Consider the following 72,089-nt stretch of genomic DNA (forward strand, 5'->3'; position numbering starts at 1 on the left):
CATCAGTCAACAAAGCATCTTCAATCAACATCAAACGATTTTCAATCAACAACAAAGGATCTTCAATCAACATCAACGGATCTTCAATCAACAACAAAGGATCTTCAGTTAACAAGGGATCTTCAACAAACAACAAAGGATCTTCAGTCGACCACTCAGTATCTTCAATCAACATCAAAGTATCTTCAATCAAAAGCGAAGCATCTTTAATCAACAACCAAGCAACTTCAATCAACAACAAAGCATCTTTAATTAACATCAAAGGATATTCATTCGACAACAAAGGATCATCAATCAGCAAAATGTCAGCAATCAACAACGAGTAACCTTCAATCATCATCAAAGGATCTTCAATCAACAACAAATCTTCATTCAACATCAAAGCAACTGTATGGAACCTTAGTTAGGCCACACTTGGAGTATAGTGTTCAATTCTGGTCGCCACACTACCAGAAGGATGTGGAGGCTTTAGAGAGGGTGCAGAAGAGATTTACCAGAATGTTGCCTGGTATGGAGGGCATAAGCTGTGAGGAGCGATTGAATAAACTCGGTTTGTTCTCACTGGAACGAAGGAGGTTGAGGGGCGACCTGATAGAGGTATACAAAATTATGAGGGGCATAGACAGAGTGGATAGTCAGAGGCTTTTCCCCAGGGTAGAGGGGTCAATTACTAGGGGGCATAGGTTTAAGGTGAGAGGAGCAAAGTTTAGAGTAGATGTACGAGGCACGTTTTTTACGCAGAGGGTAGTGGGTACCTGGAACTCGCTACCGGAGGAGGTAGTGGAAGCAGGGACGATAGGGACATTTAAGGGGCATCTTGACAAATATATGAATAGGATGGGAATAGAAGGATACGGACCCAGGAAGTGTAGAAGATTGTAGTTTAGTCGGGCAGTATGGTCGGCACGGGCTTGGAGGGCCGAAGGGCCTGTTCCTGTGCTGTACATTTCTTTGTTCTTGTTAATAGCAAAGGATCTTCAATCAACAACAAAGGATCTTCAAACAACATCAAAGAATTTTTAAACAACAACAAAGCATCTTCAATCAACAATAAAGGATATTCAATCGGCAACAAAGGATCATCAATCAGCAAAATGTCAGCAATCAGCAACAACGGATCTTCAATCAACAGCAACGAGTCTTCAATCAAAATAAAAGGATCTTCAATCAATAACAAAGATCTTCAACCAACAACAAAGGATCTTCAAACAACAACAAAGGATCTTCAATCAACAACAAAGGATCTTCAATCAACAAAGAATCTTGAATTAACATCAATGGATCTTCAATCAACAACGAAGGATCTTCAATCAACAGCAAAGAATCTTCAATCAACAACAACGGATCTTCAATCAACAACAACGGATCGTCAATCAACATCAAAGGATCATCAATCAATAACAAAGATCTTCAACCAACAACAACGAATCTTCAATCAGCAGCAACGGGTCTTCAATCAACAACAACGGATCTTCAATCAACAACAACAGATCTTGAATCAACATCAAAGGATCTTCAATCAATAACAAAGATCTTCAACCAACATCAAAGGATCTTCAAACAACAACAAAGGATCTTCAATCAACTACAAAGGATCGTCAATCAACAAAGAATCTTCAATCAACATCAAAGGATCTTCAATCAACAACGAAGGATCTTCAATCAACAGCAAATAATCTTCAATCAACAACAACGGATCTTCAATCAATAACAACGGATCGTCAATCAACATCAAAGGATCTTCAATCAATAACAAAGATCTTCAACCAACAACAACGAATCTTCAATCAACAACAAAGGGTCTTCAATCAACATCAAAGCATCTTCAATCATAGAATCATAGTAGTTTACAGCATGGATACAGGCCCTTCGGCCCAACCAGTCAATGCCGCCCAGTTTTTACCATTAAGCTATTCCCAGTTGCCCGCACTTGGCCCATAACCCTCTATACCCATCTTACCCATGTAACTATCTAAATGCTTTTTAAAAGACACAATTGTACCCGCCTCTACTACTACCTCTGGCAGCACATTCCAGATACTCACTACCTTCTGAGTGAAGAAATTGCCCCTCTGGGCCCTTCTGAATCTCTCCCCTCTCACCTTAAACCTATGCCCTCTAGTTTTAGACACCCCTACCTTTGGGAAAAGATGTTGACTATCTACCTTGTCTCTGCCCCTCATTATTTTATAGACCTCTATAAGATCACCCCTAAGCCTCCTACGCTCCAGGGGAAAAAGTCCTAGTCTATCCAGCCTCTCCTTATAACTCGAACCATCAAGTCCCGGTAACATCCTAGTAAATCTTTTCTGCACTCTTTCTAGTTTAATAATATCCTTTCTATAATAGGGTGACCAGAACTGCACACAGTATTCCAAGTGTAGCCGTACCAATGTCTTGTACAACTTCAACAAGACGTCCCAACTCCTGTATTCAATGTTCTGACCAATGAAACCAAGCATGCCGAATGCCTTCTTCACCACCCTGTCCACCTGCGACTCCACCTTCAAGGAGCTATGAACCTGTACTCCTAGATCTCTTTGTTCTATTACTCTCCCCAACGCCATTCCATTAACTGAGTAGGTCCTGGCCTGATTCGATCTGCCAAAATGCATCACCTCACATTTATCTAAATTAAACTCCACCTGCCATTCGTCGGCGCACTGGCCTAATTGATCAAGATCCCGTTGCAATCCTAGATAACCTTCTTTACTATCCACTGTGCCACCAATCTTGGTGTCATCTGCAAACCTACTAACCATGCCTCCTAAATTCTCATCCAAATCATTAATATAAATCACAAATAACAGTGGACCCAGCACCGATCCCTGAGGCACACCACTGGTCACAGGCCTCCAGTTTGAAAAGCAACCCTCTACAACCACCCTCTATCTTCTGTCGTCCAGCCAATTTTGAATCCAATTGGCAACCTCACCCTGGATCCCGTGAGCTTTAACCTTCTGCAACAACCTACCATGCGGTACCTTGTCAAAGGCTTTGCTAAAGTCCATGTAGACAACGTCTACTGCACTGCCCTCATCTACCTTCTTGGTCACCCCCTCAAAAAACTCAATCAAATTTGTGAGACATGATTTTCCACGCACAAAGCCATGCTGACTGCCCCGAATCAGTCCTTGCCTCTCTAAATGCTTGTAGATCCTGTCTCTCAGAATACCTTCTTGCAACTTACCTACTACAGACGTTAGGCTCACCGGTCTGTAGTTCCCAGGCTTTTCCCTGCTGCCCTTCTTAAACAAGGGCACAACATTCGCTACTCTCCAATCTTCAGGCACCTCACCTGTGGCTGCTGATGAGTCAATCCTGTTAGGGGATCCGCAATTTCCTCCCTAGCCTCCCACAACATCCTGGGATACATTTCATCAGGTCCCGGGGATTTATCTACCTTGATGCGCTTTAAGACTTCCAGCACCTCCTCCTCTGTAATATGCACACTTCTCAAGACATCACTATATATTTCCCTTAGTTTCCTAACATCCATGCCTTTCTCCACCGTGAATACCGATGAGAAATATTCATTCAGGATCTCACCCAACTCTTGTGGCTCTGCACATAGATGTCCTTGTTGATCCTTAAGAGGCCCTACTCTGTCCCTAGTTACTCTTTTTCCCTTTATGTATCTGTAGAAGCTCTTTGGATTCTCCTTTGCATTATTTGCCAAAGCAATTTCATGTCCCCTTTTTGCCCTCCTGATTTCCCTCTTAACTCTATTTCGACAATCTCTATACTCTTCAAGGTATCCACTTGATCCCAGTTGTTTATGTGCGTCATATGCCTCCTTCTTCTTTTTGACCAGAGTCTCAATATACCGAGTCATCCAGGGTTCCCTACTTCTACCAGCCTTGCCCTTCACTCTAAAGGGAATGTGCTTACCCTGAATCCTGGTTAACACATTTTTAAAAGCCTCCCATTTGTCAGCCGTCCCTTTGCCTGCCAACAGTCTCCCCCAATCTACCTCTGAAAGTTCCTGTCTGATACCATCAAAATTGGCCTTGCCCCAATTAAGAATTTTAACTCTTGGGCCAGACCTATCATTCTCCATAGCTATCTTAAAACTAATGGAGTTATGGTCACTTGTCCCAAAGTGATCCCTCACTAACACTTCTGTCACTTGCCCTTCCTTATTTCCCAAGACGAGGTCAAGTTTTGCCCCCTCGCTAGTCGGTCCATCCACATACTGAATGAGAAATTCCTCCTGAATACACTCAACAAATTTCCCTCCATCCAAGCCCCTAATGCTATGTCCCAGTCAATGTTGGGAAAGTTAAAGTCCCCTACTATTACCATCCTATTTTTCTTGCAGCTATCTGTAATCTCCTTACATATTTGCTCCTCAATTTCCCACTGACTATTTGTGGGCCTGTAGTAGTCCTTTCAAGGTGATCTCTCCCTTCTTATTTTTCAGTTCCACCCATATAGACTCAGTGGGCGAACCCTCGGATATATCCCCTCTAAGTACTGCCGTGATGTTCTCCCTAATCAAAAACGCCACTCCCCCTCCTCTCTTACCTCCTGTTCTATCCTTTCTATAGCATCTGTACCCCGGAACATTGAGCTGCCAGTCCTGCCCCTCCCTTAGCCATGTTTCAGTCATAGCTATAATATCCCAGTCCCATGTGCCCATCCATGCCCTGAGTTCATCCGCTTTGCCCGTCAGGCCCCTTGCATTGAAATAAATGCAGTTTATGTAGACTTTCCTTGCTCTCTGCCCTGGTTTCTCTGGTCATGCATTACACACTATCCCTTCCTGCCTTTTGTTTCGTTCCCACTGCCTTCCTACATCGGTTTCCACCCCCCTGCCACATTAGTTTAATCCCTCCCCAACTGCACTAGCAAACACTCCCCCGAGAACATTGGTTCCGGTCCCACACAGATGCAGACCGTCCGATTTGTACAGGTCCCACCTCCCCCAGAACCGGTCCCAATGTCCCAGGAATTTGAAACCCTCCCTCTTGCACCATCTCTCAAGCCACGTATTCATCCTAGCTATCCTGTCATTCATACCCTGACTATCACGTGGCACTGGTAGAAATCCTGAGATTACTACCTTTGAGGTCCTACTTTTTAGTTTAACTCCTAACTCCCTAACTTCAGCTTGTAGGACCTTATCCCGTTTTTTTTCCTATATCGTTGGTGCCTATATGCACCACGACAGCTGGCTGTTCACCCTCCCCCGCCCCCAGAATGCCCTGCAGCCGCTCCGAGACATCCTTGACCCTTGCACCAGGGAGGCAACATTCCAACCTGGATTCTCGTTTGCGTCCGCAGAAACGCCTATCTATTCCCATCAATAACATCAATAACAAATGATCTTCAATTTACATCAAAGGATCTTCAATCAACTAAGGTTCTACAAATAACATGAAAGGATCACCAATCAACAACGAAGGATCAATCAGCAATAAAGCATCTTCAATCAACAACAAATGATCATCAATCAACATCAAGGCATCTTCAAACAATATCAAATCATCTTCAATCAATACCTCTATCAGGTCTCCCCTCAACCTCCTTCGTTCCAGTGAGAACAAACCGAGTTTATTCAACCGCTCCTCATAGCTAATGCCTTCCATACCAGGCAACATTCTGGTAAATCTCTTCTGCACCCTCTCTAAAGCCTCCACATCCTTCTGGTAGTGTGGCGACCAGAAGTGAACACTATACTCCAAGTGTGGCCTAACTAAGGTTCTATACAGCTGCAACATGACTTGCCAATTCTTACACTCAATGCCCCGGCCAATGAAGGCAAGCATGCCGTATGCCTTCTTGACTACCTTATCCACCTGTGTTGCCCCTTTCAATGACCTGTGGACCTGTATTCCTAGATCTCTTTGACTTCCAATACTCTTGAGGGTTTTCATTCACTGTATATTCCCGACCTGCATTAGACCTTCCAAAATGCATTACCTCACATTTGTCCGGATTAAACTCCATCTGCCATCTCTCCGCCCAAGTCTCCGGACAATCTAAATCCTGCTGTATCTTCCGACAGCCCTCATCGCTATCCGCAATTCCACCAACCTTTGTGTCATCTGCAAACTTACTAATCAGACCAGTTACATTTTCCTCCAAATCATTTATATATACTACAAAGAGCAAAGGTCCCAGCACTGATCCCTGTGGAACACCACTGGTCACAGCCCTCCAATTAGAAAAGCATCCCTCCATTGCTACTCTCTGCCTTCTATGGCCTAGACAGTTCTGTATCCACCTTGCCAGTTCAACCCTGTCCCGTGTGACTTCACCTTTTGTATTAGTCTACCATGAGGGACCTTGTCAAAGGCCTTACTGAAGTCCATATAGACAACATCTACTGCCCTACCAGCATCATCATCTTAGTGACCTCCTCGAAAAACTCTATCAAGTTAGTGAGACACGACCTCCCCTAAAAACCGTGCTGCCTTTCACTAATACGTCCATTTGATTCCAAATGGGAGTAGATCCTGTCTCGAAGAATTCCCTCCAGTAATTTCCCTACCTCTGAAGTAAGGCTCACCGGCCTTTAGTTCCCGGGATTATCCTTGCTATCCTTCTTAAACAGAGGAACAACACTGGCTGTTCTCCAGTCCTCCGGGATATCCCCTGAAGACAGCGAGGATCCAAAGATTTCTGTCAAGGCCTCAGCAATTTCCTCTCCAGCCTCCTTCAGTATTCTGGGGTAGATCCCATCAGGCCCTGGGGACTTAGCTACCTTAATATTTTTAAAGACACCCAACACCTCGTCTTTTTGCATCACAATGTGACCCAGGCTATCTACACCCTCTTCTCCAGACTCAACATCTACCAATTCCTTCTCTTTGGTGAATACTGATGCAAAGTATTCATTTAGTACCTCGCCCATTTCCTCTGGCTCCACACATAGATTCCCTTGCCTATCCTTCAGTGGGCCAACCCTTTCCCTGGCTACCCTCTTGCTTTTTATGTATGTGTAAAAAGCCTTGGGATTTTCCTTAACCCTATTTGCCAATGACTTTTCGTGACCCCTTCTAGCCCTCCTGACTCCTTGCTTAAGTTCCTTCCTACTTTCCTTATATTCCACGCAGGCTTCGTCTGTTCCCAGCCTTTTAGCCCTGACAAATGCCTCCTTTTTCTTTTTGACGAGGCCTACAATATCACTCGTCATCCAAGGTTCCTGAAAATTGCCGTATTTATCTTTTTTCCTCACAGGAACATGCCGGTCCTGTATTCCTTTCAACTGCCACTTGAAAGCCTCCCACATGTCAGATGTTAATTTGCCCTCAAACATCCGCCCCCAATCTATGTTCTTCAGGTCCCGCCTAATATTGTTATAATTAGCCTTCCCCCAATTTAGCACATTCATCCTCGGACCACTCTTATCCTTGTCCACCAGTACTTTAAAACTTACTGAATTGTGGTCACTGTTACCGAAATGCTCCCCTACTGAAACATTTACCACCTGGCCGGGCTCATTCCCCAATACCAGGTCCAGTACCGCCCCTTCCCGAGTTGGACTGTCTACATATTGTTTTAAGAAGCCCTCCTGGATGCTCCTTACAAACTCCGCCCCGCCTAAGCCCCTGGCACTAAGTGAGTCCCAGTCAATATTGGGGAAGTTGAAGTCTCCCATCACCACAACCCTGTTGTTTTTACTCTTTTCCAAAATCTGTCTACCTATCTGCTCCTCTATCTCCCGCTGGCTGTTGGGAGGCCTGTAGTATACCCCCAACATTGTGACTGCACCCTCCTTATTCCTGATCTCTACCCATGTAGCCTCACTGCCCTCTGAGGTGTCCTCTCGCAGTACAGCTGTGATATTCTCCCGAACAAGTAGCGCAACTCCACCACCCCTTTTACATCCCCCTCTATCCCGCCTGAAACATCTAAATCCTGGAACGTTTAGCTGCCAATCCTGCCCTTCCCTCAACCAAATCTCTGTAATGGCAACAACATCATAGTTCCCAGTACTAATCCAAGCTCTAAGTTCATCTGCCTTACCCGTAATGCTCCATGCATTAAAACATATGCACTTCAGGCCACCAGACCCGCTGTGTTCAGCAACTTCTCCCTGTCTGCTCTGCCTCAGAGCCACACTGTACCTATTCCCTAGTTCTCCCTCAATGCTCTCACTTTCTGACCTATTGCTCTCGTGCCCACCCCCCTGCCATATTAGTTTAAACCCTCCCGTGTGACACAAGCAAACCTCGCGGCCAGGATATTTATGCCTCTCCGGTTTAGATGCAACCCGTCCTTCATATACAGGTCACACCTGCCCCGGAAGAGCTCCCAGTGGTCCAGATAATGGAAACCCTCCCTCCTACACCAGCTGTTTAGCCACGTGTTTAGCTGCTCTATCTTCCTATTTCTAGCCTCACTGGCACGTGGCACAGGTAGTAATCCCGAGATTACAACCCTCGAGGTCCTGTCTTTTAACTTTCTGCCTAGCACCCTGAACACCTGCTGTAGGACCTCATGCCCCTTCCTGCCTATGTCGTTAGTACCAATATGTACAACAAGTATCTTCACGGTACAACAAAGGATATTCAATCAACATCAAAGATTTTCAATCATCAAAGAATATTCAATCAACAACAGAGGGTCACCAATCAACAACGAAGGATCAATCAGCAACAAAGCATCTTCAGTCAACAACAAATGATCGTTAATCAACATCAACGCATCTTCAAACAATCTCAAATCATCGTTAATCAATATCAAAGGAGCATTAATCAAAAACAAAGGATCTTAATTCAGCATCAAAGCATCAACAATCAACAACAAAGGATTTTCAATCAATAACAAAGGATCTCCAATCAACAACAACGGATCTTCAATCAACAACAACCGATCGTCAATAAACATCAAAGGATCTTCAATCAATAACAAAGATCTTCAACCAACAATAACGAATCTTCAATCAACAACAAAGGGTCTTCAATCAACATCAAAGCATCTTTAATCAATAACAAATGATCTTCAAACAACATCAAATAATCTTCAATCAACAACAAAGCATCTTCAATCAACAACAAGGCATCTTCAATTAACATCAAAGGATATTCAATCGACAACAAAGGATCATCAATCAGCAAAATGTCAGCAATCAACAACAACGGATCATCAATCAACAACAACGGATCGTCAATCAACAACAACGGATCTTCAATCAACATCAAACGATTTTCAATCAATAACAAAGATCTTCAACCAACAACAACGAATCTTCAATCAACAACAAAGGATCTTCAATTAACATCAAAGGATCTTCAATCAACTAAGGTTCTACAAATAACAAGAAAGGATCATCAATCAACAACGAAGGATCAATCAGCAACAAAGTATCTTCACTGAACAACAAAGGATATTCAATCAACATCAAGGATTTTCAATCATCAAAGAATATTCAATCAACAACAGAGGGTCACCAATCAACAACGAAGGATCAATCAGCAACAAAGCATCTTCAGTCAACAACAAATGATCGTCAATCAACATCAAGGCATCTTCAAACAATCGCAAATCATCTTCAATCAACATAAAAGGAGCATTAATCAAAAACAAAGGATCTTAATTCAGCATCAAAGCATCAACAATCAACAACAAAGGATTTTCAATCAATAACAAAGGATCTCCAATCAACAACAACGGATCTTCAATCAACAACAACGGATCGTCAATCAACATCAAAGGATCTTCAATCAATAACAAAGATCTTTAACCAACAATAACGAATCTTCAATCAACAACAAAGGGTCTTCAATCAACATCAAAGCATCTTTAATCAATAACAAATGATCTTCAATTAACATCAAAGCATCTTCAATCAACTAAGGTTCTACAAATAACATGAAAGGATCACCAATCAACAACGAAGGATTTTCAATCAACAACAAAGGATCTCCAATCAACAACAAAGGATCTTCAATCAACAGCAAAGGGTCTTTAATCAACAACAAAGGATCTTCAAACAACAATAAAGGATCTTCAATCAGCATCAAAGTATCTTCAATCAACAACGAAGCATCTTCAATCAACAGCAAAGGCTCTTCAATCAATAAAAAAGGATATTCAATCAGCAACAAAGAATTTTCAATCAACATCAAATAATCTTCATTCAACAACAAAGCATCTTTAATTAACATCAACGTATATTCATTCGATATCAAAGGATCATAAATCAGCAAAATGTCAGCAATCAACAACGAAGGACCTTCAATCATCATCAAAGGATCTTCAATCAACATCAAAGTATCTTCAATCAACAACAAAGGATCTTGAATGAACATCAAAGGATCTTGAATCAACATCAAATATTCTTGAATCAACATCAAATATTCTTCAATCAACAACAAAGGATCATCAATCAACAACAAAGCATCATCAGTCAAAAAAGCATCTTCAATCAACAAAGGATCATCAATCAACAACGAACCATCATCAGTCAACAAAGCATCTTCAATCAACAAAGCATCTTCAATCAACAACAGAAGATCTTCAGTCAGCAACAAAGCATTTTCAATCAACAAAAAATCTTCAATCAAAAACAAAGTACCTTCAAACAACAATAAATGATCTTCAATGAACAGCAAATGATCTTCAAACAACAACAAAGGATATTCAATCAACATAAAAGGATCTTCAATCAACAACAAAGGGTCTTCAATTAACATCAAAGAATATTCAATCGACAACAAAGGATCATCAATCAGCAGAATGTCAGCAATCAACAGCAACGGATCATCAATCAACAACAACGGATCTTCAATCAACAACAACGGATCTTCAATCAACATCAAACGATCTTCAATCAATAACAAAGATCTTCAACCAACAACAAAGCATCGTCAATCAACTACAAAGGATCTTCAATCAACAAAGAATCTTCAATCAACATCAAAGGATATTCAATCAACCACGAAGGATCTTCAATCAACAGCAAAGGATCTTCAATCAACAACAAAGGATCTTCAAACAACATCAAAGAATCTTCAATCAACAACAAAGCATCTTCAATCAACAATAAAGCATCTTCAATTAACATCAAAGGATATTCAATCGACAACAAAGGATCATCAATCAGCAGAATGTCAGGAATCAACAACAACGGATCATCAATCAACAACAACGGATCTCCAATCAACAACAACGGATCTTCAATCAACATCAAACGATCTTCAATCAATAACAAAGATCTTCAACCAACAACAAAGCATCTTCAATCAACTACAAAGGATCTTCAATCAACAAAGAATCTTCAATCAACATCCAAGTATCTTCAAACAACAACGAAGGCTCTTCAATCAACAGCAAAGAATCTTCAATCAACAAGAAGGGATCTTCAATCAACAACAACGGATCGTCAATCAACATCAAAGGATCTTCAATCAATAACAAAGATCTTCAACCAACAACAACGAATCTTCAATCAACAACAACGAATCTTCAATCAACAACAAATGATCTTCAATTAACATCAAAGGATCTTCAATCAACTAAGGTTCTACAAATAACAAGAAAGGATCCTCAATCAACAACGAAGAATCAATCAGCAACAAAGTATATTCACTCAACAACAAAGTATATTCAATCAACATCAAGGATTTTCAATCATCAAAGAATCTTCAATCAACAACAAAGGATCACCAATCAACAACGAAGGATGAATGAGCAACAAAGCATCTTCAATCAACAGCAAATATCTTCAATCAACAACAAAGGATGTTCAAACAACATCAAAGAATCTTCAATCAACAACAAAGCATCTTCAATCAACAATAAAGCATCTTCAATTAGCATCAAAGGATATTCAATCGACAACAAAGGATCATCAATCAGAAAAATGTCAGCAATCAACAACGAAGGACCTTCAATCATCATCAAAGGACCTGTAATCAACATCAAAGGATCTTCAATCAACATCAAATAATTTTCAATCAACAACAAAGCATCATCAGTCAACAAAGCATCTTCAATCAACAAAGGATCATCAATCAACAACGAACCATCATCAGTCAACAAAGCATCTTCAATCAACTAAGCATATTCAATCAACATCAAAGGATCTTCAATCAACAACAAAGGAACATCAATCAACATCAAAGGATCTTCAATCAACAACAAAGCATCTTCAGTCAACAAAGGATCTTCAACAAACAACAAAGGCTCTTCAGTCAACAACGAAGGATCTTCAATCAACAACAAAGGATCTTCAAACAACAACAAAGGATCTTCAATGAACAGCAAATGATCTTCAAACAACAACAAAGGATATTCAATCAACATGAAAGGATCTTCAATCAACAACGAAGGATCTTCAATCAATAGCAAAGGATCTTCAATCAACAACAAAGGATATTCAATCGCAAACAAATGATCATCAATCCGCAAAATGTCAGCAATCAGCAACAAAGAATCTTCAATCAACATCAAATAATTTTCATTCAACAACAAAGCAACTTCAACCAACAACAAAGCGTCTTTAATTAACATCAAAGTATATTCATTCGATAACAAAGGATCATCAATCAGCAAAATGTCTGCAATCAACAACGAAGGACCTTCAATCATCATCAAAGGATCTTCAATCAAAATCAAAGGATCTTCAAACAACAATAAATGATCTTCAATGAACAGCAAATGATCTTCAAACAACAACAAAGGATATTCAATCAACATTAAAGGATCTTCAATCAACAACGAAAGATCTTCAATCAACAGCAAAGGATCTTCAATCAACAACAAAGGATCTTCAAACAACATCAAAGGATATTCCATCGACAATAAAGGATCATCAATCAGCAAAATGTCAGCAATCAACAACAACGGATCATCAAACAACAACAACAATCTTCATTCAACAACAACGGGTCTTCAATCAACATCAAACGATCTTCAATCAATAACAAAGATCTTCGACCAACAGCAACGAATCTTCAATCAACAACAAAGGATCTTCAATTAACATCAAAGGATCTGCAATCACCGAAGGTTCTACAAATAACAAGAAAGGATCATCAATCAACAACGAAGGATCAATCAACAACAAAGCATCTTCAATTAACATCAAAGGATATTCAATCGACAACAAAGGATCATCAATCAGCAAAATGTCAGCAATCAACAACAACGTATCTTCAATCATCATCAAATGATCTTCAATCAACAATAAAGGTTCTTTAATCAACAACAAAGAATCTACAGTCAACATCATTGGATCTTGAATCAAAATCAAATGATCTTCAAACAACAAATGTTCTTCAATCAACAACAAATGATCATCAATCAACAACAACGGATCTTCAATCAATATCAAACGATCTTCAATCAATAACAAAGATCTTCAACCAACAACAACGAATCTTCAATCAACAAGAAAGGTTCTTCAATCAACATCAAAGCATCTTCAATCAACAACAAATTATCATCAATCAACAACAACGGATCTTCAATCAACATCAAACGATCTTCAATCAATAACAAAGTTCTTCAACCAACAACAACGAATCGTCAATCAACAACAAAGGGTCTTCAATCATCATCAAAGCATCTTCAATCAATAACAAAGTATCTTCAATTAACATCAAAGGATCTTCACTTAACATCAAAGGATCTTCAATCAACTAAGGTTCTGCAAATAACAAGAAAGGATCATCAATCAACAACAAAGGATCAATCAGCAACAAAGTATTTTCACTCAACAACAAAGGATATTCAATCAACTTCAAGGATTTTCAATCATCAAAGAATCTTCAATAAACAACAAAGGATCATCAATCAACAACGAAGGATCAATCAGCAACAAAGCAGCTTCAATCAACAACAAAGGATCTCCAATCAACCACAAAGGATCTTCAATCAACTGCAAAGGATCTTCAATCAACAACAAAGGATCTTCAAACAACAACAAAGGATCTTCAATCAACATCAAAGTATCTTCATTCAACAACGAAGCATCTTCAATCAACAGCAAAGGACCTTCAATCAAGAACAAAGGATATTCAATCTGCAACAAAGAATCTTCAATCAACATCAAAGAATCTTCATTCAACAACAAAGCAACTTCAATCAACACCAAACCATTTTTAATTCACATCAAAGACTATTCATTCGACAACAAAGGATCATCAATCAGCAAAATGTCAGCAATCAATAACGAAGGACCTTCAATCATCATCAAAGTATCTTCAATCAACATCAAAGGATCTTCAATCAACAATAAAGGGTCTTGAATTAACATATAAGTATCTTCAATCCATATCTAATAATCGTCAATCAACAACAAAGCAGCATCAGTCAAAAAAGCATCTTCAAACAACAAAGGATGATCAATCAACAACGAACCATCATCAGTCAACAAAGCATCTTCAATCAACATCAAACGATCTTCAATCAACAACCAAGGATCTTCAATCAACATCAAATGATCTTCAATCAACAACAAAGGATCATCAATCAACAACAGAAGATCTTCAGTCAACAACAAAGCATTTTCAATCAATAAAAAATCTTCAATCAATAACAAAGGATCTTCAAACAACAACAAAGGGTCTTCAATGAACAGCAAATGATCTTCAAACAACAACAAAGGATATTCAATCAACATAAAAGGATCTTCAATCAACAACGAAGGATCTTCAATCAACAGCAAAGGATCTTCAATCAACAACAAAGGATCTTCAAACAACATCAAAGAATCTTCAATCAACAACAAAGCATCTTCAATCAACAACAAAGCATCTTCAATTAACATCAAAGGATATTGAATCGACAACAAAGAATCATCAATCAGCAAAATGTCAGCAATCAACAACAACGTATCTTCAATCATCATCAAATGATCTTCAATCAACAACAAAGGCTCTTTAATCAACAACAAAGGATCTTCAGTCAACATCAATGGATCTTGAATCAACATCAAATGATCTTCAAACAACAAATGTTCTTCAATCAACAACAAATGATCATCAATCAACAACAACGGATCTTCAATCAACATCAAACGATCTTCAATCAATAACAAAGATCTTCAACCAACAACAACGAATCTTCAATCAACAAGAAAGGTTCTTCAATCAACATCAAAGCATCCTCAATCAACAACAAATAATCATCAATCAACAACAACGGATCTTCAATCAACATCAAACGATCTTCAATCAATATCAAAGGTCTTCAATCGACAACAACGGATCTTCAATCAACAGCAACGGATCTTCAATCAACATCAAAGGGTCTTCAATCAATAACAAAGATCATCAACCAACAAAGGATCTTCAATCAACGTCAAAGTATCTTCAATCAACAACAAAGGATCTTCAATCAACAGCAAAGGATCTTCAATCAACAACAAAGGATATTCAATCAACAACAAAGGATATTCAATCAACATCAAAGAATCTTCATTCAACAACAAAGCAACTTCAATCTACAACAAAGCATCTTTAATTAACATCAACGGATCTTCAATCGACAACAACGGATCTTCAATCAACAGCAACGGATCTACAATCAACATCAAAGCATCTTCAATCAATAACAAAGTATCTTCAATTAACATCAAAGGATCTTCACTTAACATCAAAGGATCTTCAATCAACTAAAGTTCTGCAAATAACAAGAAAGGTTCATCAATCAACAACGAAGGATCAATCAGCAACAAAGCATCTTCACTCAACAACAAACGATATTCAATCAACATCAAGGATTTTCAATCATCAAAGAATCTTCAATCAACAACAAAGGATCATCAATCAACAACAAAGGATCTTCAATCAACAACTAATGATCGTCAATCAACATCAAGGCATCTTCAAACAATATCAAATCATCTTCAATCAACATCAAAAGAGTTTAATCAAAAACAAAGGATCTTAATTCAGCACCAAAGCATCTACAATCAACAACAAAGGTTATTCAATCAACAAGAAATGATCTTCAATCAACATCAAAGAATTTTCATTTAACAACAAAGCAACTTCAATCTACAACAAAGCATCTTTAATTAACATCAACGGATCTTCAATCGACAACAACGGATCTTCAATTAACAGCAACGGATCTTCAATCAACATCAAAGGGTCTTCAATCAATAACAAAGATCTTCAACCAACAAAGGATCTTCAATCAACGTCAAAGTATCTTCAATCAACAACAAAGGATCTTCAATCAACAGCAAAGGATCTTCAATCAACAACAAAGGATCTTCAATTAACAGCAAAGGATCTTCAATCAACAACAAAGGATATTCAATCAACAAGAAATGATCTTCAATCAACATCAAAGAACCTTCATTCAACAACAAAGCAACTTCAATCTACAACAAAGCATCTTTAAATAACAACAACGGATCTTCAATCGACAACAACGGATCTTTAATCAACAGCAACGGATCTACAATCAACAGCAAAGGATCTTCAAACAACAAGAGATATTCAGTCAACATCAAAGGATCTTCAATCAACAACAAAGGATCTTCAATTAACAGCAAAGGATCTTCAATCAACAACAAAGAATATTCAATCAACAAGAAATGATCTTCAATCAACATCAAAGAACCGTCATTCAACAACAAAGCAACTTCAATCTACAAAAAACATCTTTAATTAACATCAACGGATCTTCAATCGACAACAACGGATCTTCAATCAACAGCAACGGATCTACAATCAACAGCAAAGGATCTTCAAACAACAAGGGATATTCAGTCAACATCAAAGGATCTTCAATCAACAACGAAAGAGCTTCAATCAACAGCAAAGGATCTTCAATCAACAACAACGGATCTTCAATCACCAACGGATCTTCAATCAACATCAAAGGGTCTTCAGTCAATAACAGAGATCTTCAATCAACAACAACGAATCTTCAAGCAACAACAAAAGATCGTCAATCAACAACAAAGGATCTTCAAACAACAACAAAGGATCTTCAATGAACAGCAAATGATCTTCAAACAACAACAATGGATATTCAATCAACATGAAAGGTTCTTCAATCAACATCAAAGGATCTTCAATCAATAACAAATTACTTCAACCAACAACAGCGAATCTTCAATCAACAACAAAGGGTCTTCAATCAACATCAAAGCATCTTCAATCAATAACAAATTATCTTCAATTAACATCAAAGGATCTTCAATCAACTAAGGGTCTACAAATAACATGAAAAGATCACCAATCAACAACGAAGGATCAATCAGCAACAACGCATCTTCAAGCAACAACAAATGATCGTCAATCAACCTCAAGGCATCTTCAAACAATATCAAATCATCTTCAATCAACATCAAAGGAGCTTTAATCAAAAACAAAGGATCTTAATTCAGCATCAAAGCATCGACAATCAACAACAAAGTATTTTCAATCAACAACAAAGGATCTCCAATCAACAACAGAGGATCGTCAATCAACAGCAAACGATCTTCAATCAACAACAAAGGATCTTTAAACAACAACAAAGGATCTTCAATCAACATCAAAGTATCTTCAATCAACAACGAAGCATCATCAATCAACAGCAAAGGCTCTTCAATCAATAACAAAGGATATTCAATCAGCAACAAAGACTCTACAATCAACATCAAATAATGTTTCTTCAACAACAAAGCAACTGCAATCAACATCAAATAATCGTCAATCAACAACGAACCATCATCAGTCAACAAAGCATCTTCAATCAACAAAGCGTCTTCAATCAACATCAAACGATCTTCAATAAACAGCAAATGATCTTCAAACAGCAACAAAGGCTACCCAATCAACATAAAATGATCTTCAATCAACAACGAAGGATCTTCAATCAACAGAAAAGGATCTTCAATCAACAACAAAGGATCTTCAATCAACAACGAAGGCTCTTCAATCAACATCAAAGCATCTTCAATCAATAACAAAGGATCTTCAATTAAAATCAAAGGATCTTCAATTAACATCAATGGATCTTCAGTCAACTATGGTTCTACAAATAACAAGAAAGGATCATCAATCAACAACGGAGGATCAATCAGCAACAAAGTATCTTCACTTAACAACAAAGGATATTCAATCAACAACAAAGGATCTTCAATCAGCAACTAATGATCGTCAATCAACATCAAGGCATCTTCAAACAATATCAAATCATCTTCAATCAACATCACAGGAGTTTCAATCAAAAACAAAGGATCTTAATTCAGCACCAAAGCATCTACAATCAACAACAAAGGCTTTTCAATCAACAACAAAGGATCTCCAATCAACAATAAAGGATCTTCAATCAACAGAAAAGGATCATCAATCGACAACAAAGGATCTGTAATCAACAACAAAGGATCTTCAATCAACAAGAAATGAACGTCAATCGACATCAAGGCATCTTCAAACAATATCAAATCATCTTCAATCAACATCAAAGGAGCTTTAATCAAAAACAAAGGATCTTCAATTAACATCAAAGCATCTTCAATCAACTAAGGTTCTACAAATAACATGAAAGGATCACCAATCAACAACGAAGGATCAATCAGCATCAAAGCATCGACAATCAACAACAAAGGATTTTCAATCAACAACAAAGGATCTCCAATCAACAACAAAGGATCTTCAATCAACAGCAAAGGATCTTCAATCAACAACAAAGGATCTTCAATCAACAGCAAAGGATCTTCAATCAACAAAAAAGGATATTCGATCAACAAGAAAGGATCTTCAATCAACATCAAAGAATCTTCATTCAACAATAAAGCAACTTCAATCTACAACAAAGCATCTTTAATTAACATCAAAGGATATTCACTCGACAACAAATGATCATCAATCAGCAAAATGTCAGCAAACAACAACGAAGGACCTTCAATCATCATCAAAGCATCTTCAATCAACATCAAAGGATCTTCAATCGACAACAACAGATCTTCAATCAGCAACAAAGACTCTTCAATCAACATCAAATAATCTTCATTCAACAACAATTCAACTGCAATCAACAACAAAGCATCTTTCATTAACATCAAAGTATATTCATTGGACAACAAAGGATCATTAATCAGCAAAATGTCAGCAATCAACAACGAAGGACCTTCAATCATCATCAAAGGATCTTCAATCAATATCAAAGGATCTTCAATCAACAACAAAGGATCTTGAATCAACATCAAAGGATCTTGAATCAACATCAAATAATCGTCAATCAACAACAAAGGATCATCAATCAACAACGAACCATCATCTGTTAACAAAGCATCTTCAATTAACATCAAACGATCTTCAATCAACAACAAAGGAGCTTCAATCAACATCAAATGATCTTCAATCAACAACAAATCATTTTCAATCTACAAAATATCTGCAATCAACAACAAAGGATCTTAAAACAACAATAACGGATCTTCAATGAACAGCAAATGATCTTCAAACAGCAACAAAGGATATTAAATCAACATAAAATGATCTTCAATCAACAACGAAGGATCTTCAATTAACAGCAAAGGATCTTCAATCAACAACAAAGGATCTTCAAACAACATCAAAGAATCTTCAATCAACAAAAAAACATCTTCAATCAACAACAAAGCACCTTCAAGTAACATCAAAGGATATTCAATCGACAACAAAGGATCATCAATCAGCAAAACGTCAGCAATCAACAACAACGTATCTTCAATCATCATCAAATGATCTTCAATCAACAACAAAGGATCTTTAATCAACAACAAAGGATCTTCAGTCAACATCAGTGGTTCTTGAATCAAAATCAAAGGATCTTCAAACAACAAATGTTCTTCAATCAACAACAAATGATCATCAATCAACAACAACGGATCTTCAATCAACATCAAACGATTTCTACACATACATAAAACAAAAAAGAGTGGCTAAGGTAAATATTGGTCCTTTAGAGGATGAGAAGGGAGATTTAATAATGGGAGATGAGGAAATGGCTGAGGAACTGAACAGGTTTTTTGGGTCAGTCTTCATGTGGAAGACACAAATAACATGCCAGTGACTGATGGAAATGAGGCTATGACAGGTGAGGACCTTGAGAGGATTGATATCACCAAGGAGGTAGTGATGGGCAAGCTAATGGGGCTAAAGGTAGACAAGTCTCCTGGCCCTGATGGAATGCATCCCAGAGTGCTAAAAGAGATGGCTAGGGAAATTGCAAATGCACTAGTGATAATTTACCAAAATTCACTCGACTCTGGGGTGGTCCCGGCGGATTGGAAATTAGCAAACGTGACACCACTGTTTAAAAAAGGAGGTAGGCAGAAAGTGGGTAATTATAGGCCAGTGAGCTTAACTTCGGTAGTAGGGAAGATGCTGGAATCTATCATCAAGGAAGAAATAGCGAGGCATCTGGATGGAAATTGTCCCATTGGACAGACGCAGCATGTGTTCATAAAGGGCAGGTCGTGCCTAACTAATTTAGTGGAATTCTTTGAGGACATTAACAGTGCGGTAGATAACGGGGAGCCAATGGATGTGGTATATCTGGATTTCCAGAAAGCCTTTGACAAGGTGCCACACAAAAGGTTGTTGCATAAGATAAAGATGCATGGCATTAAGGGGAATGTAGGAGCATGGATAGAGGATTGGTTAATTAATAGAAAGCAAAGAGTGGGGATTAATGGGTGTTTCTCTGGTTGGCAATCAGTAGCTAGTGGTGTCCCTCAGGGATCAGTGTTGGGCCCACAACTTTTCACAATTTACATAGATGATTTGGAGTTGGGGACCAAGGGCAATGTGTCCACGTTTGCAGACGACACTAAGATAAGTGGTAAAGCAAAAATGCAGAGGATACTGGAAGTCTGCAGAGGGATTTGGACAGGCTAAGTGAATGGGCTCGGGTCTGGCAGATGGAATACAATGTTGACAAATGTGAGGTTATCCATTTTGGTAAGAATAACGGCAAAAGGGATTATTATTTAAATGATAAAAAAGTAAAACATGCTGCTGTGCAGAGAGATCTGGGTGTGCTAGTGCATGAGTCGCAGAAAGTTGGTTTTCAGGTGCAACAGGTGATTAAGAAGGCAAATGGAATTTTGTCCTTCATTGCTAGAGGGATGGAGTTTAAGACTAGGGAGGTTATGCTGCAATTGTATAAAGTGTTAGTGAGGCCACACCTGGAGTATTGTGTTCAGTTTTGGTCTCCTTACTTGAGAAAGGGCGAACTGGCACTGCAGCGTGTGCAGAGGAGATTCACTAGGTTAATCCCAGAGCTGAAGGGGTTGGATTACGACGAGAGGTTGAGTAGACTGGGACTGTACTCGTTGGAATTTAGAAGGATGAGGGGGGATCTTATAGAAACATATAAGATTATGAAGGGAATAGATAGGATAGATGCGGGCAGGTTGTTTCCACTGGCGGGTGAAAGCAGAACTAGGGGGCATAGCCTCAAAATAAGGGGAAGTACATTTAGGACTGAGTTTAGGAGGAACTTCTTCACCCAAAGGGTTGTGAATCTATGGAATTCCTTGCCCAGTGAAGCAGTAGAGGCTCCTTCATTAAATGTTTTTAAGATAAAGATAGATAGTTTTTTGAAGAATAAAGGGATTAAGGGTTATGGTGTTCGGGCCGGAAAGTGGAGCTGAGTCCACAAAAGATCAGCCATGATCTCATTGAATGGCGGAGCAGGCTCGAGGGGCCAGATGGCCTACTCCTGCTCCTAGTTCTTATGTTCTTATGATCTTCAATCAATAACAAAGATCTTCAAGCAACAACAACGAATCTTCAATCAACAACGAAGGCTCTTCAATCAACATCAAAGCATCTTCAATCAATAACAAAGGATCTTCAATTAACATCAAAGGATCTTCAATTAACATCAATGGATCTTCAATCAACTAATGTTCTACAAATAACAAGAAAGGATCATCAATCAACAACGGAGGATCAATCAGAAACAAAGTATCTTCACTCAACAACAAAGGATATTCAATCAACAACAAAGGATCTTCAATCAACAACTAATGATCGTCAACCAACATCAAGGCATCTTCAAACAATATCAAATCATCTTCAATCAACATCAAAGGAGATTTAATCAAAAACAAAGGATCTTAATTCAGCACCAAAGCATCTACAATCAACAACAAAGGCTTTTCATTCAACAACAAAGGATCTCCAATCAACAATGAAGGAACTTCAATCAACAGAAAAGGATCATCAATCGACAACAAATGATCTGTAATCAACAACAAAGGATCTTCAATCAACAACAAATGATCGTCAATCGACATCAAGGCATCTTCAAACAATATCAAATCATCTTCAATCAACAGCAAAGGATCTTTAATTAACATCAAAGGATATTCATCGACAACAAAGGATCACCAATCAGCAAAATGTCAGCAAACAACAACGAAGGGCCTTCAATCATCATCAAAGCATCTTTAATCAACATCAAAGGATCTTCAATCGACAACAACGGATCTTCAATCAACAACAACGGATCTTCAATCAACATCAAAGAATTTTCAATCAATAATAAAGATCTTCAACCAACAACAAAGGATCTTGAAACAACAACAAAGGATCTTCAATCAACAACGGATCTTCAATCAACAACGGATCTTCAATCAACATCAAAGTATCTTCAGTCAATAACAAAGATCTTCAACCAACAACAATGAATCTTCAATCAACAACAACGGATCTTTAATCAACAACAACGGATCTTCAATCATCATCAAAGAATCTTCAGTCAATAACAATGATCTTCATCCAACAACAACGAATCTTCAATCAATAACAAAGGGTCATCAATTAACATCAAAGGATCTTCAATGAACAGCAAAGGATCTTCAATCAACATCAAAGTATCTTCAATCAACAACAAAGGATCTTCAATCAACAACAAAGCACCTTCAAGTAACATCAAAGGATATTCAATCGACAACAAAGGATCATCAATCAGCAAAACGTCAGCAATCAACAACAACGTATCTTCAATCATCATCAAATGATCTTCAATCAACAACAAAGGATCTTTAATCAACAACAAATGATCTTCAGTCAACATCAATGGATCTTGAATCAAAATCAAAGGATCTTCAAACAACAAATGTTCTTCAATCAACAACAAATGATCATCAATCAACAACAACGGATCTTCAATCAACATCAAACGATTTCTACAAATACATAAAACAAAAAAGAGTGGCTAAGGTAAATATTGGTCCTTTCGAGGATGAGAAGGGAGATTTAATAATGGGAGATGAGGAAATGGCTGAGGAACTGAACAGGTTTTTTGGGTCGGTCTTCACAGTGGAAGACACAAATAACATGCCAGTGACTGATGGAAATGAGGCTATGACAGGTGAGGACCTTGAGAGGATTGATATCACCAAGGAGGTAGTGATGGGCAAGCTAATGGGGCTAAAGGTAGACATGTCTCCTGGCCCTGATGGAATGCATCCCAGAGTGCTAAACGAGATGGCTGGGGAAATTGCAAATGCACGAGTGATAATTTACCAAAATTCACTCGACTCTGGGGTGATCCCGGCGGATTGGAAATTAGCAAACGTGACACCACTGTTTAAAAAAGGAGGTAGGCAGAAAGTGGGTAATTATAGGCCAGTGAGCTTAACTTCGGTAGTAGGGAAGATGCTGGAATCTATCATCAAGGAAGAAATAGCGAGGCATCTGGATGGAAATTGTCCCATTGGACAGACGCAGCATGTGTTCATAAAGGGCAGGTCGTGCCTAACTAATTTAGTGGAATTTTTTGAGGACATTAACAGTGCGGTAGATAACGGGGAGCCAATGGATGTGGTATATCTGGATTTCCAGAAAGCCTTTGACAAGGTGCCACACAAAAGGTTGTTGCATAAGATAAAGATGCATGGCATTAAGGGAAAAGTAGGAGCATGGATAGAGGATTGGTTAATTAATAGAAAGCAAAGAGTGGGGATTAATGGGTGTTTCTCTGGTTGGCAATCAGTAGCTAGTGGTGTCCCTCAGGGATCAGTGTTGGGCCCACAACTTTTCACAATTTACATAGATGATTTGGAGTTGGGGACCAAGGGCAATGTGTCCAAGTTTGCAGACGACACTAAGATAAGTGGTAAAGCAAAAAGTGCAGAGGATACTGGAAGTCTGCAGAGGGATTTGGACAGGCTAAGTGAATGGGCTAGGGTCTGGCAGATGGAATACAATGTTGACAAATGTGAGGTTATCCATTTTGGTAAGAATAACGGCAAAAGGGATTATTATTTAAATGATAAAAAATTAAAACATGCTGCTGTGCAGAGGGGTCTGGGTGTGCTAGTGCATGAGTCGCAGAAAGTTGGTTTTCAGGTGCAACAGGTGATTAAGAAGGCAAATGGAATTTTGTCCTTCATTGCTAGAGGGATGGAGTTTAAGACTAGGGAGGTTATGCTGCAATTGTATAAGGTATTAGTGAGGCCGCACCTGGAGTATTGTGTTCAGTCTTGGTCTCCTTACTTGAGAAAGGACGTACTGGCACTGGAGCGTGTGCAGAGGAGATTCACGAGGTTAATCCCAGAGCTGAAGGGGATGGATTACGAGGAGAGGTTGAGTAGACTGGGACTGTACTCGTTGGAATTTAGAAGGATGAGGGGGGATCTTATAGAAACATATAAGATTATGAAGGGAATAGATAGGATAGATGCGGGCAGGTTGTTTCCACTGGCGGGTGAAAGCAGAACTAGGGGGCATAGCCTCAAAATAAGGGGAAGTAGATTTAGGACTGAGTTTAGGAGGAACTTCTTCACCCAAAGGGTTGTGAATCTATGGAATTCCTTGCCCAGTGAAGCAGTAGAGGCTCCTTCATTAAATGTTTTTAAGATAAAGATATATAGTTTTTTGAAGAATAAAGGAATTAAGGGTTATGGTGTTCGGTCCGGAAAGTGGAGCTGAGTCCACAAAAGATCAGCCATGATCTCATTGAATGGCGGAGCAGGCTCGAGGGGCCAGATGGCCTACTCCTGCTCCTAGTTCTTATGTTCTTATGATCTTCAATCAATAACAAATATCTTCAACCAACAACAACGAATCTTCAATCAACAACGAAGGCTCTTCAATCAACATCAAAGCATCTTCAATCAATAACAAATGATCTTCTATTAACACCAAAGGATCTTCAATTAACATCAATGGATCTTCAATCAACTAAGGTTCTACAAATAACAAGAAAGGATAATCAATCAACAACGGAGGATCAATCAGCAACAAAGTATCTTCATTCAACCACAAAGGATATTCAATCAACAACAAAGGATCTTCAATCAACAACTAATGATCGTCAACCAACATCAAGGCATCTTCAAACAATATCAAATCATCTTCAATCAACATCAAAGGAGATTTAATCAAAAACAAAGGATCTTAATTCAGCACCAAAGCATCTACAATCAACAACAAAGGATTTTCAATCAACAACAAAGGATCTCCAATCAACAATAAAGGATCTTCAATCAACAGAAAAGGATCATCAATCGACAACAAAGGATCTGTAATCAACAACAAAGGACCTTCAATCAACAACAAATGATCGTCAATCGATATCAAGGCATCTTCAAACAATATCAAATCATCTTCAATCGACATAAAAGGAGCTTTAATCAGAAACAAAGGATCTTAATTCAGCACCAAAGCATCTACAATCAACAACAAAGGATTTTCAATCAACAACAAAGGATCTCCAATCAACAACAAAGGATCTTCAATCAACAGCAAAGGATCTTCAATCAACAACAAAGGATCTTCAAACAACAACAAAGGATCTTCAATCAACATCAAAGTATCTTCAATCAACAACAAAGGATCTTCAATCAACAGCAAAGGATCTTTAATTAAAATCAATGGATATTCATCGACAACAAAGGATCACCAATCAGCAAAATGACAGCAAATAACAACGAAGGACCTTCAATCATCAGCAAAGCATCTTCAATCAACATCAAAGGATCATCAATCGACAACAACGGATCTTCAATCAACAACAACGGATCTTCAATCAACATCAAAGAATCTTCAATCAATAATAAAGATCTTTAACCAACAACAAAGGATCTTGAAACAACAACAAAGGATCTTCAATCAACAGCAAAGGATCTTCAAACAATAACAAAGGATATTCAATCAACATCAAAGGATCTTCAATCAACAACGAAAGATCTTCAATCAACAGCAAAGGAACTTCAATCAACAACAACGGATCTTCAATCAACAACGGATCTTCAATCAACATCAAAGTATCTTCAGTCCATAACAAAGATCTTCAACCAACAACAACGAATCTTCAATCAACAACAACGGATCTTTAATCAACAACAACGGATCTTCAATCATCATCAAAGGATCTTCAGTCAATAACAATGATCTTCATCCAACAACAACGAATCTTCAATCAACAACAAAGGGTCTTCAATCAACAACAAAGCATCTTCAATCAATAACAAAGGATCTTCAATTAACATCAAAGGATCTTCAATGAACAGCAAAGGATCTTCAATCAACAACAAAGGATCTTCAAACAACAACAAAGGATCTTCAATCTACATCAAAGGATCTTCAGTCAATAACAAAGGGTCTTCAATTAACATCAAAGGATCTTCAATCAACCAAGGCTCTACAACTAACAAGAAAGGATCATCAATCAACAACGAAGGATCAATCAGCAAGAAAGCATCTTCAATCAACAACAAAGGATATTCAATCAGAAACAAAGGATCTTCAATCAACATCAAGGATTTTCAATCATCAAATAATCTTCAATCGACAACAAAGGATCATCAATCGCCAACAAAGGATCAGTATTCAACAACAAAGGATCTTCAATCAACAACAAATGATCGTCAATCAACATCTAGGCACCTTCCAACAATATCAAATCATCTTCAATCAACATCAAAGGAGCTTTAATCAAAAACAAAGGATCTTAATTCAGCATCAAAGCATCGACAATCAACAACAAAGGATGTTCAATCAACAACAAATGTTCTCCAATCAACAGCAAAGGATCTTCAATCTACAGCAAAGGATATTCAATCAAAGAACAAAAGAACAAAGAAATGTACAGCACAGGAACAGGCCCTTCGGCCCTCCAAGCCCGTGCCGACCATACTGCCCGACTAAACTACAATCTTCTACACTTCCTGGGTCCGTATCCTTCGATTCCCATCCTATTCATATATTTGTCAAGATGCCCCTTAAATGTCCCTATCGTCCCTGCCTCCACTACCTCCTCCGGTAGTGAGTTCCAGGCACCCACTACCCTCTGCGTAAAAAACTTGCCTCGTACATCTACTCTAAACTTTTCCCCTCTCACCTTAAACCTATGCCCCCTAGTAATTGACCCCTCTACCCTGGGGAAAAGCCTCTGACTATCCACTCTGTCTATGCCCCTCATAATTTTGTATACCTCTATCAGGTCGCCCCTCAACCTCCTTCGTTCCAGTGAGAACAAACCGAGTTTATTCAATCGCTCCTCATAGCTTATGCCCTCCATACCAGGCAACATTCTGGTAAATCTCTTCTGCACCCTCTCTAAAGCCTCCACATCCTTCTGGTAATGTGGCGACCAGAATTGAACACTATACTCCAAGTGTGGCCTAACTAAGGTTCTATACAGCTGCAACATGACTTGCCAATTCTTATACTCAATGCCCCGGCCAATGAAGGCAAGCATGCAGTATGCCTTCTTGACTACCTTCTCCACCTGTGTAGCCCCTTTCAGTGATCTGTGGACCTGTACTCCTAGATCTCTTTGACTTTCAATACTCTTGAGGGTTCTACCATTCACTGTATATTCCCTACCTGCATTAGCCCTTCCAAAATGCATTACCTCACATTTGTCCAGGTTAAACTCCATCTGCCATCTCTCCGCCCAAGTCTCCAGACAATCTAAATCCTGCTGTATCCTCAGACAGTCCTCATCGCTATCCGCAATTCCACCAACCTTTGTGTCGTCTGCAAACTTACTAATCAGACCAGTTACATTTTCCTCCAAATCATTTATATATACTACAAAGAGCAAAGGTCCCAGCACTGATCCCTGTGGAACACCACTGGTCACAGCCCTCCAATTAGAAAAGCATCCCTCCATTGCTACCCTCTGCCTTCTATGGCCTAGCCAGTTCTGTATCCACCTTGCCAGTTCACCCCTGATCCCGTGTGACTTCACCTTTTGTACTAGTCTACCATGAGGGACCTTGTCAAAGGCCTTACTGAAGTCCATATAGACAACATCTACTGCCCTACCTGCATCAATCATCTTAGTGACCTCCTCGAAAAACTCTATCAAGTTAGTGAGACACGACCTCCCCTTCACAAAACCGTGCTGCCTCTCACTAATACGTCCATTTGCTTCCAAATGGGAGTAGATCCTGTCTCGAAGAATTCTCTCCAGTAATTTCCCTACCACTGAAGTAAGGCTCACCGGCCTGTAGTTCCCGGGATTATCCCTGCCACCCTTCTTAAACAGAGGAACAACATTGGCTATTCTCCAGTCCTCCGGGACATCCCCTGAAGACAGCGAGGATCCAAAGATTTCTGTCAAGGCCTCAGCAATTTCCTCTCCAGCCTCCTTCAGTATTCTGGGGTAGATCCCATCCGGCCCTGGGGACTTATCTACCTAAATATTTTTTAAGACACCCAACACCTCGTCTTTTTGGATCACAATGTGACCCAGGCTATCTACACCCCCTTCTCCAGACTCAACATCTACCAATTCCTTCTCTTTGGTGAATACTGATGCAAAGTATTCATTTAGTACCTCGCCCATTTCCTCTGGCTCCACACATAGATTCCCTTGCCTATCCTTCAGTGGGCCAACCCTTTCCCTGGCTACCCTCTTGCTTTTTATGTAAGTGTAAAAAGCCTTGGGATTTTCCTTAACCCTATTTGCCAATGACTTTTCATGACCCCTTCTAGCCCTCCTGACTCCTTGCTTAAGTTCCTTCCTACTTTCCTTATATGCCACACAGGCTTCGTCTGTTCCCAGCCTTTTAGCCCTGACAAATGCCTCCTTTTTCTTTTTGACGAGGCCTACAATATCACTCGTCATCCAAGGTTCCCGAAAATTGCCGTATTTATCTTTCTTCCTCACAGGAACATGCCTCTCCTGTATTCCTTTCAACTGACACTTGAAAGCCTCCCACATGTCAGATGTTGATTTGCCCTCAAACATCCGCCCCCAATCTATGTTCTTCAGTTCCCGCCTAATATTGTTATAATTAGCCTTCCCCCAATTTAGCACATTCATCCTCGGACCACTCTTATCCTTGTCCACCAGTACTTTAAAACTTACTGAATTGTGGTCACTGTTACCGAAATGTTCCCCTACTGAAACATCTACCACCTGGCCGGGCTCATTCCCCAATACCAGGTCCAGTACCGCCCCTTCCCTAGTTGGACTGTTTACATATTGTTTTAAGAAGCCCTCCTGGATGCTCCTTACAAACTTCGCCCCGTCTAAGCCCCTGGCACTAAGTGAGTCCCAGTCAATATTGGGGAAGTTGAAGTCTCCCATCACCACAACCCTGTTGTTTTTACTCTTTTCCAAAATCTGTCTACCTATCTGCTCCTCTATCTCCCGCTGGCTGTTGGGAGGCCTGTAGTATACCCCCAACATTGTGACTGCACCCTTCTTATTCCTGATCTCTACCCATATAGCCTCACTGCCCTCTGAGGTGTCCTCTCGCTGTATATCTGTGATACTCTCCTGAACAAGTAGCGCAACTCCGCCTCCCCTTTTACATCCCCCTCTATCCCGCCTGAAACATCTAAATCCTGGAACGTTTAGCTGCCAATCCTGCCCTTCCCTCAACCAGGTCTCTGTAATGGCAACAACATCATAGTTCCAAGTAGTAATCCAAGTTCTAAGTTCATCTGCCTTACCCGTAATGCTCCTTGCATTAAAACATATGCACTTCAGGCCACCAGACCCGCTGTGTTCAGCAACTTCTCCCCGTCTGCTCTGCCTCAGAGCCACACTGTCCCTATTCCCTAGTTCTCCCTCAATGCTCTCACCTTCTGACCTATTGCTCCCGTGCCCACCCCCCTAATTAACCCTAATCAACAACAAAGGATCTTCAATCAACATCAAAGAATCTTCATTCAAATACAAAGCAACTTCAATCAACAACAAAGCATCTTTAATTAACATCAAAGGATATTGATTCGACAACAAAGGATCATCAATCAGCAAAATGTCAGCAATCAACAACGAAGAACATTCAATCATCATCAAAGGATCTTCAATCAACATCAAATGATCTTCAATCAACAGCAAAGAATTTTCATTCAACAACAAAGCAACTTCAATCAGCAACAAATCATATTCAATTAACATCAAAGGATATTCATTCGACAACATAGGCTTATCAATCAGCGAAATGTATGCAACCAACAACGAAGGACCTTCAATCAACATCAAAGGATCTTCAGTCAACATCAAAGGAACTTCAATCAGCAACAAAGCATCTTCAATCAACAACAAAGGATATTCAATCAGAAACAAAGGATCTTCAATCAACATCAAGGATTTTCAATCATCAAAAAATCTTCAATCGACAGCAAAGGATCATCAATCGCCAACAAAGGATCAGTAATCAACAACAAAGGACCTTCAATCAACAACTAATGATCGTCAATCAACATCAAGGCATCTTCAAACAATATCAAATCATCTTCAATCAACATCAAAGGAGCTTTAATCAAAAACAAAGGATCTTAATTCACTATCAAAGCATCGACAATCAACAACAAAGGATTTTCAATCAACAACAAACGATCTCCAATCAACAGCAAAGGATCTTCAATCAACAGTAAAGGATATTCAATCAACAACAAAGGATCTTCAATCAACATCAAAGAATTTTCATTCAAATACAAAGCAACTTCAATCAACAACATTGCATCTTTAATTAACATCAAAGGATATTCATTCGACAACAAAGGATCATCAATCAGCAAAATGTCAGCAATCAACAACGCAGGACCTTCAATCATCATCAAAGGATCTTCAATCAACATCAAATGATCTTCAATCAACATCAAAGAATTTTCATTCAACAACAAAGCAACCTCAATCAACAACAAATCATATTCAATTAACATCAAAGGATATTCGTTCGACAACAAAGGCTCATCAATCCGCAAAATGTCAGCAATCAACAACGAAGGACCTTCAGTCATCATCAAAGGATATTCATTGAACATCAACGGATCTTCAATCAACAACAAAGGATCTTGAATCAACATCAAAGGATCTTCAATCAACATCAAATAATCTTCAATCAACAACAAAGGATCATCAATCAACAACACAGCATCATCAGTCAACAAAGCATCTTCAATCCACATAGGATCATCAATCAACAAGAGGCGAGGCCATGTTGGATTTGGTTTTGGGTAATGAACCAGGCCAGGTGTTGGATTTGGAGGTAGGAGAGCACTTTGGGGACAGTGACCACAATTCGGTGACGTTTACGTTAATGATGGAAAGGGATAAGTATACACCGCAGTGCAATAGTTATAGCTGGGGGAAGGGCAATTATGATGCCATTAGACGTGACTTGGGGGGGATAAGGTGGAGAAGTAGGCTGCAAGTGTTGGGCACACTGGACAAGTGGGGATTGTTCAAGGATCAGCTACTGCGTGTTCTTGATAAGTATGTCCCGTCAGACAAAGAGAAAGGCGTCGAGCGAGGGAACCGTGGTTTACCAAGGAAGTGGAATCTCTTGTTAAGAGGAAGAAGGAGGCCTATGTGAAGATGAAGTGTGAAGTTTCGGTTGGGGGGATGGATAGTTACAAGGTAGCGAGGAAGGATCTAAAGAGAGAGCTAAGACGAGCAAGGAGGGGACATGAGAAGTATTTGGCAGGAAGGATCAAGGAAAACCCAAAAGCTTTCTATAGGTATGTCAGGAATAAGCGAATGACTAGGGAAAGAGTAGGACCAGTCAAGGACAGGGATGGGAAATTGTGTGTGGAGTCTGAAGAGATAGGCGAGATACTAAATGAATATTTTTCGTCAGTATTCACCCAGGAAAAAGAGAATGTTGTGGAGGAGAATGCTGAGCCCCAGGCTAATAGAATAGATGGCATTGAGGTACGTAGGGAAGAGGTGTTGGCAATTCTGGACAGGCTGAAAATAGATAAGTCCCCGGGACCTGATGGGATTTATCCTAGGATTCTCTGGGAGGCCAGGGAAGAGATTGCTGGACCTTTGGCTTTGATTTTTATGTCATCATTGGCTGCAGGAATAGTGCCAGAGGACTGGAGGACAGCAAATGTGGTCCCTTTGTTCAAAAAGGGGAGCAGAGACAACCCCGGCAACTATAGACTGGTGAGCCTCACGTCTGTAGTGGGTAAAGTCTTGGAGGGGATTATAAGAGACAAGATTTATAATCATCTAGATAGGAATAATATGATCAGGGATAGTCAGCATGGCTTTGTGAAGGGTAGGCCATGCCTCACAAACCTTATTGAGTTCTTTGAGAAGGTGACTGAACAGGTAGACGAGGGTAGAGCAGTTGATGTGGTGTATATGGATTTCAGCAAAGCGTTTGATAAGGTTCCCCACGGTAGGCTATTGCAAAAAATACGGAGGCTGGGGATTGAGGGTGATTTAGAGATGTGGATCAGACATTGGCTAGCTGCAAGAAGACAGAGGGTGGTGGTTGATGGGAAATGTTCAGAATGGAGTACAGTCACAAGTGGAGTACCACAAGGATCTGTTCTGGGGCTGTTGCTGTTTGTCATTTTTATCAATGACCTAGAGGAAGGCGGAGAAGGGTGGGTGAGTAAATTTGCAGACGATACTAAAGTCGGTGGTGTTGTCGATAGTGTGGAAGGATGTAGCAGGTTACAGAGGGATATAGATAAGCTGCAGAGCTGGGCTGAGAGGTGTTAAATGGAGTTTAATGTAGAGAAGTGTGAGGTGATTCACTTTGGAAGGAATAACAGGAATGCGGAATATTTGGCTAATGGTAAAGTTCTTGAAAGTGTGGATGAGCAGAGGGATCTAGGTGTCCATGTACATAGATCCCTGAAAGTTGCCACCCAGGTTGATAGGGTTGTGAAGAAGGCCTATGGAGTGTTGGCCTTTATTGGTAGAGGGATTGAGTTCCTGTGTCGGGAGGTCATGTTGCAGCTGTACAGAACTCTGGTACGGCCGCATTTGGAGTATTGCGTACAGTTCTGGTCACCGCATTATAGGAAGGACGTGGAGGCTTTGGAGCGGGTGCAGAGGAGATTTACCAGGATGTTGCCTGGTATGGAGGGAAAATCTTATGAGGAAAGGCTGATGGACTTGAGGTTGTTTTCGTTGGAGAGAAGAAGGTTAAGGGGAGACTTAATAGAGGCATACAAAATGATCAGGGGGTTGGATAGGGTGGACAGTGAGAGCCTTCTCCCGCGGATGGATATGGCTGGCACGAGGGGACATAACTTTAAACTGAGGGGTAATAGATATAGGACAGAGGTCAGAGGTAGGTTCTTTACGCAAAGAGTAGTGAGGCCGTGGAATGCCCTACCTGCTACAGTAGTGAACTCGCCAACATTGAGGGCATTTAAAAGTTTATTGGATAAACATATGGATGATAATGGCATAGTGTAGGTTAGATGGCTTTTGTTTCGGTGCAACATCGTGGGCCGAAGGGCCTGTACTGCGCTGTATTGTTCTATATTCTATGTTCTAACAACGACGCATCATTAGTCAACATGGCATCTTCAATCAACAAAGCATCTTCAATCAACATCAAAGGGTCTTCAATCAACAACAAAGGATCTTCAATCAACCACAAAGCATCTTCAGTCAACAAAGGATCTTTAACAAACAACAAAGTATCTTCATTCAACAACTAAGTATCTTCAAACAACAACAAAGGATCTTCAATGAACAGCAAATGATCTTCAAACAACAACAAAGGATATCCAATCAACAACAAAGGATCATCAATCAGCAAAATGTCAGAAATCAGCAACAACGGATCTTCAATCAACAGCAACGGGTCTTCAATCAACAACAAAGGATCTTCAATCAACATTATTATTAAACTAGAAAGAGTGCAGAAAAGATTTACGAGGATGTTGCCGGGACATGATGGTTTGAGTTATAAGGAGAGGCTGGATAGACTGGGACTTTGTTCCCTGGAGCGTTGGAGGCTTTGGGGTGAACTTATAGAGGTCTGTAAAATAATGAGGGGCATAGATAAGGTAGATAGTCAACATCTTTTCCCAAAGGTAGGGGAGTCTAAAACTAGAGGGCATAGGTTTAAGGTGAGAGGGGAGAGTTTCAGAAGGGCCCAGAGGGGCAATTTCTTCACTCAGAGGGTAGTGAGTGTCTGGAATGGGCTGCCAGAGGTAGTAGTAGAGGCGGGTACAATTGTGTCTTTTAAAAAGCATTTAGATAGTTACATGGGTAAGATGGGTATAGAGGGTTATGGGCCAAGTGCGGGCAACTGCGACTAGCTTAATGGTAAAAACTGGGCGGCTTGGACTGGTTGGGCCGAAGGGCCTGTTTCCATGCTGTAAACTTCTATGATTCTATGATTCTAACATCAAAGAATCTTCGTTCAACAACAAAGCAACTTCAATCAACAACAAAGCATCTTTAATTAACAAAGGATCTTCAACAAACAGCAAAGGATCTTCAGTCAACAACTAAGTATCTTCAATCAACAACAAAAGATCTTCAATCAACAACAAAGGATCTTCAAACAACAACAAAGGATCTTTAATGAACAGTAAATGATCTTCAAACAACAACAAAGGATATTCAATCAACATGAAAGGATATTCAATCAACAACGAAGGATCTTCAATCAACAGCAAAGGATTTTCAATCAACAACAAAGGATCTTCAAACAACATCAAAGAATTTTAAATCAACAACAAAGCATCTTCAATCGCCAACAAAGGATCATCAATCAGCAAAATGTCAGCAATCAGCAACAACGGATCTTCAATCAATAACAATGGATCTTCAATTAACATCAAAGGATCTTCAATCTACTAAGGTTCTACAAATAAAAAGAAAAGATCATTAATCAACAACGAAGGACCTTCAATGATCATCAAAGGATCTTCAATCAACATCAAATGATCTTCAATCAACATCAAAGAATCTACATTCAACAACAAAGCAACTTCAATCAACATCAAATCATATTCAATCAACAGCAAAGTATATTCAATCAGAAACAAAGGATCTTCAATCAACTTCAAGTATTTTCAATCATCAAAGAATCTTCAATCAACAACAAAGGATCATCAATCGACAACAAAGGATCATAAATCACCAACAAACGATCTTCAATCAACATCAAGGATCTTCAATCATCACAGAATCTTCAATCAACGACAAAGGATCAGCAATCACCAACAAAGGATCATCAATCAACAACAAAGCATCTTCAATCAACAATGGATCTTCAATCAATAACACTGGATCTTCAATCAATAACAAAGCATCTTTAATTAACATCAAATGATATTCAATCGACAACAAAGGATCATCAATCAGCAAAATGTCAGCAATCAACAACGAAGGATCTTCAATCATCATCAAAGGGTCTTCAATCAACATCAAAGGATCTTCAATCAACAAAGGATCTTCAATCAACGTTAAAGGATCCTCATCGAATTAACATCATTAACAAGGACTATGAATAGACAACGACAGTACTTGTGAATAACAGTCCGATATTATTCAACCTTTACACTTGATGATTGTCAACCAACTTGATGATTAGCAAAGATTTCTCATCAATCCAAGGCGATTACAAGATTGTCCCTGCGGCATGCAGTTTGAACGATTCTAATGGTAACCATATTGTGTCACATCGATCGTGCCATTTAAAAGTTGTCATCAAGGAAATGCAGAAAACACTTTGTTTTGAAATTGTAGATGGTCACAAAGCGTCTTTATTATAAAGAAAACCTCCTTGCATCAGATGAAATGTTGAAGCAGATACGTGATGAGACACAAAAAGATGTAACTTTGCTTAGCGTTATCAATCATATACAGCATGGGTGGCCAAAAGTACACTGTCCATCATGGTATTCAAGCGGAACTTACTGTAATAGAACTTACTGTGAAGAAATGACAGGACTGTCATTCCACTAACCCGCAGGTCAGAAATGCTCAGCAAAATTCATGAAGGACGTCTCGGAATCGAGAAGTGCAAACGAAGAGCTAGACAAGCTGTGTATTGACCGGGAATAAACAAAGACATCGCAGAGATGATAATGTTGTGTTCAACATGTCAACGGCATCTACCGGCACAATGTAAAGAAACACTATAACAACATGACATACCTCCATCACCAAGGGTGAAAGTCGGCATTGACTTGAATTGGATTGGATTTGTTTATTGTCACGTGTACCGAGGTACAGTGAAAAGCATTTTTCTGCGAGCAGCTCAACAGGTCATTAAGTTCATGAAAAGAAAAAGAAAATACATAATACGGCAACACAAGGTACACAATGTAACTAGATAACACCGGCATCGGATGAAACACACAGGGTGCAGTGTTAATGAGGTCAGTCCATAAAAGGGTCATTTAGGAGTCTGGTGACGGTGGGAAAGAAGCTGTTTTTGAGTCTGTTAGAACATAGAACATAGAACAATACAGCGCAGTACAGGCCCTTCGGCCCACGATGGTGCACCGAAACAAAAGCCATCTAACCTACACTATGCCATTATCATCCATATATTTATCCAATAAACTTTTAAATGCCCTCAATGTTGGCGAGTTCACTACTGTAGCAGGTAGGGTATTCCACGGCCTCACTACTCTTTGCGTAAAGAACCTACCTCTGACCTCTGTCCTATATCTATTACCCCTCAGTTTAAAGTTATGTCACCTCGTGCCAGCCATATCCATCCGCGGGAGAAGGCTCTCACTGTCCACCCTATCCAATCCCCTGATCATTTTGTATGCCTCTATTAAGTCTCCTCTTAACCTTCTTCTCTCCAACGAAAACAACCTCAAGTCCATCAGCCTTTCCTCATAAGATTTTCCCTCCATACCAGGCAACATCCTGGTAAATCTCCTCTGCACCCGCTCCAAAGCCTCCACGTCCTTCCTATAATGCGGTGACCAGAACTGTACGCAATACTCCAAATGCGGCCGTACCAGAGTTCTGTACAGCTGCAACATGACCTCCCGACTCCGGAACTCAATCCCTCTACCAATAAAGGCCAACACTCCATAGGCCTTCTTCACAACCCTATCAACCTGGGTGGCAACTTTCAGGGATCTATGTACATGGACACCTAGATCCCTCTGCTCATCCACACTTTCAAGAACTTTACCATTAGCCAAATATTCCGCATTCCTGTTATTCCTTCCAAAGTGAATCACCTCACACTTCTCTACATTAAACTCCATTTGCCACCTCTCAGCCCAGCTCTGCAGCTTATCTATATCCCTCTGTAACCTGCTACATCCTTCCACACTATCGACAACACCACTGACTTTAGTATCGTCTGCAAATTTACTCACCCACCCTTCTGCGCCTTCCTCTCGGTCATTGATAAAAATGACAAACAGCAACGGCCCCAGAACAGATCCTTGTGGTACTCCACTTGTGACTGTACTCCATTCTGAACATTTCCCATCAACCACCACCCTCTGTCTTCTTTCAGCTAGCCAATGTCTGATCCACATCTCTAAATCACCCTCAATCCCCAGCCTCCGTATTTTTTGCAATAGCCTACCGTGGGGAACCTTATCAAACGCTTTGCTGAAATCCATATACACCACATCAACTGCTCGACCCTCGTCTACCTGTTCAGTCACCTTCTCAAAGAACTCAATAAGGTTTGTGAGGCATGACCTACCCTTCACAAAGCCATGCTGACTATCCCTGATCATATTATTCCTATCGAGATGATTATAAATCTTGTCTCTTATAATCCCCTCCAAGACTTTACCCACTACAGACGTGAGGCTCACCGGTCTATAGTTGCCGGGGTTGTCTCTGCTCCCCTTTTTGAACAAAGGGACCACATTTGCTGTCCTCCAGTCCTCTGGCACTATTCCTGTAGCCAATGATGACATAAAAATCAAAGCCAAAGTTCCAGCAATCTCTTCCCTGGCCTCCCAGAGAATCCTAGGATAAATCCCATCAGGTCCCGGGGACTTATCTATTTTCAGCCTGTCCAGAATTGTCAACACCTCTTCCCTACGTACCTCAATGCCATCTATTCTATTAGCCTGGGGCTCAGCATTCTCCTCCACAACATTATCTTTTTCCTGAGTGAATACTGACGAAAAATATTCATTTAGTATCTCGCCTATCTCTTCAGACGCCACACACAATTTCCCATCCCTGTCCTTGACTGGTCCTACTCTTTCCCTAGTCATTCGCTTATTCCTGACATACCTATAGAAAGCTTTTGGGTTTTCCTTGATCCTTCCTGCCATATACTTCTCATGTCCCCTCCTTGCTCGTCTTAGCTCTCTCTTTAGATCCTTCCTCGCTACCTTGTAACTATCCATCGCCCCAACCGAAACTTCACACTTCATCTTCACATAGGCCTCCTTCTTCCTCTTAACAAGAGATTCCACTTCCTTGGTAAACCACGGTTCCCTCGCTCGACGCCTTCCTCCCTGTCTGACCGGTACATACTTATCAAGAACACGCAGTAGCTGATCCTTGAACAAGCCCCACTTATCCAGTGTGCCCAACACTTGCAGCCTAATTCTCCACCTTATCCCCCCCCCCCAAGTCACGTCTAATGGCATCATAATTGCCCTTCCCCCAGCTATAACTCTTGCCCTGCGGTGTATACTTATCCCTTTCCATCATTAACGTAAACGTCACCGAATTGTGGTCACTGTCCCCAAAGTGCTCTCCTACCTCCAAATCCAACACCTGGCCTGGTTCATTACCCAAAACCAAATCCAACGTGGCCTCGCCTCTTGTTGGCCTGTCAACATATTGTTTCAGGAAACCCTCCTGCACACACTGTACAAAAAACGACCCATCTATTGTACTCGAACTATATCTTTTCCAGTCAATATTTGGAAAGTTAGCGTCTCCCATAATAACTACCCTGTTACTTTCGCTCATATCCAGAATCATCTTCGCCATCCTTTCCTCTACATCCCTAGAACTATTAGGAGGCCTATAAAAAACTCCCAACAGGGTGACCTCTCCTTTCCTGTTTCTAACTTCAGCCCATACTACCTCGGAAGAAGAGTCCCCATCTAGCATCCTCTCCGCCACCGTAATACTGCTCTTGACTAGCAGCGCCACACCTCCCCATCTTTTGCCTCCTTCTCTGAGCTTACTAAAACACCTAAACCCCGGAACCTGCAACATCCATTCATGTCCCTGCTCTATCCATGTCTCCGAAATGGCCACAACATCGAAGTCCCAGGTACCAATCCATGCTGCCAGTTCCCGTACCTTGTTTCGTATACTCCTGGCATTGAAGTAGACACACTTCAAACCACCTACCTGAACACTGGCCCCCTCCTGCGACGTCAAATCTGTGCTCCTGACCTCTATACTCTCATTCTCCCTTACCCTAAAACTACAATCCAGGTTCCCATGCCCCTGCTGCATTCGTGCGTGTTCTCAGACTTCTGTATCTCCTGCCCGATGGAAGAAGTTGGAAGAGTGAGTAAGCCGGGTGGGAGGGGTCTTTGATTATGCAGCTCGCTTTCCCCAGGCAGCGGGAGGTGTAGATGGAGTCAATGGATGGGAGGCAGGTTTGTGAGAGGGACTGGGCGGTATTCACGACTTTCTGAAGTTTCTTACAGTCCTGAGCCGAGCAGTTGCCATACCAGGCTGTGATGCAGCCCGATAGGATGCTTTCTATGGTGCATCTGTAAAAGTTGGTTAGGGTTAATGTGGACATGCCGAATTTCCTTAGTTTCCTGAGGAAGTATAGGCGCTGTTGTGCGATCTTGATGGCAACATCGATGTGGGTGGACCAGGACAGATTTTTGGAGATGTGCACCCCTAGGAATTTGAAACTGCTAACCATCTCCACCTCGGCCCCGTTGATGCTGACAGGGGTGTGTACAGTACTTTGCTTCCTGAAGTCAATGACCAGCTCTTTAGTTTTGCTGGCATTGAGGGAGAGATTGGTGTTGCTACACCACTCCACTAGGTTCTCTATCTCCCTCCTGTATTCTGACTCATCGTTATTCGAGATCCAGCCCACTATGGTCGTATTGTCAGCAAACTTGTAGATGGAGTTGGAACCAAGTTTTGCCGCGCAGTCGTGTGTGTACAGGGAGTAGAGTAGGGGGCTAAGTGCGCAGCCTTGCGGGGCCCCGGTATTGAGGACTATTGTGGAGAAAGTGTTATTGTTCATTCTTACTGATTGTGGTCTGTTGGTCAGAAAATCGAGGATCCAGTTGCAGAGTGGGGAGCCAAGTCCGAGGTTTTGGAGCTTTGATATGAGCTTGGCTGGGATTATGGTGTTGAAGGCGGAGCTGGAGTCAATAAATAGGAGTCTAATGTTGGAGTCCTTGTTTTCGAAATGCTCTAGGGATGAGTGTAGGGCCAGGGAAATGGTGTCTTATGTGGACCGGTTGCAGCGGTATGCGAATTGCAGTGGATCAAGGTGTTCTGGGAGTATGGAGGTTATGCTCTTCATGATCAACCTCTCGAAGCACTTCATTATGACTGAAGTCAGGGTCACTGGTCAGTAGTCATTGAGGCACATTGCCTGGTTCTTCTTTGGTACCGGTATGATGGTGGTCTTCTTGAAGCAGGTGGGGACCTCGGAGTGGAGTAGGGACAGGTTAAAGATGTCCGTGAATACCTCTGCCAGCTGGTCCGCGCAGGCTCTGAGTGCACGACCAGGGATCCCGTCCGGGCCCGTCGCCTTCCGAGGGTTCACTTTCAGGAAGGCCGACCTGACTTAGTGTTATAACCTGCCTACTGACGATTGGCTGGGGACTAATGACTATCCCACAATCCTATGGGCGTATGAACTTCCCCAATAAGGGGGGCGGAGAAACTCCTACTAGAAATAAGCTGGCCAGTCCAGGAACCAGGAGGAAGGAGAAGGTAGCAAGGGAAGTTACTGCTACTACTATGTATATATTGTTATAGTAAATAAACTTTATTATTTTGTATCCTTAAAACTCGTGCTGGATTCTTCGGGGCCCTTACAAAACTGGCGACGAAGGTAAAAGTGAATAGCTGTCTACACTGCTGAAGCCACCTCCCTGGATTTTTGTTGGATACAGGTTGGAAGTTGTTTTCTATTATACCATGCCTCTGTACGGACGTTTGGATGTTTTTGATGCTGCGCTGGAAAGCTGGAACCAGTACACACAACGGATGCGTTACTATTTCCGGGCAAACAATATCACTGAAAACGAGCGCCAGGTGGTCATATTGCTCACCGCCTGCGGGCCGCATACGTTTGGGGTGATTAGGAGCCTTACGTACCCAGCTGCGCCGGACACCAAAACGTTTGACGAACTTGTGAATATAGTGGGGCAACACTTTAACCCAACCCCGTCCACGATAGTCCAGCGTTACCGGTTTAATACCGCTGAGAGGACCCCTGGAGAATCCCTTGCCGATTTTTTATCCAGGCTACGCGGGATTGCGGAATACTGTGACGATGGTGAGACCTTGTCAGAAATGTTACGCGACCGTTTGGTTTGCGGTATTAACAATGCGGCCACCCAGAGAAAGTTGTTAGCGGAGCCAACATTGACTTTTCAACAGGCAATACAAATAGTCTTGTCCCGAGAGAGCGCAGAGCGAGGAGTACAGGAGCTACAGGGAATGGAAGTGCATGCCTTGGGGCGAAACCCTTTCCGCCCAAAAACGTCCCCCCGCCCTCCTGCACCTTGGGCGAGGCAACGACCAGACCGACGCCAGTGGCCATCGGACATTCCTCCCCGAAGGGAGCCTTCTCCAGAGCCAATGGATGAGGAGCCATGTCCGTGTCAGACTTGTAGGCGCCGACCCCGTCGCGGACGGCGGTCCTGGGGACGCCAGAGGCGCCGTCGTTCCGACCGAAACTGGGACCAGCCCAGGGGCCGTAACTGGGACCAGCCCAGAGGCCGTACCTTCCATGTGGATGAACCTGCGGCGACCACTCCTGAGTACGTGGAGACGGAGGACGACTGCCTGCAGCTGCATTGTGTGGCAGCTCCCCGTGTGGCCCCCATTAAGGTGACAGTACGGGTCAATGGCCACCCGCTGGAGATGGAGTTGGATACTGGCGCAGCGGTCTCCGTGATCGCCCAGAGGACATTCGACCGCATCAAGCAGGGTATACAGACCCTTACACTAACTGACTCACAGGCCAGGTTGGCCACCTACACGGGGGAACCACTGGACATTGCAGGAACTACAATGACCCCTGTTGTCTATGGACGCCAGGAGGGGCGTTTCCCACTTATCGTAGTGCGTGGCCATGGGCCCAGCCTGTTGGGTCGGGACTGGTTGCGCCATTTGCGGTTGCAATGGCAGCACATCCTCCAAACAGTTTCTGGAGGGTTGACTGAGGTGCTAGGACGATACCCAGAGGTATTCCAGCCTGGTCTGGGGAAAATAAAAGGGGCCATAGCCCGTATCCAAGTTGAACCAGGAGCCACACCGCGCTATTTCCGGGCGCGCCCAGTGCCTTACGCTTTGCTCGAGAAGGTAGAAGGGAGCTCACTCGTTTGGAGAGTTTGGGTATTATCAGGCCCGTCCGTTTTGCTGACTGGGCAGCACCAATTGTGCCAGTAATGAAGCCAGATGCCACAGTTCGCTTGTGTGGCGACTATAAACTTACAGTGAATACAGTTTCCCGACTCGACCGATACCCAATGCCTCGCATAGAGGATCTCTACGCGAAACTTGCAGGCGGACTCTCATTCACAAAATTAGATATGAGTCACGCCTACCTGCAGTTGGAGCTGGACCCTGCCTCCCGACCATATGTAACAATTAACACACACCGGGGCCTGTATGAATATACACGGTTGCCCTTTGGAGTATCCTCTGCCTGCGCAATTTTTCAACGTGTTATGGAGGGCATTTTGAGAGGTTTACCACGTGTGGCTGTCTACCTAGATGACGTGTTGATTACAGGGACGTCGGAGCAAGAGCATTTGGAAAATCTGGAGGCTGTCCTTAAACGCCTTTCGGAGGCTGGAGTCCGTTTACGTCACACAAAGTGTGTATTTCAGGCAAAAGAAGTAGTCTACCTAGGTTATCGGGTGGACCGCGAGGGTCTGCACCCCGTCGCAGAGAAGGTGCGTGCAATTCATCATGCCCCCACCCCGACTGACACTTCGCATCTTCGTTCTTTTCTCGGTCTCGTAAACTATTACGGGAAGTTCCTCCCCAATCTGGCAACTACGCTGGCCCCCTTACACCTGCTGCTAAAGAAAAATCACACCTGGGTTTGGGGTCAGCCGCAAGAAACCGCTTTCCGGCGGGTAAAGCAACAATTGTCGTCGTCTGGGTTACTAACCCACTATGATCCGGGAAAGCCTTTGCTCGTCACATGTGATGCATCCCCGTATGGTATTGGGGCTGTCCTGTCCCACAAGATGGAGAACGGGGCCGAGCGACCGATAGCTTTCGCCTCCCGCACATTGACTGCAGCGGAGAAGAAGTACGCGCAGATCGAGAAGGAGGACCTGGCAGTGGTTTTCGCGGTGAAACGCTTCCACCAGTATGTGTACGGCCGCCATTTCACTATCGTGACTGATCATAAGCCCCTGCTGGGACTCTTCAGAGAGGATAAGCCGATACCGCCCATTGCTTCTGCACGGATCTAGCGCTGGGCTTTGTTGCTTGCTGCATATGAGTATTCTCTGGAGCACAAACCAGGTACGCAGATAGCAAATGCCGACGCACTGAGCCGATTGCCTTTATCGACCGGCCCCATGTCGACCCCCACGACCGGTGAGGTGGTCGCAACCCTAAATTTTATGGACACCTTGCCTGTCACGGCATCACAGATCCGTGAGTGGACCCAGACGGAGCCAGTCCTGTCAAAGGTTCGGCACATAGTCCTGTATGGTGGGCAGCATAGACAGCTCCCAGGCGAGTTACGGGCATTTTCCTCCAAGCTGTCAGAGTTCAGCGTGGAAGACGGCATCCTCTTGTGTGGGACGCGTGTGGTTGTCCCGGAAAAAGGCCAGGAGCTGATATTATCAGACTTGCACAATGGGCATCCGGGCGTGACCAAGATGAAAATGTTGGCCCGGAGTTATGTCTGGTGGCCAGGCCTCGACACCGATATTGAGAAGGTGGCCCAAAACTGCTCCATTTGCCAGGAGCATCAGAAGCTTCCGCCGGCCGCGCCCCTACATCACTGGGAATGGCCAGGGCGGCCTTGGGCACGCTTACATGCAGATTTCGCAGGCCCTTTTCAGGGATCCATGTTCCTTCTACTAATTGACGCCCAGTCCAAATGGCTGGAGGTGCATAAGATGCATGGGACAACGTCCTGCGCATCAATTGAAAAGATGCATTTGTCGTTTAGTACGCATGGCCTCCCCGAGGTGCTGGTCACGGATAATGGCACTCCATTCACGAGTGAGGAGTTTGCTAGGTTTACAAAGATGAACGGCATCCGCCATATCCGCACTGCCCCTTACCACCCGGCTTCAAATGGGTTGGCAGAGCGTGCAGTGCAAACATTCAAAAGAGGCCTAAAGAAGCAGTCTTCCGGATCAATGGACACGAGACTGGCTCGGTTTTTGTTTACATACAGGACCGCACCCCATACAGTGACTGGGGTAGCTCCCGCAGAACTCCTAATGGGCCGGAGACTTCGCACCCGCCTTAGTATGGTCTTCCCGGACATTGGCGCAAAAGTACGCCGCACACAAGAACGGCAGGGACCGGGATTGTCTCAGCATCGTCCGATTCGGCAGTTTGCGCCCGGTGACCCAGTATTCGTGCGGAATTTTGCTGGTGGTGCCCAATGGGTTCCTGGGGTAATCTTTCGCCAAACGGGCCCTATACCGTACCAAGTGCAAGCCCAGGGTCGTCTCCAGCGAAAACATGTAGACCACGTCCGGTCCAGAAGATCATCCCCGCAAAAGATTCCCCGCCCCCGGAGCTCAGTTCAACAGCGGCAAAGACCAGAAACAAGGGAAGGTAGTCCTCCAAATCTTCCACTGGTGCCTCACTCAAAGCCTGCGCAGGTCATGACGGGACCGAATGGGGACAGAGACGCTGACATGACGGAGGCAGCAGACTCTGACTCCGAGATGGAGACACAGGATGAATCAGAGGGGGAATCCCCGGGTCCACAGGCCGTGGATGTACAACCGCGCCGTTCATCACGGAAGCCCCGGTCTCCGTCTCGTTATACGCCGCCTGATCCAGCGCCGCATGCAAATGGCGTCCGGCCTGCAGCCAAACGAGTTTGACGCCTTCCTTCGCCAGGGCCTACGGTGGATTCCTTGGACTTTGGGGGGGAGGGATGTTATAACCTGCCTACTGACGATTGTCTGGGGACTAATGACTATCCCACAATCCTATGGGAGTATGAACTTCCCCAATAAGGGGGGCGGAGAAAATCCTACTATCAATAAGATGGCCAGTCCAGGAACCAGGAGGAAGGAGAAGGTAGCAAGGGAAGTTACTGCTACTACTATGTATATATTGTTATAGTAAATAAACTTTATTATTTTGTATCCTTAAAACTCGTGCTGGATTCTTCGGGGCCCTTACAAAACTTAGGTAGCTGTGATGGTGGGTATGGGTGAATTATGGGCTGCTGTGGCACTCGACAGCGGATTGTTGGTTACCTGCTCGAACCGAGCAGAGAATGCATTGAGTTCATTGGGGAGGGGAGCGCTGCTGCCAGAGATACTGTTCGGATTCGCTTTCATAGATTTCATAGAATTTACAGTGCAGAAGGAGGCCATTCAGCCCATCAAGTCTGCACCGGCTCTTTGAAAGAGCACCCTACCCAAGCCCACATCTCCACTCAATCCCCAGAACCCAGTAACCCCACCCAACACTAAGGGCAATTTTGAACACTAAGGGCAATTTGTCATGGCCAATCCACCTAATCTACACATCTTTGGACTGTGGGGGGGAAACCGGAGCACCCAGAGGAAACCCACGCACACACGGGGAGAACGTGCAGATTCCGCACAGACAGTGACCCAGGCCGGGAATCGAACCTGGGACTCTGGAGCTGTGAAGCAATTGTGCTAACCACCATTTAGCTTTGTAGCCTGTTATGTTGTTTAGTCCTTGCCACAACCGCCGACAGTCTGTCTGTGACTCTAGCTTGGTTTGATATTCTGTCTTGGCATCTCGGATGCCTTTGCGGAGATCGTACCTTGATTTCTTGTATAGGTCAGGGTCGTCTACTTGAACGCTTCAGATCTGTCCTTCAGTAGAGAGTCAATCTCGCGATTGAGCCATGGTTTCTCGTTGGGGAACGTACGTACTGCTTTCTTTGGCACGCAGTCGTCCACACATTTGCTGATGAGGGCTGTGACGGTGGTGGCATACTCAATTAAGTTGGTTGCTGAGTTCTTAAATATGGTACGAAGTCTTACAACACCAGGTTAAAGTCCAACAGGTTTGTTTCGATGTCATCGAAACAAACCTGTTGGACTTTAACCTGGTGTTGTAAGACTTCGTACTGTGCTCACCCCAGTCCAACGCTGGCATCTCCACATCATTTTTAAATATGGACCAGTCCACTGTCTCCAAGCAGTCACGTAAGAGCTCTTCTGTCTCCTCGGACCAGCACTGCACAACCTTCTTAGCTGGATTCTCCCGCTTGATTTTCTGCTTGTATGCCGGGAGAAGGAGCACCATCTTATGATCTGATTTCCCAAAGTGCGGTCGGGGTATGGAATGGTAGTCATCCTTGATTTTTGAGTAGCAGTGGTCAAGAGTGTTGTCGCTCCTGGTGGGACAGGAGATGTGGCAGTACACTCTTGAGGTTGGCGTTGTTGAAGTCTCCGGCCACAATGAACAAGACCTCCGGGTGTTCTGTTTCGTAGATCCACTTGATCCATGCAAGAGGAAAAGACTATGTCCTTCTCATTGATTATTTTTCTAACTTTCTGGAAGTGATGAGACTACCAGATCTCACCTCCACAGCAGTGATCAAAGTGTGTAAGGAAAGCTCTGCGAGATATGGCATTCCGCATCTGTTATGCCAGATAATGGTCCGTGCTTTACAAGCTGGAAATGGACGGAATTCTCAAAAACATATAATTTCAACCACATTACCTCAAGTCCACATTTTCCTCAATCAAACGGAAAAGTGGAGAAAGGTGTCCACATTGTGAAGTAATTGTTACGCAAAGCAAGAGATTCGGAAACGGATTTTTACTTGCGTTTACTATCACACAGAGCCTCTCCATTAAATTCAGGTTCATCTCCAGCTTCAATGTTGTGCAATGGTGAAATCAGAACAACACTACCAAAGATTCAAGTTGACAATCAGATCAACTGGGTGTGCTCAAAAGAATTCAACAGCAACGTGAAAAGCAACAACGTCATTATGCCATGCATGCAAAACCACTGAAACCGCTAACAGCAGATGACATTGTTAGAATCAGACATCCTGATGGAGGATGGTCTGATACTGCTATATTTATAAGACATGCATCACCACGCTCCTACATAATCAAAACTGCAGAAGGTGGATTGATTAGAAGTAGGCGTGACCTTTTCAAAGTGCAAATTCGCCAACCTGTATTTCCAACTTTGAATTTATATTAATCTTTAAGTCAGCATATGAATGTCAAACAACCTGTTGAAAGTGAACAGAAGAACATTAAAGTATCCACTTCTCTAAGCAACTTAAGAAGATCAATTAGACGATGACGAAAACCGAATCATTTGAACTTATGAACATTTGACTAATTATTTCATAACTGATGTACAATGCAGGATCAAATACTTCATTTCTTATGTTCAATTTTATTTATTGCATACAGAAAAATGCAACACAAAAACGGGGGATGTAGTGATCTCCGTACATGTAAATACACGATTAGTTAATGTATAGTCAGTACAGTCAGACGATCATTAGATGGCAACAGTAACAGGGTGTATATAAGCAACCTCAAGCAGTTTTCGGGCTCTCTCTGTGTGTGTTCTAGTTAGAGGATAGAAATAAAGAACAGAGAACAAAGAAATGTACAGCACAGGAATAGGCACTTCGGCCCTCCAAGCCCGCGCTGACCATGCTGCCCATTTAAACTAAAATCTTCCACACATCCGGGGTCCGTATCCCTCTATTCCCATCCTATTCATGTATTTGTCAAGATGCCCCTTAAACGTCCCTATCGTCCCTGCTTCCACCAACTCCTCCGGCAGCGGGTTCCAGGCACCCACTACCCTCTGTGTAAAAAAATCTCCTTGTACATCTCCTCTAAACCTTGCCCCTCGCACCTTAAATCTATGCCTCCTAGTAATTGACCCCTCTACCCTGGGAAAAAATCTCTGACTATCCACCCTGTCTATGCCCCTCATAATTTTGCAGACCTCTATCAGGTCACCCCTCAACCTCCGTCGTTCCAGTGAGAACAAACCGAGTTTATTCAACCGCTCCTCTTAGCTAATGCCCTCCATACCAGGCAGCATTCTGGTAAATCTCTTCTGCACCCTCTCTAAAGCCTCCACATCCTTCTGGTAGTGTGGCGACCAGAATTGAGCACTATACTCCAAGTGTGGCCTAACTATGGTTTTATACAGCTGCAACATGACTTGCCAATTTTTATACTCAATGCCCTGGCAAATGAAGGCAAGCATGCCGTATGCCTTCTTGACGACCTTCTCCACCTGTGTTGCCCCTTTCAATGATCTGTATACCTGTACACATAGATCTTTCTGACTGTCAATACTCTTGAGTGTTCTACCATTCACTGTATGTGCCCTACCTGTATTATATATTCCAAAATGCATTACCTCACACCTGTCCGGATAAATCTCCAGCTGCCATATCTCCACCCAAGTTTCCAAACGATCTAAATCATAGAACATAGAACATAGAACATTGCAGCGCAGTACAGACCCTTCGGCCCTCGATGTTGCGCCGACCTGTGAAACCACTCTAAAGCCCATCTACACTGTTCCCTTATCGTCCATATGTCTATCCAATGACCATTTGAATACGCTTAGTGTTGGCGAGTCCACTACTGTTGCAGGCAGGGCATTCCACACCATTACTACTCTCTGAGTAAAGAACCTACCTCTGACATCTGTCTTATATCTATGTCCCCTTAATTTAAAGCTATGTCCCCTCGTGCTAGACATCACCATCCGAGGAAAAAGGCTCTCAGTGTCCACCCTATGATCATCTCGTATGCCTCAATTAAGTCACCTCTTAACCTTCTTCTCTCTAACGAAAACAGCCTCAAGTCCCTCAGCCTTTCCTCATAAGATCTTCCCTCCATAACCAGGCAACATTCTTGTAAATCTCCTCTGCACCCTTTCCAATGCTTCCACGTCTTTCCTATAATGCGGCAACCAGAATTGCACGCAAGATGACCTCATGGCTCCGAAACTCAGTCCCTCTACCAATAAAAGCTAACACACCATACGCCTTCTTAACAACATTCTCAACCTGAGTGGCAACTTTCAGGGATCTATGTACATGAACACCGAGATCTCTCTGCTCATCCACACTGCCAAGAATCTTACCATTAGCCCAGTACTCGGTCTTCCTGTTATTCCTTCCAAAATGAATCACCTCATACTTTTCTGCATTAAACTCCATTTGCCACCTCTCAGCCCAGCACTGCAGCTTATCTATGTCCCTCTGTAACTTATAACATCCTTCCGCACTGTCCACAACTCCACCGATGTTAGTGTCATCTGCAAATTTACTCACCCGTCCTTCTACTCCCTCCTCCAGGTCATTTATAAAAATGACAAACAGCAGTGGCCCCAAAACAGATCCTTGTGGTACACCACGAGTAACTGGACTCCAGTCTGAATACTTCCCATCAACCACCACCCTTTGTCTCCTTCCAGCTAGCCAAATTCTGATCCAAACTGCTAAATCACCCTGAATCCCATGCTTCCGTATTTTCTGCAGTAACCTACCGTGGGGAACCTTATCAAACGCTTTACTGAAATCTATTTACACCACATCAATTGCTTGACCCTCATCCACCTGTTTGGTCACCTTCTCAAAGAACTCAATAAGGTTTGTGAGGCACGACCTACCCTTCACGAACCCGTACAGAGTACAGCAGCGAAGCGGGCAGCAGCAGAGTGGGTAGCAGCGGAGTGGGCTGCAATGGAGCGGGCAGCAATGGAGAGTACAGCAGCGGAGCGGGCAGCAGCGGAGCGGGCAGCAGTGGAGAGTGCAGCAGCGGAGCGGGCAGCAGCGGAGCGGGCAGCAGTGGAGCGGGCAGCAATGGAGCGGGCAGCAATGGAGAGTACAGCAGCGGAGCGGGCAGCAACGGAGCGGGCAGCAGCGGAGCGGGCAGCAGCGGAGAGTACAGCAGCGGAGCGGGCAGCAGCGGAGAGTACAGCAGCGGAGCCGGCAGCAGCGGAACGGGCAGCAGCGAAGCGGGCAGCAGCGAAGCGGGCAGCAGCGAAGCGGGCAGCAGCAGAGTGGGCAGCAGCGGAGCCGGCAGCAGCGGAACGGGCAGCAAAGGAGAGTGCAGCAGTGGAGCGGGAGGCAACTGCTGAGGATGGAGAGCCAGCCGCCCAACAGGCCGAGGAGGAGGTGCCAAAGAGGTGCCGCATGAGTCCTCGTGGGTATCGGTGCCGCCTCTCATTCGAGGAATAGATGTTGGAGCAGGAGGAGGCCATTCAGCCCTTCGAGCCTGCTCCGCCATTCATCATCATCATGGCTGACTCCATAGCCTAATCCAGCTTTCTCCCCATAGCCTCTGATTCCCTCTGCCCTAAGTGCGACATCTAACTGCTTCTTGAATATATTCAAAGTTTTTGCATCGACTACTTCCTGTGCCAATTAATTCCTGGACGACCCGATGGCCCCCAGGCTTCTCCATGGGACGTGGGTGCGAACTGAGCCATCCCCGAGGCCCCCCAACACCTGGCACGGCCAGTCCTGGAGGCCCGCACTGGTATCGATCAGGGTCTGCAGGCTCGCGGCCATGGAGCACAGGGAGTGGACCATCTCCGCCTGGGACTGTGCCACATCAGACGGAGGATTGGTGTTCGAGCTGCTCTCTCCGTTGCTGGTCAGCTGATTGGGGGGCACAGGCTCTGGCACTCGCTGGGGGCGGGGGGCCCTGGATGGATCAGGCCCATCTCCCGCAGGTCCTGTAAGACACAAGACAACATGTATGGTTAGAGTGCGGGGCTGGGGGGAGTTAGGATGCGAGCTGAGGGTGAGGGGGTGGGTGGGTGAGGGGGAGGTGAGTGAGGGGGAGGTGGGTGAGGGGGGGTGTGCCCACATGTGACATGCGGATCTACAACTATGCAGGGTGTCTCACTTGCTTGCCCGCCGCCGACCTCCGCGTCGGCGACCTCCCTCTCATTCGGCCCGCCAACGATGTCCACTGCCCTCTCTCGGGAACGGTGAGGGGACGGCGGTTTGGTGGTCCCCCTCCAGTCTTCTCCCACTCCTGGCGGTTGCGCATGGACTTGTCCTGGGGGGAGGAGGGGGTGTCATGTGAGAGTACCTTAAAGAAATGGGTGTTTATCGGTGATGTCAGAGATTGGGTGGAGCTGGGCTGTCTGTCAGCTTTTTACTTTTGTTTCAGGCTGTTTGCTGCAGCGTGTGTTTTAGTTTTGTTTTCAGTGTTGGAGCTGAAGCCAGACAAAGCCGGTGTACTGTGATCTCTCTGCCATGAAAAGACTATCTCTTGATCACTTGGTGAATTCAGAATTATAAATGTTCTCAGTAGTGAATGTGAACCTGATGTGCTTCTGTTAAAAGGCGTTTCTTCTGTCTTCTGGATGTTGTTTGGGAAGTTATTAAGGATTACTTAGTGTTGTATTCTTTGGGGTTATATTTGGTTTGATGGTTGCTAAGATGTTCACTGTATGTTTTAAAAAGGTTAACTTGAGTTCATAGAATAAACATTGTTTTGCTTTAAAAAATACTTTTCCATTTCTGCTGCACGACACCTGTAGAGTGGGCCGTGTGCTCCCCATACCACAATCCATTAAAAGTTGTGGGTCAGGTGAACTCCATGATACACTTAGGGGTTCTCTAAACCCTGGCCCATAACAGGGGGGAGGGGGCAAACACAACAGCGACAGTGTTAGACCTTCCGACACGTGCAGCCGAGGGGTTGGGTAGATGATGGCCAGGGCATCCGGCCATTGCGGCTGGCATGGTGGGATAGGGTGGGGATCTAGCTGTCCGCTGGGCAGGTGGGTCCAGGTACCAAGTGTGTGTGTGTGTGGGGGGGGGGGGGGACTGGTACCAGGGGCACAGCGCGGCCTACTCACCCTGGCCGCCCTGAGGAGGTCGTGCAGTTTCTTCCTGTTCTGGATGCCAGTCCGGATGACTTCGCCAATGGCGCTGACCACCTGCCACCTGCGCCCACACTCCTGCCGGCCTTCCTCCTGGGCCTGGGTACAGAGCCATCCGCGTCTCCTCCATGGCGGCCAGTAGGGTGTCCAGCTCAGCGTCACTGAACCGTGACTGATGTCCTTCCAGCCATCTTGTTGGCTGGGGCGGTGTGTGTGGGGGATAGATCATTTCAGTACGGCTGCAACGTGTGACCCCCCATCAGCACCAGTCACGGACCAGGCCAATCTGGCGTCGTTTCCCTTAGAACCGGTTGCGTTCCACATGGCGATGGTGCTGGCCCATTGAGAGTTGCTGTACCTCTGCAGCTACTGCGTCGTTTTTCCTGTTTTAATACACCACGGCTCCCACGCCAACGTCAACACTTAGTCTCAAATTGCAGTCCCATTTCTCTACTAATGTCGATCTCCCTCAGTTCTTCCCTCTCACTAAACCTGTCATTCTCCAAGATTTCTGGGATTTGATTTGTGTCCTCATTTGTGAAGACAGAACCAAAGTATGTATTTCATTGCTCAGCCATTTCTTTGTCCCTTTTTATGCATTCCCCTGTTTCTGTCTGTAGGGGGCCTACACTTCTCTTTACCAATCTCTTTCTCCTCACATATCTGTAGAAACCCTTAGTGTCAGTCTTTATGTTCCCTGTAAGCGTCCTGTCATACTGCACTTTCTCCTTCTTTATCAATCCCTTTGTCCTTCTTTGCTGAATTCTAAACCGCTCGCAAATCTCAGATCCATTGCTTCTTCCTTGGATCGGACACTATTTCTAATTTCCTTTGTGAGCCATGGATTGACCCTCTTACCCCCTTTTGCTTTTGTGCCAAGCAGGAATGAATAGTTGCAGTAGTTCCTCCATGCTTGCATAGAACATAGAACAGTACAGCACAGTACAGGCCCTTCGGCCCACAATGTTATGCCGACCATTTATCCTAATCTAAGATCAACCTAACCTCCACCCCTTCAATTTACTGCTGTCCATGTGCCTGTCCAAGAGTTGCTTAAATGTCCCGAATGACTCTGACTCCACCACCTCTGCTGGCAGTGATTCCACACACCCACCACTCTCTGTGTCAAGAAGCTACCTCTGACATCTCCACAATACCTTCCTCCAATCACCTTAAAATTATGTCCCCTCGTGACACCCATTTCCACGCTGGGGAAAAGTCTCTGGCTATCCACTCTATCCATGCCTCTCATCGCCTTGTACCCCTCTATCAAGTCACCTCTCTGCCTTCTTCGCTCCAGTGAGAAAAGCCCTAGCTCCCTCAACCTTTCTTCAGAATACATGCCCTCCAGTCCAGGCAGCATCCTGGTAAATCTCCTCTGCACCCTCTCCAAAACATCTACATCCTTCCTATAATGAGGCGACCAGAACTGGACACAATATTCCAAGTGTGGTCTAACTAGGATTTTATAAAGCTGCAGCAAAACCTCACGGCTCTTAAACTCAATTCCCCTGTTAATGAAAGTCAACACACCATACGCCTTCTTAACAACCCTATCAACCAGCATGGCAACTTTGAGGGATCTATGTACGTGGACCCCAAGATCGCTCTGTTCCTCCACACTTCCAGGAATCCTGCCTTTAACCCTGTATTAGGCATTCAAATTCGACCTTCCAAAATGAATTGTTCTGGGCCAGGTTTAGAAAACTCTAAAGTATTCACGGAGTTCACCTGACCCACACCTGTTTATTGATTTTAGTTACGAGGAGCACTCGGGCCTGCCTTTCAGGTGTTATTTTAACCGAGGCCTGAAGCACTTTTAAACAAAGTTTATTCTACGAATCCAGTTAACATTTTATCAACACACACCGTAAGCATTTTTTATCAACAACAAACATAAATACCCCACACAGCTACAGTTCTCTATGTATAAAACCCTTAATAACTTCCCTTTCTGCTGTTTTTCCAAATATTGACTGGAAACGCTGTAGTTCGAGTACATTAGATGGTTCTGTTTTTGTCCAAAGTGTGCAGGAGGGTTTCCTGACACAATATGTAGATAGGCAAACGAGAGGCGAGGCCTTATTGGATTTGGTACTGGGTAATGAACCAGGACAGGTGTTAGATTTGGAAGTAGGTGACCACTTTGGTGATAGTGACCACAATTCGATTACGTTGACTTTAGTGATGGAAAGGGAAAGGTATATATCGCAGGACAAGAGTTATATCGGGGGTAAAGGTAATTATCATGCGATGAGGCATGACTGAGGATACATTGGATGGAGAGGAAAACTGCAGGGGATGGGCACAATGGAAATGTGGAGCTTTGTCAAGGAACAGCTACTGCGTTTCCTTGATAAGTATGTACTTGTCAGGCAGGGAGGAAGTGATCGAGCAAGGGAAGCGTAGTTTACTAAAGCAGTCGAAACACTTGTCAAGAGGAAGAAGGAGGCTTATGTAAAGATGAGACATGAAGGTTCAGTTAGGGTGCTTGAGAGTTACAAGTTAGCTAGGAAGGAACTAAAGAGAGAGCTAAGAAGAGCCAGGAGGGGGCATGAGAAGTCTTTGGCAGGTAGGATCAAGGATAACCCTAAAGCTTTCTATAGATATGTCAGGAATAAATGAATGACTAGGGTAAGAGTAGGGCCAGTCAAGGACAGTAGTGGGAAGTTGTGCTTGGAGTCCGAGGAGATAGGAGAGGTGCTAAATGAATATTTTTCATCATTCACACAGGAAAAAGACAATGTTGTCGAGGAGAATACCGTTTACCGTTTTGGATGCTGTTGGGGGGGATGACCTACCGGGGGAAGGCCCTAGCGGCCAGGTCTCTGGCACTGAGTCTGGCTCTGGGACTCAGAAGGGAAGGGGGGAGAATAGAAAAGCAATAGTTGTAGGAGATTCAATGGTTAGGGGAATAGATAGGAGATTCTGTGGTCGCGAGCGAGACTCCGGGAAGGTATGTTGCCTCCCGGGTGCCAGGGCCAGGGATGTCTCGGATCGTGTCTTCAGGATCCTTAAGGGGGAGGGGGAGCAGCCAGAAGCCGTGGTGCACATTGGTACCAACGACATAGGTAGGAAAAGGGGTGTGGAGGTAATAAACAAGTTTAGGGAGTTAGGCTGGAAGTTAAAAGCCAGGACAGACAGAGTTGTCATCTCTGGTTTGTTGCCGGTGCCACGTGATAGCGAGGCTAGGAATAGGGAGAGAGTGCAGTTGAACACGTGGCTGCAGGAATGGTGTAGGAGGGAGGTCTTCAGGTATTTGGATAATTGGAGCGCATTCTGGGGAAGGTGGGACCTGTACAAGCAGGACGGGTTGCATCTGATCAGAGGGGCACCAATATCCTGGGAGGGAGGTTTTCTAGTACTCTTCGGGAGGGTTTAAACTAATTTGGCAGGGGAATGGGAACCGGATTTTTAGTCCAGCAACTAAGGTAGCCGATATTCAGGACGCCAAAGCGTGTAATGAGGCAGTGGGGAAGGGAACACTGACAAAGGAGAGTACTTGCAGGCACGGAGATGGGTTGAAGTGTGTATACTTCATCGCAAGAAGCAGAAGGTTATCTAGGATTGCAACGGGATCTTGATCAATTAGGCCAGTGGGCCGACGAATGGCAGATGGAGTTTAATTTAGATAAATGTGAGGTGATGCATTTTGGCAGATCGAATCAGGCCAGGACCTACTCAGTTAATGGATGGCGTTGGGGAGAGTTATAGAACAAAGAGATCTAGGAGTACAGGTTCATAGCTCCTTGAAGGTGGAGTCGCAGGTGGACAGGGTGGTGAAGAAGGCATTCGGCATGCTTGGTTTCATTGGTCAGAACATTGAATAAAGGAGTTGGGACGTCTTGTTGAAGTTGTACAAGACATTGGTACGGCCACACTTGGAATACTGTGTGCAGTTCTGGTCACCCTATTATAGAAAGGATATTATTAAACTAGAAAGTGTGCAGAAAAGATTTACTAGGATGTTGCCGGGACTTGATGGTTTGAGTTATAAGGAGAGGCTGGATAGACTGGGACTTTTTTCCCTGGAGCGTAGGAGGCTTAGGGGTGAGCTTATAGAGGTCTATAAAATAATGAGGGGCATAGATAAGGTAGAGAGTCAACATCTTTTCCCAAAGGCAGGGGGGTCTAAAACTAGAGGGCATAGGTTTAAGGTGAGAGGGGAGAGATTCAGAAGGGCCCAGATGGGCAATTTCTTCACTCAGAGGGTAGTGAGTGTCTGGAATGGGCTGCCAGAGGTAGTAGTAGAGGCGGGTACAATTGTGTCTTTTAAAAAGCATTTAGATAGTTACATGGGTAAGATGGGTATAGAGGGTTATGGGCCAAGTGCGGGCAACTGGGACTAGCTTAATGGTAAAAACTGGGCGGCATGCACTGGTTGGGCCGAAGGGCCTGTTTCCATGCTGTAAACTTCTACGATTCTATGATTCTATGATCAGGAATAAGGTGGGTGAACTTAAGGCATGGATCGGTACTTGGGACTACGATGTGGTGGCCATCACGGAAACTTGGATAGAAGAGGGGCAGAAATGGTTGTTGGAGGTCCCTGGTTATAGATGTTTCAATAAGATTAGGGAGGGTGGTAAAAGAGGTGGGGGTGGCATTATTAATTAGAGATAGTATAACAGCTGCAGAAAGGCAGTTCGAGGAGTATCACCCTATTGAGGTAGTATGGGTCGAAGTCAGAAATAGGAAAGGAGCAGTCACCATGTTAGGAGTTTTCTATAGGCCCCCCAATAGTAGCAGAGATGTGGAGGAACAGATTGGGAAACAGATTTTGGAAAGGTGCAGAAGTCATAGGGTAGTAGTCATGGGCGACTTTTACTTCTCAAATAATGAGTGGAAAATCTTTAGATCAAATAGTTTGGATGGGGTGGTGTTTGTGCAGTGTGTCCAGGAAGCTTTTCTAACACAGTATGTAGATTGCCCGACCAGAGGAGGGACAATATTGGATTTAGTACTGGGTAATGAGCCAGGGCAAGTGATAGATGTGTTAGTGGGGGAGCATTTTGGAGATAGTGACCACAATTCTGTGACTTTCACTTTAGCAATGGAGAGGGATAGGTATGTGCAACAGGGCAAGGTTTACAATTGGGGGAAGGGTAAATACGATCTTGTCAGACAAGAATTGATGTGCATAAGTTGGGAACATAGGCTGACAGGGAAGGACACAAGTGAAATGTGGAACTTGTTCAAGGAACAGGTGCTAAGTGTCCTTGATATGTATGTCCCTGTCAGGCAGGGAAGAGATGGTCGAGTGAGGGAACCATGGTTGACAAGAGAGGTTGAATGTCTTGTTAAGAGGAAAAAGGTGACTTATGTAAGGCTAAGGAAACAAGGTTCAGACAGGGCATTGGAGGGATACAAGATAGCCAGGAGGGAACTGAAGAAAGGGATTAGGAGAGCTAAGAAAGGGCATGAACAATCTTTGGCGGGTAGGATCAAGGAAAACCCCAAGGCCTTTTACACATATGTGAGAAATATGAGAATGACTCGAGCGAGGGTAGGTCCGATCATGGACAGTAGCGGGAGATTGTGTATTGAGTCTGAAGAGATAGGAGAGGTCTTGAACGAGTACTTTTCTTCTGTATTTATAAATGAGAGGGGCGATATTGTTGGAGAGGACAGTGTGAAACAGATTGGTAAGCTCGAGGAAATACTTTTTAGGAAGGAAGATGTGTTGGGCATTTTGAAAAACTTGAGGATAGACAAGTCCCCTGGGCCTGACGGGATATATCCAAGGATTCTATGGGAAGCAAGAGATGAAATTGCAGAGCCGTTGGCAATGATCTTTTCGTCCTCACTGTCAACAGGGGTGGTACCAGGGGATTGGAGAGTGGCGAATGTCGTGCCCCTGTTCAAAAAAGGGACTAGGGATAACCCTGGGAATTACAGGCCAGTTAGTCTTACTTCGGTGGTAGGCAAAGTAATGGAAAGGGTACTGAAGGATAGGATTTCTGAGCATCTGGAAAGACACTGCTTGATTAGGGATAGTCAGCACGGATTTGTGAGGGGTAGGTCTTGCCTTACAAATCTTATTGAATTCTTTGAGGAGGTGACCAAGCATGTGGATGAAGGTAAAGCAGTGGATGCAGTGTACATGGATTTTAGTAAGGAATTTGGTAAAGTTCCCCATGGTAGGCTTATGCAGAAAGTAAGGAGGCATGGGGTAGTGGGAAATTTGGCCAGTTGGATAACGGACTGGCTAACCGATAGAAGTCAGAGAGTGGTGGTGGATGGCAAATATTCAGCCTGGAGCCCAGTTACCAGTGGCGTACCGCAGGGATCAGTTCTGGGTCCTCTGCTGTTTGTGATTTTCATTAATGACTTGGATGAGGGAGTTGAAGGGTGGGTCAGTAAATTTGCAGACGATACGAAGATTGCTGGAGTTGTGGATAGTAAGGAGGACTGTTGTCGGCTGCAAAGAGACATAGATAGGATGCAGAGCTGGGCTGAGAAGTGGCAGATGGAGTTTAACCCTGAAAAGTGTGAGGTTGTCCATTTTGGAAGGACAAATATGAATGCGAAATACAGGGTTAACGGTAGAGTTCTTGGCAATGTGGGAGGAGCAGAGAGATCTTGGGGTCTATGTTCATACATCTTTGAAAGTTGCCACTCAAGTGGATAGAGTTGTGAAGAAGGCCTATGGTGTGCTCGCGTTCATTAACAGAGGGATTGAATTTAAGAGCCGTGAGGTGATGATGCAGCTGTACAAAACTTTGGTAAGGCCACATTTGGAGTACTGTGTACAGTTTTGGTCGCCTCATTTTAGGAAGGATGTGGAAGCTTTGGAAAAGGTGCAAAGAAGATTGACCAGGGTGTTGCCTGGAATGGAGAGTAGGTCTTACGAGGAAAGATTGAGGGTGCTAGGCCTTTTCTCATTAGAACGGAGAAGGATGAGGGGCGACTTGATAGAGGTTTATAAGATGATCAGGGGAATAGATAGAGTAGACAGTCAGAGACTTTTTCCCCGGGTGGAACAAACCATTACAAGGGGACATAAATTTAAGGTGAAAGGTGGAAGATATAGGAGGGACATCAGAGGTAGGTTCTTTACCCAGAGAGTAGTGGGGGCATGGAATGCACTGCCTGTGGAAGTAGTTGAGTCGGGAACATTAGGGACCTTCAAGCAGCTATTGGATAGGTACATGGATTAAGGTAAAATGATATAGTGTAGATTTATTTGTTCTCAAGGGCAGCACGGTAGCATTGTGGATAGCAGAATTGCTTCACAGCTCCAGGGTCCCAGGTTCGATTCCGGCTTGGGTCACTGTCTGTGCGGAGTCTGCACGTCCTCCCCGTGTCTGCGTGGGTTTCCTCCAGGTGCTCCGGTTTCCTCCCACAGTCCAAAGATGTGCGGGTTAGGTGAATTGGCCAATGATAAATTGCCCTTAATGTCCAAATTGCCCTTGGTGTTGGGTGGAGGTGTTGAGTTTGGGTAGGGTAATCTTTACAAGAGCCGGTGCAGTCTCAAAGGGCCGAATGGCCTCCTTCTGCACTGTAAATTCAATGATAATCTATGATTAATCTAGGACAAAGGTTCGGCACAACATCGTGGGCCGAAGGGCCTGTTCTGTGCTGTATTTTTCTATGTTCTATGTTCTAATACTGAGATTCAGGCTAGTAGACTAGAAGGGCTTGAAATGAAATGAAAATTGTTTATTGTCACAAGTAGGCTTCAATGAAGTTACTGTGAAAAGCCCCTAGTCGCCACATTCCGGCGCCTGTTCGGGGAGGCTGGTCGGGGAATTGAACCGTGCTGCTGGCCTGCCTTGGTCTGCTTTCAAAGCCAGCGATTTAGTCCAGTGGCCGGATGGGATTTATCCTAGGATTCTCTGGGAAGCTAGGGAGGAGATTGCTGAGCCTCTGGCTTTGAACTTTAAGTCATCTTTGTCGACAGGAATAGTGCCAGAAGACTGGAGGATAGCCAATGTTATCCCCTTGTTCAAGAAGGGGAGTAGAGATAACCCCGGTAACTATCGACCAGTGAGGCTTACTTCTGTTGTGGGCAAAATCTTGGAACGGTTTATAAGGGATAGGATGTATAACCATCTGGAAAGGAATAATTTGATTAGAGATAGTCAACACGGTTTTTTGTGAGGGGTAGGTTGTGCCTCACAAACCTTATTGAGTTCTTTGAGAAGGTGACCAAACAGGTGGATGAGGGTAAAGCAGTTGATGTGGTGTATATGGATTTCAGTCAAGCGTTTGATAAGGTCCCCACGGTAGGCTACTGCAGAAAATACGAAGGCATGGGATTCAGGGTAATTTAACAGTTTGGATCAGACATTGGCTAGCTGGAAGAAGACAAAGGGTGGTGGTTGATGGGAAATGTTCAGACTGGAGTCCACTTACGAGTGGTGTACCACAAGGATCTGTTTTGGGGCTACTGCTGTTTGTCATTTTTATAAATGACCAGGAGGAGGGCGTAGAAGGATGGGTGAGTAAATTTGCAGATGACACTAAAGTCGGTGGAGTTGTGGACAGTGTGGAAGGATGTTACAATTTACAGAGGGACATAGATAAGCTGCAGCGCTTGGCTGAGATGTGGCAAATGGAGTTTAATGCAGAAAAGCGTGAGGTTATTCATTTTGGAAGGAATAACAGGAAGACAGAGTACTGGGCTAATGGTAAGATTCTTGGCAGTGTGGATGAGCAGAGAGATCTCGGTGTCCATGTACATGGATCCCTGAAAGTTGCCACCCAGGTTGAGAGGGTTGTTAAGAAGGCGTATGTTGTGTTAGCTTTTATTGGTAGAGGAATTGAGTTTCAGAGCCATGAGGTCATGTTGCAGCTGTACAAAACTCTGGTGCGGCCGCATGTGGGGTCTTGCATGCAATTCTGGTCGCCGCATTATAGGAAGGATGTGGAAGCATTGGAAAGGGTGCAGAGGAGATTTACCAGAATGTTGCCTGGTATGGAGGGAAGATCTTATGAGGAAAGGCTGAGGGATTTCAGGCTGTTTTCGTTAGAGAGAAGAAGGTTTAGAGTTGACTGAATTGAGGCATACAAGATGATCAGAGGATTGGATAGGGTGGACAGTGAGAGCCTTTTTCCTCGGATGGTGATGTCTAGCACGAGGGGACATAGCTTTAAATTGAGGGGAGATGGATATAAGACAGATGTCAGAGGCAGGTTCTTTACTCAGAGAGTATTAAGGGCGTGGAATGCCCTGCCTGCAACAGTAGTGGACTCGCCAACACTAAGGGTATTCAAATGGTCATTGGATAGGCATATGGACGATAAGGGAATAGTGTAGATGGGCTTTAGAGTGGTTTCACAGGTCGGTGCAACATCGAGGGCTGAAGGGCCTGTACTGCGCTGTAATGTTCTATGTTCTATGTTTCAACTTGATAATAACATCCAATAAAACCATGAAAACCCGTTTAACAAAACAGTAGGTTTGAATTCTTTACACAAGAAATTAAATGAAATTAAATGAAACATGAAATGAAAATGAAATGAAATGAAAATCGCTTATTGTCACAAGTAGGCTTCAAATGAAATTACTGTGAAAAGCCCCTAGTCGCCACATTCCGGCGCCTGTTCGGGGAGGCTGTTACGGGTATCACTTTGAAATTATCATGTGATCTGGACACATTTTAACACGCAGAGAGAGAGAGAGAAGAGGAGAAACCTTTTTTCCTGAATCCAGCTTCCAACAGTGTAAACGGAAAGTAAAACCCAGAGCCACAGTCCAGCTCCACCCACACAATGACATCACTGAAGCCATTTGAGAAGAAAAACATTTCTTAAAGGGACACTCCCATGAGAGAATGACTTCTCAGTCATCCAGGTTGAACTCCATCTGCCACTTCTCAGCCCAGCTCTGCAGCCTGTCAATGTCCTGTTGTAACCTGCAACAACCCTCAACACTATCTACAACACCACAAACCTTCGTGACATCGGCAAACTTACTAACCCACTCTTCCAATTCCTTATCCAAGTCATTTATAAAAACCATAAAGAGCAGAGGTCCCAGAACAGATCCCTGCAGGACACCACTGGTCACCGACCTCCAGGCGGAACACTTTCCATTCACTACCACTCGCTATCTTCTTTCAGCCAACCAATTCTCTATCCAGACAGCCAACTTTCCCTGTACTTCATGCCCGCTGACTTTCTGAATGAGCCTACCATGGGGAACCTTATCAAATGCCTGACTGAAATCCATATACACCACATCCACGCCCGACCTTCATCAATGTATCTCGTCACAGGGGAGAATGGGATTAAAGGCTCTGGGGAGAAAGCAGGATTAGGCTGCTACTTTAATTGGGGGAGGGGAAATTATACTGCTATTAGACATGAGCTGAGGAGCATCAATTGGGTACAATTGTTCTTGGGGAAATGCACAACAGTAATGTGGGGATTGTTTAAGGAGCACTTGCTGCGAGGGCTGGATAGTTTTGTCCCATTGAGTCGAGGAAGGAATGGGAAGGTGAAGGAGCCTTGGATGACAAGAGAAGTGGAGCTTCTAGTCAAGAGGAAGAAGGAAGCTTAATAAGGTTAAGGGAGCAAGGATCTGACACGGCTCTCGAGGGTTACAAGGAAGCCAGGAAGGAACTCAAAAATAGACTTAGGAGAGCTAGAAGGGGGCATGAAAAAGCCCTGGTGGGAAGGATTAGGGAAAACCCCAAGGCATTCTACACTTATGTGAGAAATAAGAGGACGATCAGAGTGAGAGTCGGGCTGATCAGGGATAGTGGAGGGAACCTGTGCCGAGAGTCTGAGGAGATGGGGGAGGCCCTAAATGAATACTTTGCTTCAGTATTCACTAGAGAGAGGGACCTTGTTGCCCATGAGAACAGTGTGAACCAGGTTAATAGGCTCGAATGGCTCGAATGTTTATGCTCCTGTCTAATAGCAGTATAATTTCCAATTAAACACCTTCCCATACTGTCTGCTCCAATCCCTCTCCATGACTGTGGTAAAGGTCAAGCCATGCCAGATCCTATGGTATTGGGGGGTATATAGAAAATTCCCAATAAAGTGACAACTCCTTTCTTGTATCTGACTTCCACCCTTACTGACTCAGTAGATAAACCCTCAGCGACTACCTCCTTTTCTGCAGCTGTGGTGCACTCCCTAATTGACTGTTTGCCATTGTTTATCCACTGTCATCCCTTTAAGTAACTCTCCCCAATCTATCAAGGCCAACTCACGCCTCATCTCCTCATAGTTCCCTTTATTAAGATTCAGCACCCTAGTCTCCGAATCAACTACTTCACCCTCCATCTTGATAAAAGATTCTATCATGTTGAGGTCGCTCATCCCCAAGGGGTCTCATAAAGCCACATTTTGCAATAATTCCCTTCTCATTACACAGTACCCAGTCTAAGATGGCCTGCTCTCCAGTTGGTTCCTCCACATATTGGTCAAGAAAATCATCCCGTATACACTCCAGGAATTCCTCCTCTTCGGCATTGTGGCTAATTTGATTTGCCCAATTTATGTGAAGATTAAAATCACCCATGATCACCGATATTCCCTTGTTAAATGCATCTCTAATTTCTTGTTTAATGCCATTCCCAACCTCACCAGTGCAGTTTGGGGGTCTGTATATGACGCCCACTAATGTTTTCTGCCCCTTGGTATTTCTCAACTCTACCCATCCAGATCCCATACTGTCAGAGCTAATCTCCTTTCTCACTATTGTGTTAATTTCCTCTTTAACCAGCAGGGCCATGCCACCACCTTTTCTTTTATGCCTGTCCTTCCTAAATACTAGGAACCCTGGGACATTCCCATCCCTGGTCACCCTGCAGCCATGTCTCCGTAATCCCAATTATATCATACCAATATCTATCTGCGCGATTAGTTCATCCACTTTATTGCAAATGCTCCGTGCATTAAGACTCAGAGCCTTTAAGTTTGTCTTTGTCACAATGCTTGTCTTGCTCCCAATATTTTTCTCTACTGCCCCGTTTGAATTTTGTCCTTGGTTTCTCCACATATCACTTTTCTTATTCACTTTTCTACCTTTTGCTTGTGTCCTTACTCCTTCTATCTCTGATTCTTTACGTAGGTTCCCATCCCCCTGCCTCATTAGTTTAAACGCTCCCCAACCGCTCTACCAAATAGCTCCCCGAGGACATCAGATCCAGTCCTGCCCAGGTGTAACCCGTCCAGTTTGTACAGGTCCCACCTCCCCCAGAAACGGTCCCAATGCCCCAGGAATCTGAAACCCTCCCCCTGACACCATCCCTTCAGCCACGTATCCATCCGATATATCCTGTCATTTCTACCCTGACTAGCACGTGGCACTGGTAGTAATCCTGAGATCACTACCTTCGAGGTCCGATTTCTTAATTTCCTTCCTAGCTCCCTGTATTCTGCTTTTACTTTTTTAGCCTATGTCGTTTGTACCGATGTGTACCACAATCATTGGCTGTTCACCCTCTGCCTCCAGAATGTCCTGAACCCGCTCCGAGACATCCTTGACCAGGCAGGCAACACACCATCCTGGAGTCTCGTTTGCAGCTACAGAAACGCCTGTCTATTCCCATTACAATTGAATCTCCTATAACTATTGCACTGGCACACATATTACACCATATTACTCCCCCCTCTGCAGCAGAACCAACCATGGTGCCAAGTTTCGCTGTTGCTGCCTTCCCCTGAGAGGCCCTTTGAGCACCTCCCGAACCGGGCATGATGAAGGATGAGCCGGGAGACAGCATGATACATCTGCCACTTGATGGCACACCTGGCACCGCGTGAGAGTGGGGGAGGACACCCGCTCCTGGTGGCTGTCAACGTGAGGGGGTCGTTCCAGTCGCCGAGTGGGGTCCTGTCCGACATCTCACAGACCTAGGTGCACCAGTGCATCCGCACCTTCACCAAGGGGCTGTTTAGCACAGGGCTAAATCGCTGGCTTTGAAAGCAGACCAAGGCAGGCCAGCAGCACGGTTCAATTCCCGTACCAGCCTCCCCAAACAGGTGCCGGAATGTGGCGACTAGGGGCTTTTCACAGTAACTTCATTGAAGCCTACTTGTGACAATAAACGATTTTCATTTCATCTCATTTCAACGCCCTGTATGACATCGTAGAACACTGCACCCAGTTCCCTGTGGACCGCGCCCACCAAGATGACCGGGAAACGGGATTCGCCATCGTCGCCGGGCTGTCCCAGGTCCACGGGGCGAACGACGGGATGCATGTCCCCCTACGGGCACCGGCGGATAATAGGTCGCTGTTCACAAAGCGTAAGGGGTCCTTCTCCATGAACGTTCAGGTGGTCTGTGACCAGCAGATGAAGATCCTGCACGTCTGCGCTAGGTACCCGGGCAGTTGGCACAATCTGTGATCCCCGGGATGTTCGAGGGACGCTCCCCCCGGTTGCGGGGCTGGTTGCTGGGCGACAGGAGTTACCTGTTGCAGTCTTGGCTGATGACGCCAATACGGGGTCCACAAACCGACACGGAGAACCGCTACAATGAGGCCCATTGTGCGACCAATTGTGTGGTGGAGAGGTGCTTTGGGGTTCCGAAGCTGTGCTTCAGTAGCCTGGACCGCTCTGGAGGGGCCCTCCAGTACGAGGCACGGAGGGTCGGCCGCATCATGGTGGTCTGCTTCATCCTCCACAATATAGCCCAGCAGAGGGGCGATGGGCTGGAGGACGATGAGGAGGAAGGGCAGGCCTCCCCAGACGAGGAGGATGAGGGGGAGGGGGCAATCAGCGGGACATGAGGGCTGGCCTGGCACGGGAGGCTGCACCACACCATCGGAAGGGACAGCGAGCACAGGATGCATTAGTTGACAAGCGTTTCACCAACTAGGGGTGAGGGGAGTTGCTCGACAGGGTCACGGACACCACAATACCACACCCCTTCACCCCCTATGAGCACTACAAGCCGGAGATACTGGGTCGGCAGTGACAGCGGGTCTGGTCCATGGGATGGAGGATGATGACAGTCCGCTCTGCGATGAGCTCCGTGCTCCACATCGTTAGACAAGGTCTGACTCCTGCCCACAGTAGCGCCGTCCACCTGGGTGATCCCTGCATGCGAGCTGGCCAGTCCATTACACGGTCCTGTCGAATAGCTGGGGAGAGGGTGATGGGGACGGTCGGAGGAGGGAGGGGGCTGCACCATCCACCCACTGTGCCTCACCCGTCCCACACCCCTCACTCCCAGCGGCCTTCACTGACCGCCCCTCCCCCGCACCCATCAGACAGAGCACATAGGCGGCTTTCAACGGTGTTAACAGGTGTTTAAAGTGAAGAGGTACATACAGTCTGTGCCCTGGCCCCAATAACTAAATTCTGCCCTGCACCCATGCCAACTTAACTGGTGTTTAACTTTCTGGCCTGACGGGCTAACACTACGTCTAGGTGGTTCCCCAGCTGGTACAGCGGGAGTGGAGGTGGACTGCTGTGATGCCTGCCATGCGACCTGGGTCTCCGTTGGCGCACGTCTCCTGGGCGACCCGGCCTGGATGGGCCTGGCCGCTGCTCGAGTGTCCCGGGTGGCGTGGTGGACACTGTTCTGCCGGCTGCCACGAGATGCACCAGGGAAAGGATGGGGGGAATCTGAGGTGTTGCGGTGTTCCAGGACCTCCCCGGCAGAGCCCCAGCATCTCCTCCTCCCTCGGGGTGCCCGATGCCACCCGGGCATCTCCATGGGACGGGGTGCGAGCGTAGCCATCCTCTGAGGCTCCCTTGCCACCTGGCGCTGCCAGTCCAGGAGGCTGGCTCTGGTATTGACCAGGGTCTGCACATTAGCGACCATGGAGCAGGGGGAGCAGGCCATCCCTGTCTGGGACTGGGTACCTCCCTCTGGAACTGGGCACCTCCTTCTGGGACAGGGCACCTCCCTCTGGGACTGGGCACCTCCCTCTGGGACTAGGCACATCCCTCTGGGACTGGGCACCTCCCTCTGGGACTGGGCACCTCCCTCTAGGACTGGGCACCTCCATCTGGGAGTGGGCACCTCCCTCTGGGACTGGGGCATCTCCCTCTGGAACTGCGCACCTCCTTCTGGGAATGGGCACCTCCCTCTGAGGTTGGGCACCTCCCTCTGGGACTGGGAACCTCCCTCTGGGACTGGGCAGCTCCCTCTGGGACAGGGCACTTCCGGTTGGAACTGGGCACCACCCTCTGGGACTGCGACATCTCCCTCTGGGATAGGGCCACCTCCCTCTGGGACTGGGCACCTCCCTCTGGGACTGGGCAACTCCTTCTGGGACTGGGCACCTCACTCTGGGACAGCGGCATTTCCCTCTGGAACTCCGCACCTCCCTCTGGGACTGGGCAACTCCCTCTGGGAATGGGCACCTCCCTCTGGGGCTGGGCACCTCCCTCTGGGACTGAGCACCTCCCGCTGGGACTGCGCCATCTCCCTCTGGGACAGGGCCATCTCACCCTGGGACTGGGTACCTCCCTCTGGGACTGGGCACCTCCCTCTAGGACTGGGCACCTCCCACTGGGACAGGGCACCTCCCGCTGGGACTGGGCACCTCCATCTGGGACTGCTCCATCTCCCTCTGGGACTGGGCCATCTCCCTCTGGGATTGGGACCTCCCTCTTGGGCTGGACACCTTCCTCTCGGACTGGGCATCTTCCTCTGGCACTGCGCCATCTCCCTCTGGGACTGGGCAGCTCCCTCTGCGACGGCGCCATCTCACTATGGGACGGCGCCATCTCCCTCTGGGACTGGGCACCCCCCTCTGCCACTGGGCACATCCCTATGGGACTGGGCACCTCTTTCTGGGACTGGGCACATCCCTCTGGGACTGGGCACATCCCTCTCGGGGTGCGCCATCTCCCTCTGGGACTGCGCCATCTCCCTCTGGGACTGGGCATCTCCCTCTGGGACTGCGCCATCTCCCTCTGGGACTGGGCACCTCCCTCTGGGACTGGGCATCTCCCTCTGCGACGGCGCCATTTCTCTCTGGGATGGGGCACCTCCCTCTGGGACTGGGCACCTCCCTCTGTGACTGGTGCGTCTCCCTATGGAACTGGGCCACCTCCCTCTGGGACTGGGCACCTCCGTCTGGGACTGGGCACCTCCATCTGGGACTGGGCATCTCCCTCTGGGACTGGGCACCTCCGTCTGGGACTGGGCATTTCCCTCTGGGACTGGCCATCTCCCTCTGGGACTGGGCACCTCCCTCTGGGACTGCGCCATCTCCCTCTCGGACTGGGCATCTCCCTCTAGGACTGCGCCATCTCCCTCTGCGATGGCGCCAACTCCCTCTGGGACTGGGCATCTCCCTCTGGGACTGGGCACCTCCCGCTGAGACTGGGCACATCCCTCTGGGACTGCGCCATTTCCCTCTGGGACAGGGCCACCTCACTCTGGGACTGGGTACCTCCCTCTGGGACTGGGCACCTCCCTCTAGTACTGGGGCATCTCCCTCTGGAACTGCGCACCTCCCCCTGGGAATGGGCACCTCCCTCTGGGAATGGGCACCTCCCTCTGGGGCTGGGCACTTCCCTCTCGGACTGGGCACCTCCCTATGGGACTGGGCAAATCCCTCTGGAACTGCGCCATCGCCCTCTGGGACAGGGCCAGCTCCCTATAGAACTGCGCACCTCCCTCTGGGACTGGGCAACTCCCTCTGGGAATGGGCACCTCCCTCTGGGGCTGGGCACCTCACTCTGGGACTGGGCATCTCCCTCTGGGACTGATCACATCCCTCTGGGACTGGGCACATCCCTCTCGGGGTGCGCCATCTCCCTCTGGGACTGCGCCATCTCCCTCTGGGACTGGGCATCTCCCTCTGGGACTGCGCCATCTCCCTCTGGGACTGGGCACCTCCCTCTGGGACTGGGCATCTCCCTCTGCGACTGGTGCTTCTCCCTGTGGAACTGGGCCACCTCCCTCTGGGACTGGGCACCGCCGTCTGGGACTGGGCACCTCCATCTGGGACTGGGCATCTCCCTCTGGGACGGGGCACCTCCGTCTGGGACTGGGCACCTCCATCTGGGACTGGGCATTTCCCTCTGGGACTGGACATCTCCCTCTGGGACTGGGTACATACCTCTGGGACTGCGCCATCTCCCTCTGCGATGGCGCCAACTCCCTCTGGGACTGGGCATCTCACTCTGGGACTGGGCACCTCCCGCTGAGACTGGGCACATCCCTCTGGGGCTGGGCACCTCCCTCTGGGACTGGGCATCTCCCTCTGGGACTGGGCACCTCCCGCTGGGACCTTGCAGCTCCCGCTGGGACTACGCCATCTCCCTCTGGGACAGGGCCACCTCACTCTGGGACTGGGTATCTCCCTCTGGGACTGGGCACCTCCCTCTAGGACTGGGTACCTCCCTCTGGGACTGGGCACCTCCCAAGCTGGGACGAGGCACCTCCATCTGGGACTGCGCTATCTCCCTTTGGGACTGGGCATCATCCTCTGGGACTGCGCCATCTCCCTCTGGGACTGTGCACCTCCATCTGGGACTGCGCCATCTCCCTCTGTGACGGGGCATCTCTCCTTGGGACTGGGCATCTCCCTCTCGGACTGGGCATCTCCCTCTAGGACTGCGCCATCTCCCTCTGCGATGGCGCCCCCTCCCTCTGGGACAGCGCCATCTCCCTCTGGGAACGGGGCAGCTCCCTCTGGGACTGGGCATCTCCCTCTGGGACAGGGGCATCTCCCTATGGGACGGGCACCTCCCTGTGGGACAGGGCACCTCCCGCTGAGATTTGGCACCTCCTTCTGGGACTGTGCACCTCACTCTGGGACTGGGGCATTTCCCTCTGGATCTGCGCACCTCCCTCTGGGCCTGGGCAACTCCCTCTGGGAATGGGCACCTCCCTCTGAGGCTGGGCACCTCCCTCTGGGACTGAGCACCTCCCGCTGGGACTGCGCCATCTCCCTCTGGGACAGGGCCATCTCACTCTGGGACTGGGTACCTCCCTCTGGGACTGGGCACCTCCATCTAGGACTAGGCAACTCCCTCTGGGACAGGGCACCTCCCGCTGGGACTGGGCACCTCCATCTGGGACTGCGCCTTTTCCCTCTGTGACTGGGCCATCTCCCTCTGGGACTGGGACATCCCTCTGGGGCTGGGCACCTCCGTCTCGGACTGGGCATCTTCCTCTGGCACTGCGCCATCTCCCTCTGGGACTGGGCACCACCCTCTGCGACGGCGCCATCTCACTATGGGACTGCGCCATCTCCCTCTGGGACTGGGCACCTCCCTCTGGGACTGGGCACCTCACAATGGGACTGGGCACCTCCTTCTGGGACTGGGCACATCCCTCTGGGACTAAGCACATCCCTCTCGGGGTGCGCCATCTCCCTCTGGGACTGTGCCATCTCCCTCTGGGACTGGGCATCTCCCTCTGGGACTGCGCCATCTCCCTCTGTGACTGGGACCCTCCCTCTGGAACTGGGCCACCTCCCTCTGGGACTGGGCACCTCCGTCTGGGACTGGGCACCTCCATCTGGGACAGGGCATCTCCCTCTGGGACTGGGCACCTCCGTCTGGGACTGGGCATTTCCCTCTGGTACTGGACATCTCCCTCTGGGACTGGGCACCTCCCGCTGAGACTGGGCACTTCCCTCTGGGACTGCGCCATTTCCCTCTGGGACAGGGCCACCTCACTCTGGGACTGGGTACCTCCCTCTGGGACTGGGCACCTCCCTCTAGTACTGGGGCATCTCCCTCTGGAACTGCGGACCTCCCCCTGGGAATGGGCGCCTCCCTCTGGGAATGGGCACCTCCCTCTGGGGCTGGGCACTTCCCTCTCGGACTGGGCACCTCCCTATGGGACTGGGCAACTCCATTTGGGACAGGGCACCTCCCTCTGGTACTGCGCCATCTCCCTCTGGGACAGGGCAACATCCCTCTGGGACTGGGTACCTCTCTCTGGGACGGGCACCTCCCTGTGGGTCAGGGCACCTCCCGCTGAGACTTGGCACCTCCCTCTGGAACTGCGCCATCGCCCTCTGGGACAGGGCCACCTCCCTATAGAACTGCGCACCTCCCTCTGGGACTGGGCAACTCCCTCTGGGAATGGGCACCTCCCTCTGGTGCTGGGCACCTCCCTCTGGGACTGGGCATCTCCCTCTGGGACTGATCACATCCCTCTGGGACTGGGCATCTCCCTCTGGGACTGGGCACCTCCGTCTGGGACTGGGCATTTCCCTCTGGGACTGCGCCATCTGCCTCTGTGACAGGGCATCTCCATCTGGGACTGCGCCATCTCCCTCTGGGACTGGGCACCTCCCTCTGGGACTGGGCATCTCCCTCTGCGACGGCGCCATTTCCCTCTGGGATGGGGCACCTCCCTCTGGGACTGGGCACCACCCTCTGTGACTGGGAACCTCCCTCTGGAACTGGGCCACCTCCCTCTGGGACTGGGCACCTCCGTCTGGGACTGGGCACCTCCATCTGGGACTGGGCATCTCCCTCTGGGACTGGGCACCTCCGTCTGGGACTGGGCATTTCCCTCTGGGACTGGACATCATCCTCTGGGAATGGGCACCTCCCTCTGGGACTGCGCCATCTCCCTCTGTGACAGGGCATCTCCCTCTGGCACTGGGCATCTCCCTCTGGGACTGGGCACCTCCCGCTGAGTCTGGGCACATCCCTCTGGGACTGCACCATTTCCCTCTGTGACAGGGCCGCCTCACTCTGGGACTGGGAACCTCCCTCTGGGACTGCGCACCTCCCTCTAGTACTAGGGCATCTCCCTCTGGAACTCCGCACCTCCCTCTGTGACTGGGTACCTCCCTCTGGGAATGGGCACCTCCCTCTGGGGCTGGGCACTTCCCTCTGGGATGGGTACCTCCCTATGGGACTGGGCAACTCCATTTGGGACAGGGCACGTCG

This window comes from Scyliorhinus torazame, chromosome 3 (assembly GCF_047496885.1).
Source record: "Scyliorhinus torazame isolate Kashiwa2021f chromosome 3, sScyTor2.1, whole genome shotgun sequence".
NCBI classification, from domain to species: Eukaryota; Metazoa; Chordata; class Chondrichthyes; order Carcharhiniformes; family Scyliorhinidae; genus Scyliorhinus; species Scyliorhinus torazame.